Source organism: Carassius auratus, chromosome 44, assembly GCF_003368295.1.
Source record: "Carassius auratus strain Wakin chromosome 44, ASM336829v1, whole genome shotgun sequence".
Lineage (NCBI taxonomy): Eukaryota > Metazoa > Chordata > Actinopteri > Cypriniformes > Cyprinidae > Carassius > Carassius auratus.
Genome location: NC_039286.1, coordinates 7,971,283 through 8,043,371, shown reverse-complemented (window position 1 = coordinate 8,043,371; position 72,089 = coordinate 7,971,283). Strand labels below are relative to the sequence as shown.

Sequence of the window (72,089 nt, the reverse complement as noted above, 5' to 3'; positions counted from 1 at the left end):
TGGGAATATCAAAACATAGGCTGTAAGAAATTCTCTTGACATTTAAAAGAGAGCTTGGAAAGAAAGTTGTTGCCTTTAACCATCAAAACAAAATGACGCACGATTCATAGAGAGTAATGAACAATACAAGCGTTTTGAGCTTTTTATTCCTTCATCATTTAGACAGGACAGTGGAGAAATGAAAGCAGGGCCTTCGCTAGAGGAATGAAAGGTGGTGACGATCATGAGAGTGACCTCAACCGACTTGCCGAGGCCAGCCTAAACCGACGCTCAGGACATTTGACAGGCTACACATCGTCACGAAAGCTTATCGTTTGCACATGTTTTTAAGCCTTGCCCATTTCAACATTCTAAAGAGCTTAAAGCATTCAAACACAAGACACGAAAAACTGAACTGAGTTAGTTGCGCACGAAGACCGTCACGTCTCACGGACAGCAACACCAAACCGAGCTCTCCAGTGCGTGAAAGAATAAATACAAATCGCAGTTTAAACATGCAAACAGAAAAAGATGTGAAAGAGAGACACAGAGAGATGCATCTCAAAGCACTTGAACACCGAATTTGCCTCTTCTTGCTCTTGTACTGCCAAATATCTACAAAATTATGTCAAAATACCCATCTTGGAGAGTAGCCTCAAGGAAAAAAAACAGTTGGTTATGACTCAAGTAAAAATTTAATTTGGAGAAAAAAATTTGATATATATCATCATAATGGATACATTGTCTCTTAAAGTGACCATGCCTAATTTACTAGCTGCTGTATAAAGTTAATCCAAGAAAGACAATCACTCACTGCTCTTGAATTACCTTGTAGTTTTAACAATTTAATCCACAGTCAAACCAAAAATTATTCAGACACCAGATTCTTTTTATTTAATAGCGGGTGCAGGACACTATACTTAATTTATGTAAGTGTTTATAGCAAAATAGAGTAAACTGTGACATATTATACTCTGAATTATAGATCTGAATGTTTGGTTGGTTGTAATTCATTACATACCTTTCTGTCAAGTTAGCTGACATTATCAAGATGAATTTGTTCTGACACAGGTTAACTCTGAGTTTTCTAAACTATAGCAAATTAACTGTGATAATGTGAGAAATGTTGAAGGTGTCTGAAGAAATTTTTGGTTTGACTGTATATTGAATTTTTACAGTGAAGACTATTCAGTGTTATTTTGGAAGTGAAGTGAAAGTCTTGACATTTGCCAAGTATGGTAACCCATACTCAGAATTGGTCCTCTGCACACAGTTCACTTTTAAAGACATCAGATATGTTCAAGAAAAATCCACTGTCCATTTCCACACCTTTGTTGAGCAATGAATTGGGCAGTAATTTGATCTGTCCATTGTTTGGGACTAGACTCTGACGTCAGGGTGCATATAAAGAGAGAAGGTGGAAGAGGGACAAAAGTACACACGAAAAAGTAAATGTATCAGTGAGAGGGAAAATAAGGGAGTATAAAAGACTTTATAAGAATTAGCTGTTTTGTGTGCCTGGAGGAAAAAAAGCACTGGCTGCCTTCGTGGTGACATAAGGTGAATATGGTATCATCAGTAATCTTGTGATGATCTTTTGGAATTTTTAAAGGCTATGACATCTATGTTGGGCAAATGTACACTGAGTCCAACTGCCAAAAGTGAAAATTTAGCAGCCAAAATATCAGCCATAAAACAGTACGTTGCATTATTAAAATGTATGTATTTGTTCCAATGACAAATGTAATTATTTAGTGATTTTGTCCTTGCATATTTGTGACTCAAGTACTTAAGAAAAAAAAAAAGAAAACTTTTAGCATCCTAGATAAACCAGATTTTAAGATTCTTTTATGGTGCTTTTTGTTTCCTTTTTGAAGTTTGGTACATACAGTTCTTTATTCCCATGATTTATTACAACATGAGTTTGAGTAAATGACAGGATGACTTTAAAAATGACTGTATTTAAGCACAAAGATGCATGTTTGATAAGCATTAAATACAGTGCAATGACAGTTTTGTTGCTTTGGCCCCATGATCGCTACAGTCTCAATCTCTACATTCTCTTTTATACAGCAGTCAGTTCACTTTCTCTCATTGTACATGCTTGCACACAAAGGTGTGGAACAGGTGCTTATCTGTGCCTGTTGGCAGACTGTGTCTTTGGACATGTACATTCATAGACAAATTATTTTCAAAGCATTACTCACTTTTAATATTTGCTCCGAACAGGAATACTAGATATAGACAGAAGCCATTTTACTCCACAGGATATGGTTTTATATGTGTGCTTCACAATAGTTAGAATGGGAATTGGGAATAAAGAAAAGGATGGAAGAGGACCCACTCCAAATGATTTCTGAACTGCGGAACTGAACTGAAATGACGGCTGAACTGCGTTTGAGCTCCGTCACTATATTCTTTTCATTGACTATTTTTAACTTAAAAATCTATTTTATACACCATCGTTTCCGTTTATATAACGCGTGAATATATCCTCTATTGTATTCTACAACAAAATCAATTAGAGCGACTCGCTATCACTAGATTTATTTTGATCTCCCAGGTCCGCTATTAGCTTTTAGCCAGTTAGCATCAGCAAGCGTGGTTGCTGCTAACTGAGCTTACATTGCTAATACTCTATTCACACACATTACCACTGCTGTACTCACTGTTACTTGCTTTAATGGCGGATGAATGTCTCCACTCTGTGCAGCTCGAGCTCGAGGCCGTGGGGAAGCAGATTCGCGACCTGGAACGGAGGCAGGCCGAGCTGAGAGAGCGGAGAGCCGCGCTGGAATCATCCCGGGCTGACGCTCACAAGTCCGGGGTAAGTATACAGCGTGCTGTTAACAGTCCCACCACGTCTACTCCGTGTGTTTCTCTGCGCAGGCCCGGTGCACCCAGGACGCGATCTTCCCAGATGTCCTTCACTGCGACGCCGGGACACCACGGACCCTGGGTGCATCCACAGCGGGGGATGCGAGCCGGGTCCCGGGCGACGACATCTCCCCCTCCTGCCTTCGAGATCTCCATCCAGAACCGCTTCGCTCCCCTCCGCGAGACAGGACGCGACGCTGTGATCATCGGAGACTCCATCGTCCGACACGTAAGTGCTACGTTAGCCGAAGGTAAAGTGCACACTCATTGTTTGCCTGGTGCTCGTGTTCTCGATGTTTCTGCGCAGATACCTGCGATCCTGAAGGACGACGAGAGCCCGAGAGCGGTCGTGCTTCACGCCGGGGTTAACGACACCACGCTGCGGCAGACGGAGACGCTGAAGAGGGACTTCAGGAGCCTGATCGAGACGGTTCGCAGCACGACGTCCGCGGCTATGATCGTCGTGTCAGGACCACTGCCCACGTATCGACGAGGACACGAAAGGTTCAGTAGACTTTTTGCTTTAAATGAATGGTTGTTGTCATGGTGTAAAGAACAGAAACTGCTATTTGTTAATAACTGGAATCTTTTCTGGGAGCGTCCTAGACTGTTTCGCGCTGATGGATTACACCCCAGTCGAGTCGGCGCGGAGCTTCTCTCTGACAACATCTCCAGGACACTTCGCTCCATGTGACTAGTAAGTCAATTCTCAAATAACCATTATGATGAGTTTTGTTCCACCCGCTTAAATGATGAAAGTACTTGTGCTGTAAAACCTATTAAGACTGTGTCTGTTCCCAGAATAGTGAGGTCAAAATATAAATATAAATATAATGTAGGATCTAGAAAAAATCTTATCGTAATTAAACCAGAAAAATGTAAAGTAAATGAACAAAAACAATTTTTAAAGTTTGGGCTCATAAATATTAGATCACTCACACCAAAAGCAGTTATTGTAAATGAAATGATCACAGATAATAGTTTTGATTTACTCTGCTTGACTGAAACCTGGCTAAAACCAAATGATTATTTTGGTCTAAATGAGTCTACTCCACCAAACTACTGTTATAAGCATGAGCCCCGTCAGACTGGTCGTGGCGGGGGTGTTGCAACAATATATAGTGATATTCTCAATGTTACCCAGAAAACAGGATACAGGTTTAACTCTTTTGAAATACTAATGCTAAATGTTACTCTGTCAGACATGCAAAAGAAATCTAATGTATCTCTTGCTCTGGCTACTGTGTATAGACCACCAGGGCCGTATACAGAATTCCTAAAAGAATTTGCAGATTTCCTCTCAGACCTTCTAGTTACAGTTGATAAGGCGCTAATCATGGGAGATTTTAATATTCACGTTGATAATACAAATGATACATTAGGACTTGCGTTTACTGACCTAATAAACTCCTTTGGAGTCAAGCAAAATGTCACCGGGCCCACTCATCGTTTTAATCATACACTAGATTTAATTATATCGCATGGCATCGATCTTGCTGCTATAGATATTGTACCTCAAAGTGATGATATTACAGACCATTTCCTCGTATCGTGCATGCTGCGTATAACTGATATTAACTATATGTCGCAGCGATACCGTCTGGGCAGAACTATTGTTCCAGCCACCAAAGACAGATTCGCAAATAACCTGCCTGATCTATCTCAACTGCTATTTGTACCCAAAAATACACATGAATTAGACAAAATTACTGACAACATGGGCACTATTTTCTCTAATACATTAGAAGCTGTTGCCCCAATCAAATTGAAAAAAGTTAGAGAAAAACGTACTGTACCATGGTATAACAGTAATACTCACTCTCTCAAGAAAGTAACTCGTAGTCTTGAACGCAAATGGAGAAAAACTAACTTAGAAGTTTTTAGAATTGCATGGAAAAACAGTATGTCCAGCTATAGACAGGCTCTAAAAACTGCTAGGGCAGAGCATATACACAAACTCATTGAAAATAACCAAAACAATCCAAGGTTTTTATTTAACACAGTGGCTAAGTTAACAAATTACCAGATGCCACCTGATTCAAATATTCCACCAACGTTAAATAGTAATGACTTTATGAATTTCTTCACTGATAAAATAGATAACATTAGAAATACAATAGCGAATGTAGATTCTACAGCATCTAACACTTCAGTTTCATCCATCGCACCCAAACATAAACTGCAGTCCTTTACAACCATAGGACAGGAAGAGCTAAATAAACTTATCACTGTATCTAAACCAACAACATGTTTATTAGATCCTGTACCCACTAAATTACTGAAAGAGCTGTTACCTGTAGCCGAAGAACCGCTTCTCAATATCATTAACTCGTCGTTATCTTTAGGACACGTCCCAAAACCATTCAAGCTGGCGGTTATCAAGCCTCTTATTAAGAAACCAAAACTAGATCCTAGTGTACTGGCAAATTATAGGCCTATTTCAAATCTTCCATTTATGTCTAAAATTTTAGAAAAAGTTGTGTCTGCTCAATTGAGCACCTTCCTGCATAAAAATGATCTGTATGAAGAATTTCAGTCAGGTTTTAGGCCCCACCATAGCACAGAAACTGCACTTGTTAAAATTACAAATGACCTGCTCCTTGCGTCAGACCAAGGCTGCATCTCATTTCTAGTCTTACTTGATCTTAGTGCTGCGTTCGACACCATAGATCATGACATACTCATAGATCGATTACAAAACTATACAGGTATTCAAGGGCAGGCTCTAAGATGGTTTAGATCCTACCTGTCCGATCGCTACCATTTTGTTTACTTAAATGGGGAGTCATCTCATTTATCATCAGTAAAATATGGAGTGCCACAAGGATCCGTCCTAGGTCCCCTTCTATTTTCAATATACATGTTGCCCCTTGGTAATATTATTAGAAAATACGGAATTAGCTTCCACTGTTATGCTGATGATACTCAGCTATATATATCAACGAGACCAGATGAAACTTCCCAATTATCTAAGCTAACAGATTGTGTTAAAAATGTAAAAGATTGGATGACAAAGAATTTTCTCCAATTAAATTCGGATAAGACGGAGATATTAATTATTGGACCAAAAAACACTACACAGAATCTTGTAGATTACAATCTGCAACTAGACGGATGTACTGTAACTTCCTCTACAGTCAGAAATCTGGGTGTTATATTAGACAGCAATTTGTCTTTTGAAAATCATATTTCCAATGTTACAAAAATTGCATTCTTCCATCTTAGAAACATTGCCAAGCTACGAAACATGTTATCTGTTTCTGATGCAGAAAAGCTAGTTCATGCATTCATGACCTCTAGACTGGACTATTGTAATGCACTTCTAGGTGGTTGTCCTGCTTCTTCAATAAACAAGCTACAGGTCGTCCAAAATGCAGCAGCGAGAGTCCTTACGAGGTCAAGAAAATATGATCATATTACCCCAATTTTACAGTCTCTGCACTGGCTACCTATTAAGTTCCGCATCAGTTACAAATTATCATTACTTACCTATAAGGCCCTAAATGGTTTAGCTCCTGCGTACCTAACTAGCCTTCTACCACGTTACAACCCATCACGCACCCTAAGGTCACAAAACGCTGGACTTTTGGTAGTTCCTAGGATAGCAAAGTCCACTAAAGGAGGTAGAGCCTTCTCACATTTGGCTCCCAAACTCTGGAATAGCCTTCCTGATAATGTTCGGGGTTCAGACACACTCTCTTTGTTTAAATCTAGATTAAAAACACATCTCTTTCGCCAAGCATTCGAATAATGTATCTTTTTAATTGTGAGTGTAGTTGCATCTGATCAAAGGTGCATTTTTATTCATTAGCTTGGGTTAAACTAATTTTACTTTGTTGGATCAGCAGCTATGCTAATGATGTCTGTATTTTGTTTCTATGTTTTGCCACGGGATTCACATCCCGTGGTAACTAGGATTTACACAAGCTCCAGTCTGGATCCAGAACACCTGAGAAGAGATGATGCTGACCCTCAGAGGACCTCAGATGATGCTAACCCTGAATGAACAAACAGAACTAACAATTATTCCTAAATGTGTGACTTAATCATATAATAACTTAACTAATAATATTGATAGTTCATCGTCTAGCTGACTACGTCTTGTATTATTATTATTTTTTAGTTTTTCTAAAATCCTGTCAAATGTGCACAAACTACTAGCTACTACTAAATATTGTAGAAACATAATTTTCTGTAAAGTTGCTTTGTAACGATTTGTTTTGTAAAAAGCGCTATACAAATAAACTTGAATTGAATTGAATTTCAAAACCGTGTTATGTAATAAGCGATAACCATCGAGACCGAGGGGAAGAAAGGACGAGGGAGGTAAAACAAGCCATAAACAGACTCTTGGAGTGAAAACATTCACCAAAGCTGTTCCCAGCTCATCACTTATTTTCCAGAAACTCCCTGTAATTGGAACTTAACACTGTCAACAAGGTTGCAACAACTTTTTTATTAAATGTGCTTTTATGACTGAATTAATTCTCTCATATGCTGCACTTTTGAACTGATATCAGATTAAAAAGCTGTTAGAAATACAGGTAAACATCCATGCTAATTAACTGGTTTTTATGAAAGTCAAAAATATTTTATATGACGAATAGCCTCTTACACAAATAAGTGTAATTCTTAACGGTCACATTGGGTAGAATAAACACCTTAAGGTAAGAACGGATTTAAGATTTTAATCTTGCAGATGATAAACCATGCACACCTGATAAAGCTGCATAGAGTTACATTGTAGAAGAGACCTGAGTGATATCTAGAGACTTAAAGGTGGGCTTATTTGAAGTTTTGCTTGAAAGCAGCTACCTGGTATCAACCACGCCTTAGCAACTGGATAACATTGTGGTAAAACATTAAGCAAACCTTAGACACCATATAATGTGCTGGTATTGTAACCATTCATTCCATTGTGCTAGGCTCTACTGCACTAATCACATTCAGTGTGAAAATAGTATCATTTATTTGATTTACCGTATGTATACATCACAGGTGGTATATATAAGGGCTGGGGAAGCTACTGTGAAACTGAAAAGTTATTCATAATTTAAAGTACTCAAGCTGCAGTTTTGAAAATGTTAATTATACTATAAACTACAAACAATTAAAGTAAAACAATAAAGTAATAGTGCAATGTATTTTTAGAAAAAAAAAAAAATAGACTATCCAATGGCATAATCAACCAATTTTTTTTCTCATCTGACGGGATACCACTGGTACTCATGATATATAAAATTGTATAGTATATCCATCTTTATACATGCAGTCTGCTAACATAAAGTGATTAGTAGCAAATATGAGCTGATTGATTGCCAAACAAACTGTCATCGCCCAACTCTAATCTGCTAAAGGTGAGAATAAGGCATGAAGCTATTACAATATACACATTAGCTAATATAAACAATAATTATTTTTATAGCGCTTTGCAAATGTGTATTGTGAAAAGCACTATACAAATTAGCATTTTTTTGACTTGATGGTTTAGTGGTGATTTGGATATGTAATAGGTGTTTTTAATTTATTGAACTGTTTTACCAAAGCACATTCTCTAGTAATGTGATATTTTGATCTGTAGGGGGAGCAGTGAAGCTATTATCTGAGTATGGGCCCTGAGGAGCTGTCTGACCTTACGGACACGGTATGAATTTGTGCGTATGTGTTTCTGTGTGAGGAAAGAACTGTGTATGTTAACATGCCAATAATTGTGTATGTATTGACCTCTTGCACTCTTACAACACAAACCCATTAGTGTTTGTTCCCTCACTCATTACACCCAGATGTCAAGCACTCGTCCTGTATGTTTCTCATTCTCACCTCCTCAATGCTCTCCACCGATCTCCTCTGGTCCTCCGGTCGTGATCTTACGCTCCCCTGCCACTCGTCACCTGACTCAGCTCGACCCCTGGAGGAGGCACAGCTGGGAACCTGGAGCTGTGGCACAGGGATATCTACCCAATGACTCACGCAGGTGAAAAACACATTTACCTCTGTGACACTTTAGCACTCCTGTTTTGTCCAAGTGCGCTCTACCTTAATTAATTTTTTTTTTTTTTTGTATGGAAATTGTGGATAATTTGGCTTTGTCTATACTGACATGCATTATCATGATGGCTAAACATTATAATATAAATTTGTATGTAATTTTTGAGGTATTCAAAATTCAAAATTGTAATTTTATTGCATTTTAATAGTAACTTAATATTAAACTGTACTTTTTTTATTTGTAACTGTTTTCTATTTAAAACTCTTTTTTTAAGTAATAAATTTTTTCCTGTGTTGGCAAAGCTGAATTTTCAGCAGTCATTACTCCAATATTCCATGCCACATGATACTTCAGAAATCATTCCAATATGCTGATTTGTTGCTCAAGTAACATTTCTCATTATTATCGATGTTAAAGGGGGGGTGAAATGCTCGTTTTCACTCAATATCCTGTTAATCTTGAGTACCTATAGAGTAGTACTGCATCCTTCATAACTCCAAAAAGTCTTTAGTTTTATTATATTCATAAGAGAAAGATAGTCTGTACCGATTTTTCCCGGAAAAACACGAGCACCTGGAGGCGTGACGTGTGGGCGGAGCTAAAGAATCACGAGCGCCAGTAGGCTTTTGCGTTGAGATCATGCGGAAGCTGTGACATTACCGTGAAGGAAAACCCATCATCCAAAACAAACCATGGCTTACAGTCAGATTCAGACGTTTATTTATGATCCAGAATCAGATCCAGAGGCTGAAACTGAATGAGAGCAGCAGCAGCAACGACTCGCTCCGAGTGGGGCTCGAACCCGGGTTTCCGGCATGGGAGGGGACGCACTAACAAGGAGGCAGAGATATTTGAAGCAGTTTTACTCACCGCCTGCGGTTCCAACACACGATCGTGACCCTTTTTCGTTGGGATTGCATCATCCTTAAGAAATAAACGATTCGCAAATCCGTCGTTAAACTGGGCCTTGTGAACAAGCATCTTCGAAATGCAGGGAACAAACAAAAACACTTACACAACTCCGTTGATGCTCTGTAAAAATAAACTCCATCCACTGGTCCCTTAATGCTGTTTTTTTTTGGTAATCTGTGCATGGTTGTCTTGCCCCGGAAACCAAAAACACACTTCTTTTGTGACTTTTCGCGACGCTCTCGCTCTGATCAGTGAAATGTCTGTGCTGCTCAGCCTCGCTATACGGGAGCGTGCGCTCTTCCGGCAGACGTGCCTTAGAACCCATATAAGGAAATTCCGGTCCATTTAACGTCACACAGAGCCATACTCAAAAAAAACTTTCCGAAACTTGTGACAAACCAGAAGGAGTATTTTGGGAACAGAAATACTCCTTCAAACGTACAACTTAATTTTTGAAACTTTGTCCATGTTTAGCATGGGAATCCAACTCTTTAACAGTGTAAAAAACTCAGTATGCATGAAATAGCATTTCACCCCCCCTTTAAAAGCAGTTGTGCTGCTTGATATTTTTGTGGAACATGTGATGCATTTTTCTGAATTCTTTAATGAATAGAAAGTTCAAAAGAACAACATTTATTTGAAATACTATTTTTTTGTAAAATTATAAATATTTTACTATTTTCTTAACAGTTTAATGCATCCTTGCTAAGTTAAAGTATTAATTCCTTCAAAAACAAAATCTAAGTGACCCCAAACGTTTAAATTGCACAATACATCCAACTGTTTTTGTCAGCAAACCCACACAACCTAAATTATGTACTTTTACTCACTGAAATGAATGGTTAACCCTGCAGAATATGATTCTTACAACATATTATATATTATATAAGATTATATATTAACCCATTTGTTGAAGTAGTCTTTTGGGATGCACAGACATAAATGACCTATTGGATCAATTTAATTTACAAAAAATGTACACTTTATTTACATGTAGGCTTCCTGGTATTTATTTTTATTCTTATTCCATGTTGTGGCGTATTACTCTTTCGCTCTCTCACACACATTGGTCCATGGCTCTGCTGATATAGGGCAGCTACTGTGTCACTCTGTGGACTATTGTTGTCAGATCACCACCAGCCAGTGCCAATGTACTCAGTGAGGAGACAGAGACGCTCACACGCTTAACTAAGAACACACACACAGACATACATAGGTCTCTCCAGTAAGGATTTAACATCACACTGCAGTGTGGGTCATTTTTCAAGTTTGCGTTAGAGATGCCAACTTAAAATCAGCCAAAGGAAGAGGAAAGTGTAAGCTTGAAGTTTTAAAAAATGTAATGTTATGAATGTGTGTATGTGTGTGTGTTTACATATGTGTTGGTTTGTTAATATTATTGCAGATGTCCTGTGGAACGTATCATTTGTGGTGATTTGTAATGAGAGTCCTCAGACAACAGAACAAAAACAAGCCTGACCTTCAATTACTTTCCTTGTTGTATCATATCATGCAACAACAACATATGTGAATTTAGTGTTCATTCTGTCTCTCTCTTTTTTTTTAGTGTGAGTCTTGAAGATCTGAACCCGGATGAGATGTCCTTAGTACTAAACGGAGCATTGAGGTCAAAAAGAGCTCGTGAAGCCCTCAGGTGTGTCACTCAAGCCTCCCTGACGTCTCTTACTGAGGAGGAAGTTGGAGCCGAGCATCAGGAACATCATCGATCAGCGCTGGAGGTTAGAACACACACACACACAGGGCCTCTGGGAGCTCTATTGCTGTGAACTATATACCTTACAGAAGGTAGCCACCTTCTAAGCCAGCAGGATGGAAGAAAAAATCTAACTACATAAAAAAAAATAGAAAATAGAACCACTCAGCTATGAATTATTGAACAAGGATGCATTAAATTGATGAAAAGTGGCAAAATGTAGAAGTACGTATTATTTCAAATAAATGTTGTTCACGGCCAGAAAACCCCCCACCAAACTAGCTTATTAGAATGATTTCTGAAGGATCATGTGACACTGAAGAAACACAAACCCAAACTTTTGAAGAGTAGTGTACATGAAATATTTTATAGATAAATGCTTTGTAAATGTCTCCCTCAGGAGCAGTCCAATCAGATGCATGGCTGCAGTAGCTCCGCCCCCAGCCTGTGTATGATGCAGCAGATGCCTAAGAGCTCTGCCCCTCGCCCGCGCTCCTACTGCCCTGGTCAGCTGAATGTGTTTCCAGCTCATTCACTAATTCATTTATTTTTGCTATGTGGTTCTTTCCCTCACTTTTATGATTGAGTTTTTAATGTTATCTTTATATTATATCATTTTCCACTCAAAAATGTTGTTAAAAGCATTCAAATATTTAACGTCCACTTAAGTTTTTGACTTCTTTGTGAGATTTCTTCCTTGCTCTGAAACTGAAACTGACATTAAGCACTACGTCATGTACTTGTTTGAATCGAACTTCTATTTCCTCAAATCAATGAGAAAAATTTTCTCGTCTTGTTCGGTGTGATCTAGAGAGTGTTTCGTACCAACAGATTGGAGGTTCATCTCTCAGGTATGTCTCAATCCTCTCTTGTTTTAATTATAAATAGCCTAACGTATTCAATTGTACATATCCATACTTTTAATGCTGTTTCACTTTATTTGATACAGTATAGATAGTGAGTCTGCTGCTCCGGGCTGGGACATAGATAAAGGGCAAATAAAGGCAGAGAGGCTCAAAAACAAAGAGGACGTGTCAGGAAATCGCCTGGAGCGAACTCTGAGCTTCCTGCGTAAGATGACTGCTAACCGAAAGGTAGGGGCCCAGCTTCCTGTCCACTCTTGTGTTTAGTGTGTCTAAAGGCAAACCGACACTGGGGACAAGTGTCATTTCTGGTGAGTTGTTATTTTAATCGGTCATCAGTAGTGAAGTGCTACCAGTTGCATGAGGCATATTGCTCATTTCAGCTAAGGAAGGAGGAGGAAGTGTAGTGAAACTGGACTGTAGTTTCATTCCAGTCCAGCAGAGGGCAGAATGAGACTGTCCTGTGGAACAGACAACTGGATAATTCTGAAAAACCCATGCGTATACCTCCTGTAAAGTTTGTTTTTAGTTCTCAAGCTAATAAAATTAGCTCTGTACTTTCATTAAGCTCCCAGATGAATTTCACAGCTTGGTTTGTCCCCTGAATCAGACTCCAGCTTGTCATGGATCATAGGAACCTATCGATCACTGATTCACTGTTGTTAACTTAGCATTCAGCCCCAAAATGTCTCAGAAAGTGCCACAGAGTCTAGAGGCTTGACCTTTTATCAAAGCCGCAATCATTTATTTGATTAAATTCAAAAAAGTTTCAGCAGCTTCATGCCTTTTTTGTGTTTAAAAGACAGCCTTTCTTCTGTGGAACACAACGATACCTTTGTCTTCCATTGTATGGCCAAAAAAATAGAGACATTTCTCAAAATATCTTCTTTTATGTTCCACGAAAAAAATAAAGTCTTGAGGCCCGCTCACACCAAGAACGATAACTATAAAGATAACTATATTTAGTGTCCACACCAGTGGATGATATCGTCTGTTTATTCTAAATGCACATTCATCTTACTTTTTTAAATTCTCAAGCTAGTTATGGCAGAACTGATTCTGATTGGCTGTTTTTATCGTTCATCAGCTGGAAACAATAATTCTGAAAGTGATTCCAACTACATTGTCTCTCTGTGCCTTTAAAGGGGGGTGAAATGCTATTTCATGCATACTGAGTTTTTTACACTGTTAAAGAGTTGGATTCCCATGCTAAACATGGACAAAGTTACAAAAATTAAGTTGTACGATTGTACGTTTTACGTTCCAAAAATACCTCTTCCGGTTTGTCACAAGTTTCGGAAAGTTTTTTTCGAGTATGGCTCTGTGTGACGTTAGATGGAGCTTATATGGGTCCTAAGGCACGTCTGCCGGAAGAGCGCGCGCTCCCGTATAGCAGAGACAAGACATTCACTGATCAGAGCAGAAACATTTACTGATCAGAGCGAGAGACCGAATTGTCACAAAAGAAGTGTGTTTTTGGTTGCCAGGGCAAGACAACCCTGCACAGATTACCAAAAAAAAAACAGCATTAAGGGACCAGTGGATGGAGTTTATTTTTACAGAGCATCAACGGAGTTGTGCAAGTGTTTGTGTTTGTTCCTTGCATTTCGAAGATGCTTGTTTTACAAACAAGGCCCAGTTTGATGCCGGATTTGCGTATCGTTTATTTCTTAAGGATAATGCAGTCCCAACGAAAAAGGGTCACGATCGTGTGTTGGATCCGCATGCGGTGAGTAAAACTGCTTCAAATATCTCTGTGTTGTGAACTTAGCTATCGGCGCGTAAGCACATCAAGTAAACAACATGCGATGTTGTCACCAAACTGCACTTTCCACATGTACAGCTTAAAAAAAAAAAAAAAAAAAAAGACGGCATAAAGCGGAACTTAGTCATTTTCCAAAACCGCTAAGCAAATATATACAGTTTCAGTACATACCACATAGAGATGTCCTGCTGTAGTCGTTGCTGATGCTGCTCTTGTTAAATTTCAGCCTCTGGATCTGATTCTGGATCATAAATAAACGCTGAATCTGACTGTTAGCCATGGTTTGTTTTGGATGTTTTTTTTCCTCACGGTAATGTCACAGCTTCCAAATGCTCTCAACGCAAAAGCTTACTCGCGCTCGTGATTCTTTAGCTCCGCCCACACGTCACGCCTCCAGGCGCTTGTGTTTTTTCGGGAAAAATCGGTACAGACTATCTTTCTCTTATAAATATAATAAAACTAAAGACTTTTTGGAGTTATGAAGGATGCAGTACTACTCTATAGGTACTCAAGATTAACAGGATATTGAGTGAAAACGAGCATTTCACCCCCCCTTTATCATTATAGCTGAGGTGTGGACTCTGCCGCAGAAAGCAGCTCTGAAGAGTGCCTCCTCTATAGAGTGGTAACCCACAGCAACGCTCCCTCTCTCTTTCTCTTTGATTCTCTCTCTTTCTGTCCATCTATTTTAGTGTAGAGTCATGGCCACAGCTAACACCCACTATCATTGTAACCACCAGCTTCACTGTAATGCCAACACAACACATAAATGAGCTCTGTTTCTTAGATCATTTAATCTACAGCTATGTAAAATCAAAAAGGAACCTGTTTGCTCTTAGATCAGGAGACTTGGTGATCTCAGCTATGTTTTGTTTGATGATCAACTTAGATGTTTAGTCTTACATGCTTCTCTTAAAATCAATTTCTTGAATTATATTGAAATCCATAAAATGGATGCTATAATTTGATTTCAAAGAAATTTGATCATATTGAAATTTCTGACTTTTCATTGAAGACTTTAGTGTCGTTTGAGCACAATTTGATACCTTGAACTTTTACTCAGGACCAAAAGCCGATAAGCATAGCAGAAGACAAGTTTTCAGTTTGTTCTCCATTTAAATCTAATTCTGGAAGCATAAAATAATAATAATAATAATAATAATAATAGTATTATGTTCTATTGAATAAACAGATTAACCCTAATATTTGTCTTGCATAAAAAAAAATAGCTTCTGATATTTCTGAGCCTATATTATTATTATTATTATTATTAATAATAATTTATTTGTTTGTTTATTTATTTTTATGTATTAACCTATTGTATTTTTTTTCAAAAAACATTGAAAATAATTATGAAAAGGCAAAAACTGCAAGGGTTAGAGGTAATTAAAAAAATGTTAAAAGGAAAAAAGGAGAATATCAAAGGGAAGAATTTAAGAGGAATTTATTTCTTTATATTTTTCAACATTTAAAGTCTTTGTTAAAGTCATTTAAAAAATAGCTACATTTAATTTTTGTTTTTCAAATACTTTGAAGGTAAATATGAAAAAGCAAAAAAAAAAAACATCAAAATTTAGAGATAATTTAAAAAGGTGAAAAGAGGAAGATGAAAAGTGATATAATTTTTTTTAAGTGAAAATGGATTAGATTATTTACTTGCTTACTTAGATACTTATTTTCTGAGGTCAACTGAACGATGAATAATTAGATCTGCAGTCAGTGTACTTGTTGAACCTTTACTGATTATGAAGTGGCATCTCGCTTATTAGCATTTGTTAGCATAGCTTGCAGCAGACCGCTTCAGTAACATCAGCATTATCCGAGTACAGAGGCAGCTCTCCAGTACTCACTGAAGACAGAGTATACATCATTATTGATTCGGTCAGGAGTGCTGCAGAGGCCGAAATCTGACTGCTAATAAACAACATAGCTGGTCCCATGCCACAGATTTGTTATTACCAACACAAGGAAGAAAGCTTGTGTGCATGAAATTAAAAAAATCGTGAGTAAGCGGGAGAGGGTGAACAAGTGTTGAAAGACTTGTGTGGAAATCCGCCCACAGTGCATCTGTCCTTCCTCAGAGACAGTGAGCGAAAGAGTGCACAAGAGAGAAAGACAGAGAGAGAGAATGATGCATCATAATTTAAAGTTCAAGAGCTGGTGGATTTCACAGAACGGACGTCATATACTAATTTTCTACCAGAATAGGGATGGAGCTGTGTGGAGGGATGGCTTTTTGAGAGCGAACAGTGATGCAACAGATTATTTTACCACGTCCACATACAGACATAGCGCAACAAGGATTTACTATTTATTTTGAGAATTTGTTTTAACTCACATAAAGTAATTTAATCAAACCTCTTAATACCAACACAAGCTGACTTTGGTGTAACAGTCTGAATTTTTTTTATGTATAACAAATCAAATTCATAGTAGGCTATTCAATTACAAGCAATTTAAACATAAGTATTTTTTATATTACAGATATAGTTTTAAGTTTATTCATATATATGTATAATTTTGTCATTTTTATAGCAATATGAATTTTAAATAAAATACATTTATAAATATTTTTATAATATAGGATGTGATTTAAATAAATTGTCACACACACACACACACACACACATATATAATGTATGTGTACCAATATGTGTGCATGTTTTTGTGACATCAGGCCACAACTCTGTATATTGACATGGGTATGACACAGGTATTACAAGGAGAGGGTGAATAATGAGGACATAACCCATGTACACATTTTGCAAAATGCTTATGAACCATACAGAATGAGTTTTTTTGAGAAAGTAAAAATGCACAAAGTTTCCTGTGAGGGTTAGGGTTAGGTGTAAGGTTGGCGTAGGCCCATAGAATATACAGTTTGTACAGTATTAAAACCATTACGCCTATGGGATGTCCCCACTTTTTACAAAAACAAACGTGTGTGTGTGTATATGCTTTTCCCCCACTGAGCTTTTAATTTTATTCTTCAACTCTCAATCTGGTCGTCTAACTCTTTATCTGTTCCACAACCAGATTATGTCATCTGAGCTACAGTCAGTATTGTTTTATGAATCCAAAATGACTAGATGGGACAGTACATCTGTTGAAAGATTTGACCTGCTTTAATCTTTCTTTAATCTGCTGAGAGATTTGACTACCTTTAAACCATGCAACAGGAAAAAGCATTCAGTCTTTTGCATGCTTCTATGAATGTGCCCGTACTGTATAAAAACCCCAAACTTTACCACCCACTGTAAACTTTCCAGGATCCCCTCATAACCCAGCCAAGGTCTAAGTGCACTGTTGGCATGGCGACAGATGTGGCCAAATCGGGAAAATAATCTCCCCTCCTCTCCCTTCGGCTCTTTTCCCAAAAGAAAATGTCCACCATTTTTTGCCTTTCCCGGTACACAGAGGTAATCTGCAGAGGTGTGTTCAGACCCACTCCAATACTGCAGCATTTAGAAACATTAGATGCGTACCTACTGATCTAAGATGACGTTATTTGTCATAACTAAATGTCTTTATTATAAAATGTTGATTTGCATAATAAATGAATTATCCATTGTTTCATTTTCATTTAAGGTAGTTTGATTTCACTCAAGGGTGCTTTTTTCTTGTTCATGCAGACCACAGTCTTTCCGATCATTAGTCTTAGTTCCTTTTAGGGCGTACAGCCCTCTCTGAGAAATGCTGAATGTGTTGGCGTTAAAGTTGGTGCTAAATACGTCATTGTTTCTTTGAAGGTGTTCAGCACTGGGTTTGAGAGTCGACACTGCTGTTGTTGCTCTAAAACCATCATTACATCATGACAAATGATGGCATCTGAATAATGTATTTAAACCACATAGATGTTTTTCATCATATAAAAATGTTACATGCCCAATAATAATATGCAGAATATATATATATATACTACTATTGCAACTCTCACAGAAACTTATCATGGTAATTCTATATTTAGAAGTGTATATTATTTTTTTATGTATTATTATTATTATTATTTTACACATCATAGCTGATAAATATTATAAGGTTTATTAAAATGTAAACGATTTATACATATGTAGTGATATAATTATGTCAGTTTAAAAATTTTATTTAACATTACATTGCATGTTGTCAAGGTGGTTTACTATTTAATGTCTTTTTCTGGCTAAATATAAAACAATAAAGAAAAGACGTTTACTTCTTGATTTAAAAATATTTACAATATGGCATCAGTTATTCATAAAGTTAAGAGGACAAAATAGCACTCGTTTTAATGGAACCATATACAATTAATATATAGCCGACTGTTATCTAAGCGGTTTGGGATACAGTCATCTTGCGCTTCCTGAGAGAGAGAGAGAGAGAGAGAGAGAGAGAGAGAGAGATTATTTCCCTCAAAGTTACCGCACTGTGCTGTTCTGTGAATGTCTCCTGCCTTTTAAAAACGCTGCTATTAGACATACGCGCTGCCAAAGAGGAACTTTTATCTTAATTATTGGGATATACGTATGGTTTTGCCGTGAGAGGATTCGTTTTTCGTTGTACTAAAGACGACTAGAATATCGCAATGTCTCGAGTCGCGGATTTGTCGAAACTTCGCCAGGAAAGAATAAGAGAGATCAATCAGCGGGTAAGTGCTACCACGCGACCTCGAGTATTCGTGTTTTAACTAGAATTAAAACTATTTGGACGTTCTGTTTGAAATATCCACTTTAATATTGTTTAATATTGGGTTGTCACGCTTATATAGATTATAATATTGTCAATAAAAATATTTGGTTTTGAAAAGTATGTTGTCAGTTTTCTGAAGTGGTAACACTGCTTCAGAAAAGCACTGAATGTGTTTTGTGACTAAAATTACATCTGCTATTAACCTATTGGTTGTATAAACGTAGGTAATATGATGTCATCTTTGGTATGATGGAAAGGCAGCACAGAAACTGCTTCTGTATAAGCATGTGAACTCGTCTACACAGGAACAGTTGCTGAAATAGATGTCATTGAATAAATACGTTTTAATATGACTTTTATAGAAATTCGAATATAAAGATATCATGACAACAAAGTTTAAAGGGTTAGTTCACCCAAATAGCAAAATTATGTCATTAATAACTTACCCTCATGTTGTTCCAAACCCGTAAGACCCTTTATCTTAAGAACACAGTTTAACATATTTTAGATTTAGTCCGAGAGCTCTCAGTCCCTCCATTGAAGCTGTGTGTACGGTATACTGTCTATGTCCAGAAAGGTAAGAAAAACATCATCAAAGTAGTCCATGTGACATCAGAGGGTCAGTTAGAATTTTTGGAAGCATCGTAAATACATTTTGGTCCAAAAATAGCAAAAGCTACAATACTTTATTCAGCATTGTTTTCTCATCCGGGTCTGTTGTGAGAGAGAGTTCAAAACAAAGCAGTTTGTCATATCCGGTTCGAGAACGAGTCATTCGATGTAATCGGATCTTTTTGAACCAGTTCACCAAATCGAACTGAATCATTTTAAACAGTTCATGTCTCCAATATGCATTAATCCACAAATGACTTAAGCTGTTAACTGTTTTAATGCGGCTGACACTCCCTCTGAGTTCAAACAAACCAATATCTCGGAGAAATTCATTTACTCAAACAATACACTGACTGAACTGCTGTGAAGAGAGAACTGAAGATGAACACAGAGCCGAGCCAGATAATGAACAAAAGAATGACTCGTTCTCGAGTCAAGAACCGTTTCTGTCAGACGTGTCCGATTCGAGAACCGAGGAGCTGATGATATCTCTGCATGTGTGATTCAGCGTGAAGCAGACCAACACACAGAGTGCCTGAACTGAACTGATTCTTTTGGTGATTGATTCTGAACTGATTCTGTGCTAATGTTATGAGCGCAGGTAAACCGAAGGCTTGAATCAAGGGCAATCATCGGCAATGACACCATTACGTTGAGTGCAAAAGAGCTGGTGAGCCGTTTTCTTCAACCGGTTTATTCAGTTCGATTTGGTGAACTGGTTCAAAAAGATCCGATTACATCGAATGATTTGTTTGCGAACCGGATATCACAAACTGCTTTGTTTTGAACTCTCTCTCACAACAGACCCGGAAGAGAAGACAATGCAGAATAAAGTCATAGTTTTTGCTATTTTTGGACCAAAATGTATTTTCTATGCTTCAAAAATTGTAACTGACTCTCTGATGTCACATCAACTACGTTGATGATGTTTTTCTTACCTTTCTGGACATGGACCGTATACTGCTCACACAGCTTCAATGGAGGGACTGAGAGCTCTCGGACTAAATCTAAAATATCTTAAACTTTGTTCTGAAGATAAACAGAGGTCTTACGGGTTTGGAACAGCATGAGGGTAAGTTATTAATGAAATCATTTTTCTATTTGGGTGAACTAACCCTTTAAGCCTGCTTAGATGCTGCATTTGCACAGAAGCAAAGCAGCATCAGATCCAGTTCTGATAGTAGAAGTTGAGATGGGTTAGAACTGCAGACTTTATTACAGCTTTTATATAGCATTTATGTGCTTTTGGCACTGAATGTGCACCTTTTTTGTCCAATTATTAGCGTCAGTATGAGTTTGAGTTGTGTGGGTGTTACTGAGTGGGAATGTTGAACAACAAAATGTGTGTGTGTGTGTGTGCATAGAAAAAGATTCAAGAGCAAGAGAGCCAAAAGAGAGGTTGCCATAGAAATAGCGCTCAGTTAAAGCATCAATTCCAGGTTTAGGTCCGAAGGCAAGATTTTTTTAACAGTGAGATGTGTTTTTGCTCACACATACACGCACACCATCTCACCACATCTTCTTCTAAGTGGTGATGTCAAAGGTCAAACTGATGTCAACATCAGTCTGGGCATTTTAAATTTAACCAGCGGTGGCCAAGCCCTGGTTTGCTTTTATTTACCCTGTCCTGCAGAGATAAACCAATGTAATTTGCCAATCTTTGTCAAATTTTACATTACCAAGCACTCTCTGGTGTTATTTGCAAAATCCAACAGCAACCAGAGAGCGGAGACGCATGTTGTCACACTATGTGGGGTAAGTTGTCACAGGGAACCTGCAATTAAACAGCCTTACAGGTTTGTGTCTCTCTGTAATTGAACCAAACTTTAGAGTTGATATACACTCTCTGTGACAACTAGCCCCAGTCTCTCGAGTAGTTATGTCGACATTGGCTTTTGAAAGAATGACTGCTGTATTGTAATTTGCTTTTGTGTGAGAGTGTTTGCGAAGAATGTCAATGTCAACTAATCAGTCCTGCTTCCCCATAGAGCAGCTTATCCAGGCCATCGGCCCACAGCAGGCTGTACTAAATCTGGAGCTGGGACTATTCAAACTAGACCACTGACATTAAATCCTGCCAATCTCAGCCCATTTCCTTGACGGCAGATGACACCAAAATTTTGACAGGCTCGCTGAACCCAGACAACAATATGCTGAGGGCACATGGTCCTCAAGCTTTTGTAGAGAAAGTTTGATTCAGTGTAAGCTTTGTGAACTACGACAACAGAGGTTTTTTTTTTTGTTTTGCATGCTCAAATAAATTAAATTAGCCTGACATTATTTTTATAAACGCAGAAAAGTAAACTGTTCCTATTTTGTGCCTCTGTGGTTTGTTATATACAGTCAAACTCAAGTTTAGTTACAAAAAAGTGTCACTTTATCTACACAGACCACATTGTTTGTTCTCCGATTTAGCATGAACTATTGCGACTTCCCAAATCTGCATGATGATCGCACACACACATACTGTACCAAACAATTCAGAAACATCCTGGAAGGTCTGGGTTTGAACAAACTAGGTCAATTTAGATTTAGTAATTAGATTGCAATATCCTGCAGGTTGTAGTCTGCTACAGATGAACACACTAACCGGTTTTTAATATATTTTCTGTTGCTTACTTCCAACACATGTTTGTGTTCCTGTGGCAACCTTTACTCATGCCTCGTGCAGTTTAGAAAGAGGAAGTGCTCTCTCATTACTTCCTCCTTTACATGTCAAAAGCGGGGCCAATTTTCAGAATAGGTGATCCCAAAACAGGGTCTGGTGCCCGCAGAAATTTAAAAATATGAGACATCTTATCTTAAAAATTCAGTTAACATTTCAAAGTCATGTTTGGGATTGTTTGTCTAGACATTTAACCTTCTCTGTCCTTCATTTTAACACATTAACTCATTGTAAAACATACATAAAAGAGGAAGATGGTCAGCTTGGGCTGAGTAGAGTAGTTCTTTAATAGAACTGACTAGAATATTAACCAACACAAGCTGCTGGTCAATTCTTTTATGATTGAGAACAATGCAGAGGTACACAGCTCAGAACTTTTGATGGGTTAAACTGGGTTTACAGAGTTGCACTGTTAATTGAGCAAAATGGATACCTGGACTTATTCAGTTTAGCTAATTTAAAGCTGGAGTGTGTTTGTGTTGAGCTGTAAAAGCCATAATTACTCTGGAGAGACTGGAAAATTATTTCATGACAACGCAGATTGGCTGAGCAAATATCCCGTTAGCATATGAGCTGCGACGTCAAAGGCAGCAGACAGGAACATATATGTGTGGAATATTTCATTATATTATAGAGGATGATTTGCTAGTGGCCACTCAAAATGTAAAACAGCTCGGATGGTTTGCTCAAAAAAGCCCTTCTACACTGTACCAGTGAGAAAAGATGGCAGGGTTCAAGCTAAAACTGAAATTATTCAAAATAATATTCGTTATTTGAAATAAAGCTGATATAAAATATAAATATTAGAAACACTGAAATGGAAATAAAAAGGATGCTTTTGTAGCTGAAAAATAAGTTTACACTGAAATAAGCTGTACTAACATTACTGAAACTAAAATGAAAATAAAAGCTAAATCTAAATATTTGTTAAAAACTGATATTAGAAAGCTACATAAAATTACTGAAACTTAATCTAACTCATAATACTAATAAATACCTGTCTCCATTAATTGCAAATGCACATCAATTGGTTTTTTTATCAGACTGTCCACAAAGACCCTCACAGGTTGAAAGAGAGGACAAATGCAGAAAAAAATAGAAACAAACTTATCAAACCAGGCATGTACACAACAAAGACACACAAATAGATGACGTTAGTCATAGAAATGAGAGCCATTGTTTGCATGAACTACATGAGTGACTTTTTAAAGTGGCTGATAGGGTTCATTTGTCTTTCCTTGAAAGGCTGATAAGCTAAGATTAGCGTTTCCAAATAAAACAGTTCACGAGCATGAATGTGAGATATGTTTCATGATTAAATCTTTTACCAATGTATAAAACCTTCTAGACATTCAATATGGCCATTGTTGGAAGTATGTGCTCCTCCACAACGGTGTTGCCTGTACCAGTTCGGCAGATGAATGGTTTACACAAAAGAAACTGAGATGCAATAGTGTCATTATTGTCTGTTTGTGTGAGTGTCGATTGTACTTTGACCAGCTCAAAGTTAATTAGTTTTTTCATATAATGATACTAGGCTAATTTTACTCTGGTGAAGATGATTTATATGTATACATATATAAAGATGCCATGCGTGATTTATTAATTTTCAGAGTTTTTGTGTTTTGATTAGAATAAAGAGAAGGAGCGCATGAGGGATCGGGAGATAGAAGCCAGGGAGCGCGAGGCACGCTACAGTAATGGCCACCTCTTCAACTCTCTCACCGTTTCTGGAACCACGCTCTGCTCGGCCTGCAACAAGAGCATCACTGCTAAGGAGGCTCTCAGTTGCCCTAGTGAGTCACACACACACACACACACAAACACACACACATACACAGTACATCACACTCAAAACTAGGGGTGTGCGGTATCACAATTTTTAATCTTGGACAAAAGGTCTCTACGATCTGCTTTTGAAGAAATATCGTAGTATCGTGCTACAGCGCACATCCTATCAGCTACAGTCCTGGCACCTCCGTCTCAATATATACATTACTATACATGAGACATACATTCACATCAAATGTTAACTCAGCGGTAGAGTTAAACTCACGGGACACTGCACTTATTCGCAATTACAAAATAACATCATTTGCATGTGCTTTAAAAAGGCTTGACGGTTAAGCATTTAATTTGTGTGCTTTTTCTGAGCGTGCACACATGCAACACACACACACTACACGCCTGTCAAGCAGCGCCTGATTACTGGACTAAGTTATCTTTCGCATCTGATTGCGATAATACTGCCAAACACACACAAGGTTTACATATAAAAACAGTTGGTTATGTCTAAAGAGAAAGTAAACAGAAAAATGGCTGTCTGTATGTGTGCAGCTCTTAAAGCGACGCTACACTAATAGTACTAAACATGCTGCCACTTTTCATTAAAGAGATAGTTGACCAAAAATGTTTTATTCTGTCATTATTTACTCACTCTCATATTGTCGAAACCTGTATTCATTTCTTTCTTATTGGAGCTGAACACAAAAGAAGATATTTTGAAGAATATGGATAACCAAACAGTTCCTGGTCCCCATTGACTTAATAGTAGAGGGTGGAAATACTATGGAAGTCACTGGGGAACAGCTATTGTTTGGTTTCCCATATTCTCCAAAATAACTTTTATGTTCAACAGAAGAAAGAAACTCATTTAGGTTTAAAACAACTTGAGTGAGTAAATAATGACAGAATTGTCCTTTTTGTGTGAACTTTCCCTTTAATGTTAATAAAACAAAAATGCTCTTGACTGAAGAACTTTAATACAGTTTCTTTAATAAGAATCAATGTATAATTTATACAGTGAAGTGTATATATGGTGTTTTATTTTCATATTTGTTCATTCAATTTCAATTTTCTCTGCTGCTAAATAGTCAAGTCAGTATAGATTGTAACAAAGCAACTGAACAGCATTAAATACTTGCTTAATAATAAAAGCAACATGACAAACAATTGTGATAAAATTGTGAATTGCGTTTTTCCTGAAAATAATTGTGATATAATATTTTACCCATATTGCCCACCCCTAGTAAACCCATTTTTGCATGGTCTAGCATAAGTCTAGAGAGCATTTACATGACCCCATTTTAGCAATTTTTTACACATTTTGGCAGTCTGTTTACACTGGAATTGCGTTTTGGGGTTCTGAAAACACAAATTTCGAAAACTGCACAAAATTTTTAAAGTTATGCTATTATCATCTCCGCATAAACTACAAAAAAACATGAATTCTTTTTAATTGGTGATGCGTAGTATAATGTGTATGTGCGCATGCATGTAGTGTTTTTTTACAAAGTGACATCGCCAACTACTGGCCTGGCATGCATTATACAGCATTTTTAGTTGCTTTTTGTGGATTTGTGTAATCAGGGATCCTTTTTGACAATGATGTCATCTGTATGTGAAACGTTGCAAAAGCAAAAATGTAAAAGTACAATTGTTGTTGGGTAAACATACCCATTAGCAGTCAGTCCTCAGGTCTTTATGATATTATGGTTTTTGTTACCCCTTTTTATCACTGAAACTCTACAGAAGTAATAGCATACCCCTACCAAACAAGATGATGTTTGTTCATCATTCATGATAGGATGTTGTGGATGTTTGTTGCCATGCGTTTGCTAAGGTGTTCTGGGTAGTTTTAGCATGGTGCGATGTACTTGGGTGTTCTGAATAGCTTTTGTATTTTACTATGTGGTTGCTAGGATGTTGATATAAGTCTACAACCTTGGCCTGGTACAAGTCTAAAAAGCTGATTCCCAAGACTATAGGAAATTCTAGTTTCTTTCCCCCATCTGATTTTCTTCACTATTTTCATAGTATGCCTGATAAATGCTTTGAAAGATGACAGCATATCTCTCCTAAATAAGCCAACTGATTGGATGTATCATTTATGTAGAACTCATGAATAAATATTTAACTTTGTGCTGATGTTTAATACTTATGGTTGAGGATCTGAACACAAGCTTAATGATAAGTGTGAGCAGTAGTAATTGTGATTAGACACTGATTATATGTAAAGTATAATAGCATTACCGTTCTTGATTAATGCTTGCTTACATCCTCTGTTGATGACATGCTCCTGAAGAAACCCTAAGAGGAGCTTGTTTGCGATCCTGCCGATCACATCGCAAAGGCTATGAAAACAGCCACTTACCCCACTCCTTTCAATGATTATTTCCGGCTTTCTTCCCCCATTCCAACTCCCTTGCTTTCTTTCCATGATTTTCTCCAGGACTATGAGCTTGAGACGAACATAAGCCTCTTTATTACTTAGAAGCAACACCTGTCTAACCATTTTCTCTTTTTTACATTGCATGCATATGTTGCAGCCCTGAACTGCTTTCTTGTGTCTTATAATGTGGTGAATGGAGAGTATGTGGAGTACTTTTAGTGGCTGGTCTACCGCAGCATGCCAAAATAACACACACACACACACACACATCTTGAAGTTAGATTTCTCGATAGTTTCTTTAAGCAGGCCCAGCCCTGCAATGGCAAGCATTTTCACACGCGCACACACACACACACACACACACACACACACACACACACACACACACACACACACACACATATATATATATATATATATATATATATATATATATATATATATATATGTATATATATATATATATATATATATATATATATATATATATATATGTATGTATAAATGATAAAATGCATAAAAACTTTCATTCTCAAAGGATGCTTTGTGGCGTAATGTCGATTACCACAGAAGATAATATTCAGTTTTTAACAAAATCGTGGAAGGCATTTACAATATGAGTAAACAGGGTGACGCTCTGGAAGAGTTTAAAAGCGTTCAAAGGTTATTTTAGCTGTATTTTAGCTTCTTGACTTTTTGTTGTCATGGTAGTATTGAAATTAACTTTTGCACAGACAGGGTTAGTAGTGTTTTATCATTTGAGTCTCATGTTAATATGTATAATGATATATATGTATGATGTGAAACAAGTTAAAATGATTACGCTTCAAACTTAACTTGCATTAAACCTGAACAGCTGGTGCACTCTCACACCCTTTCCTGTTTCACTGTGCTCATCTCTCATTTCTTGTTCTCTGTTTGACTATTGCTTTTAGCTTCTTCCTTATTTTGTCATCGAGATCAGACAGTACGAGCCACTCACTGATGAGCTGCTCTATGCTCGGCTGCTCTGGTCTGGGTATTGATTGCACTGAGAGCCTGTGTGGGTGTTGGACCTTGTAGTTTGTTCCTCTGTACACAGCAAGAGAGAGAGCAAAGGCCATTTGAACCAACACCTTTGAGTGGGATCAGATCTTAAAGAGAATTAGATAAATGTAGCTTATATGCATAAAGCTTATATGCATAAATGCTGTTTTATTTCATTTTTCGTAAAAGGAAAAGGAATAAGGATGTGAAAAAACTACTTATTTTTAGAAATGAACCTAGTGGGTTGTCTGAATGACTTGCTAATTGGTTTTAAGGAAGCGCTGGATAAAGGGCTGGTTTCATCGATGGTTATTGCGATCAAAAACAACTGGACAAAACACAATGGAATGGACCAGAACACAGACACTGTGTGTTTTAAAATATTTTTAGCTTGATACGCCTTTTAAAAGCAAAACACTGCTAAAATGAGTCACAGTGCAACTGCAAAAGACATCTGTTTGCATGTATAAGGTTGTAGCGGTGGAGCTTGAAAGGGCATGTATTTCATTTTATGAAGAGTCTGTCAGCTATATACATACGCTACCATTTAAAGGTTTTCGGGTCAATACAATTTTTATTGATACATTCGATTGAGAAAAAAAGTGACAGACTTTTAGAATATGACACATATTTTCAACTTCAAATAAATACTGTTCTTTATATTCAAAATTATATTGAAATTATATACATTGAAACAAATGTATCTCGGTTTTCACAGAAATATTAAGCAGCACACATGTTTTCAGAATTGATGATAATAATAGGAAATGTTACTTAAGCACCGCTTCATTTTTGACATGCTCTGCTGCTCTTTGGGTGATTATTTGGAGTCGTGAAGGTGTATGTTGTGGGATATTTAGGCCAGGGAAACTCCGGCAGAGCCCCTGTCCCTCTTCCTTCCCAGCAATACTCAAAACAGGAAGCAAAGCCGTTCTGAAACAATATTAGTTCAGAGACAAAAGCAATACGGCATAACCAGAGAAAATGTTCAGTGACTAGTAGCATGCCAGTAAGAAGATCTAGAACAAGCATTTTAACGCAGACATAGACAGAGGTCAAGAGGGAGAGAAAGAGAGGCAAAAAATGAATATGGTACATCTGAGAATCATTTAATTATGTGATGTAATGCTGGAGAGGACAGAAAGTTAGAGTACAGGTTAGAGAGAATTTTAGGTATTTCCTTACTGGAAAATCCATTGTAAGCCACTAGCCCTTTTTAAAAACCCAGTGGTTGGTTTCTCACTGGTTTAAGCTCATAGATAATCGTAGATCAACAATAAACCAGTAACTTATCAGTCTAACATAGTCAAGATTGTTTTTGGCACACAGTGGTAATTCAGCCAGCTAATGACTAACTTAGACCAAGCAGAAATCAAATTAAGAGTTACGTGGCCATGAGAACATCAAAGTCATCATCAATCACATTTCCGAATACATGAAGAGAGTGTGAGTGTGTGGTTTTGCTGAAGAAAAGTGTGTGAAGATTATACCGTCCGATGATGAAGTAAAATAACAGTGGTTTTGCTGTCTGCTCTTTTTTTTCCCAGCCTGTAATGTCACCATCCACAACCGCTGCCGGGACACACTACCAAACTGTGTCAAAATGAAACAAAAGGTGGGATATTAGTGCACGCACTTCTCAAATGGGTTACTTGGAGCACAGACTTGCAGACACTGGCTTTGATTCATGGTATGATGTCGAAGAAATGCATCTTAATTGGGTCCGTTTCCATGAAATGTTTTATTAAAAAGATTTAGTCTAAATATGTCATAAATTTGATCTGTCTCTATGTGTCACAATAGCAACAGAAACTAGCGCTGATGAGGAACAATTCAACCTATCAGAATGTGACGCTGAGGAATAAAGGTGAGGATGTGATGGAAAGAAGTACGCTGTTTACATCTGATAGTTATATCTGATATTAACATGTTAATAAGTGGCATGTGATTAGATATCAGTGAGACGTTCATTTGAATATGAGTCAAATTGAGTAAAAGCAGGTCTTAACGTGACAATACTCTCTTTTTTTGTGCCTCCCTGAAGCCCATTTAAAGGAACGGCCGAGCTCTGCCATCTACCCATCAGACAGTCTTCGCCAGTCACTTCTCGGGTCCCGTCGCGGACGGTCTTCCCTCTTACTTTCAAAGAGCGTCTCCACCAATAACATTGCAGGGTTAGTGCCAGAAATGACAGCCAGATGCATAAAATGGGCACTTGTCTGGAAAATGTACCAACAATGAACAAGCTAAAAATGCTGTTTAAATCACATTTTTTGTTGTTGTTGCGAAATATCTACAGTATATATAGAGAGACCGTTCTAATCACTGTCATTTTTATCTTTTTGTGATTTTGTGTGTGTTTGTGGCTATTGTAGTTTAATGTAAGCATTTTTGTTTGAATTTTATACTTCAGTCATTATTCTTTCAATCTTTTAAATATTTTATTTTTATTATGATGCCTGCCTCTCATTTCATCATATTTCGTTTTGTTTACTTTTTTTCTGTGTCTTTTGCATGGGATTGCACGCATACCCGTACATCTGTTTGTATGCATGCACATGGTGTGTGTGTGTGTGTGTGGATGTAGGACTCTGAATGATGACTCTCTGGGGCTGCGCAGGATCTTGTCTCAATCCTCAGACTCACTCAACTTCAGGAGCAGAACCATGTCCATGGAGTCTCTCAATGATGAGGGTGAGACACACACCACACGACGACACACGACCAGCATTCAACCCAGTAGATATAAAGTAAAATATACATAAAAGGTTTAAATAAGTATGATTTTATTAAATAAATTAATACTTAACCAGCATTAAAGCATTTTTAGCATATCCATCATTGTATTACAATAAAGACTCTTCTAACGTCCATAACTGTTTTCAACATTGATAATAATTAGAAATGTTATTAGACTTATTAGAATGATTTCTGGAGGATCATGTGACACTGAAAACTGGAATAATGGCTGCTGAAAATTCAGGATTAAATAACATTTTAAAATATATTACAACAGAAAACTGTTATATTTAAATGGCTATAATATTTTGTAATATTCACAATTTTTACTGTGTTTTTGATTCAAATAAATGCAGCCTTTTACTGATAATGTATGTTATAAAGAATTTAATCATTATGAAGAAAATATTTTTTTTTAGAGATTTAGAGCTGCATTTTTGATTGGTGTGATTGGCTGTCGACCAATTTCAAAATTCCATGACCTGACCTGTTAGCCTTAAAGCTGAAGTTATAATACAGAAATGGTTATAGTTATCCTTCCTTTTGCTTCTAGGAGAGGGCTACTTCACCTCTCTGCTGGAAGATCTGGAGGTTGAAAGCCAGGAGTTTGAAGCGGATTCCTGGAGCATGGCAGTAGATTCCACATACTTACAGACCCACCGGAAAGATGTTATCAAGAGACAGGACGTCATCTATGGTTAGGAAACAGTGCAGATATAAGTCTAAAATCTAAATATGTTCATGACTGTAAATGGACCGTTGACTCGATAAAAATGCTATTAATAGTTCCACATAAACAGCAATGCATTTCCAGATTCTGTTTTTACTTTTCTGAGAATGAAAATTAGCACTTTTAATGTCTTCTATTAAATATATATATATAAATCTACAGTATCTACCCTTTTTATAAAGACATTCGTTTGGGTTACATGTTCAACAAAGGCCCATTAACCTTAACAACCTCTCGGATATCATTTCAGAGCTGATCCAGACGGAGCTCCATCACGTCCGGACCCTGCGGATCATGGATGGGGTGCTCAGGCGGGGTATGCTGGAGGAGGTGCAGCTGGAGCCGGGGGTCGTGCATGCGCTGTTCCCCTGCCTGGAGCGCCTGCTGACAATTCACATGCACTTCCTCACACAGCTCCTCACCCGGCGCACTCAAAGCCTGCAACCTGACAGCACAAACAACTTCACCATCAATCAGATCAGCGATCTGCTAAAACAACAGGTAGGAGGGCAATTGTTAGTTTACGTGGGCGGAACGAGGTAAAAATGCATTTGGTTACATTTGACCTGCCTTATGGGATTTTGGATGAATGTGTCATTTTTAATTGCCGGTTAAAAGTGTGACATATACATGAGAGCTTTCAATTTAATGCATTAATTTAAAATAAAAATAAACAGTTATTTATGCAACAGTGCAACAAGTCGGTCTGGGAATGTGTTTTAAAAGGTTTGCAAAACTACACAGCATCTTAAAAGATATCATGCATTCGTTGCATTGTTGCAAATGGATGATATTGTATGAAAAAAACCTTTTGTAGAGGGAGTCGAAAAGTCAAAAATAAAGAAAGAAGAAAAAAGTGACAAATGGAAATTGCAATTGAAACTTCATTCTCTCTAAATGTATGAGAGTGGGAGGCTGGAAGCTTTCAGGTTTCAAGGAGCAAAATGTTCATAGTGCAGTGTCTTTGTGTGTACGTCAGTTCTCAGGTCAGTGCGGGGACGAGATGCTGAAGGCGTATTCTGAGTTCTGCAGTCGACATATGAAGGCTGTCAAACTCTACAAAGAGCTGCTGGCCAGAGACAAGAGACTGCAGCTCTTTATACGGGTAAGAACAAGAGTGCCGGACGAGGGTGTTTACTGTCAGGTGTTGAATAACCGGGTCAGGTGTTGTCTGTGTGTTGCTAGTGGGAGGACAGAGTGGTACTGAGTGATGAATGCATTAATGGATTAAATGCCTGCAAACTCTCATAGGTGTGTGAATCATCAGACATGTTCAGCTCTTATGTTTGTAATAGCTCAGTGTGGGGCTGTCACGATAAAAACTGGTGACATGTCACAATCATTGATGCCACAGCAGTAACTTCTATGCTAATGAAAGCAGTCCTTTTATTTGAAAAGTTTAATATTGTCAGGAGAGTGTTGTGGAAAGTGTTGGGCCCATGGTGAGACCCATGTTTGTCTTTCAACTTTCTTGTCAAATCTCTGCTTCCCTATTTTAATAAAGACTCAAAACCAACAAAAGTTTTAAATATTAATATAAATATTAATATTAAACCTAACTTAATATTAAATATTAAGTTAGGGATGTGCCAGCAGTAAACTTCAGGTAAATCTCTCTGGTCAATTTCTTATATTGTTAATAAATTATATGAATAGTTAATAAAAACAACAACAATAATATTTATTTGTTTGTTTGCTTATTGTTTGTTTGTTTGTATCAGCATCAAAAGTCTTTTTTGTGGCAAAATCTAAGTATTTTAAAGAAGATTGGAAAATGTACTTTTATATATTTTTTATATATTTACTATATTATATATTTTTAAAAAAGTTTTAAAATGTTTTCTGATACTATTAAGTGGGTGATATAAATTAATAAATACATGTATTTTGATTATAATGGTAACTAATTTTATTAGTAGTAGAAGTGTAACATTTCCTCTATTCCCATGTCAGGATCAAAAGCTATTTTCATTGCAAAATTGAAAGTATTTTAAAACAAAAAATACTGGCCAAAATGAAAATGTATACTATATTATATAGTTGTTATAGTTATTACTAAATATAAAATAAACACAAATAAATGTACGTTTGTTTTAAATGCTACGAGTGTATTTGGGCATCAGAACATTAGAATGCACCGTATGAGGGAAAGTTTTCAAGGACTTTTATTACAGTCAGACTTCTGTTTATAAATGAGTGTTTTAGTCATTAAATATTTGTTTGGCGAGTCCTAGCTTATTAGACATGATGTTATGATGCCTGTCTAAAACCAGTGTTCTTTAAGTGCCTTCATACACAAATCTGGCTGACCTTAAAACCTTAAAGTGTGTTTAGTTACCAGTCCAATCATCCTTGTCTTTGTCTCTCTCAGAGAGTGAGTCGGCATCCTCTCCTGCGTCGTCACGGGTTCCAGGAGTGCATCCTGTTGGTCACTCAGCGCATCACTAAATACCCTGTTCTGCTGCAGCGCATCTATGACAACACCAAAGGTAAGACACAGGCGTATAAATGTTGCCAGTCTCAATATTACCTGTATGGGTTAGGACTTTTTAGACTGACTTTTGTGTGTAACAATGCAGACAATCCAGAGGAAGCTGCAGGTCTGTCTCAGTCACTGTCTTGTATACGAGAGCTGCTCTGTTCGGTGGACCAGCAGGTGTTGGAGCTTGAAAGGACACAGCGGCTGCAGGAGATCCGGGCCAGGGTCGACCCGCGGGCTGAGGCCAAACTTCGCTCCGGAGCCCTGTTCAGACCAGCCGAACTGCTCCGCAGGCAGCTGATACACGAAGGCACGCTGCTCTGGAAAACGCCCAGCTCTCGCCTCAAAGGTAGCGGAGCCCGTGGCTGTTTATGAGGAAGTGTTCTGTGATATGTGTCTGTGTGAGAGGAAAAGAGACACATATGTTATTGTAATAGTGGACATGATTTAATCTACAGAATGTCCCGTTTTCTTTGTGTTCTAGATGTACAGGTTCTGTTGATGACTGATATTCTAGTATTCTTGCAAGATAAAGATCAACGGTACATCTTTGCCAGTTTGGTAAGTTACTTTGCAATAAAGTGGTAAACTTTTGCATGTAAGATGCTGTGATACCTCGAATTGTGAGGTTTTATGAAGAGGATTTTTTCTTCTCATACTCTCTGTAGGATAAGTCTGCCGTGGTCTCACTGCAGAGTCTCTTGGTCCGAGATATAGCCAATCAGGAGCGAGGCTTGTTCCTGATCAGCAGTGAGTCCAGCCCACCTGAGATGTACGAGCTTTACGCTGCGTCTAAAGATGACAGAAAGACCTGGATACGGCTCTTACAGCAAACAATCAGCAGGTAAATGCATGCAAAAACACGCTCTTAACACTCCACAGCTGCCATTTGACTTCTTCGAACATCTCTCTTCGCAATTGAATGGAAAATCCCATGAAAGCACTTTTCTGTATTGTTCCTTTGTGTTTTCTTTAGAATCGGGACGTTGGGGTGGGACATTTCAAAGGGATATGTCAGTTCTGTGGGAAGCCTGACTTGCCAATAGCCTTTGTTTATGTTACAGCTCAGCAAAATCAAACCTGACAGCTTGCAAGGGACACCTTTCCAAAAATATAAAGACATCTAAGAAAAGATATCATTTATACTATGCAGAAAAAAATTGTATGAGTGACATTACAGAAGGAATAATGCCAAATATGGTAAATATTTATTTAGTAGTTAGTTAGTTAGCAGTGCTAGTTTTAATATTATTAATATTTATAATTATAATTAATAATTTAATATTAGTAATTGTTATTCATAATAATAATAAGAATTATAATTAATTGCTATTCAATTATTTATATAATTATTAACCAAATATAATAATATTTGTTATATTAATCTTTTTAATTATTCAGTTTTTACTCTGTTTTTTTTTTTTTTCATGTTAATACCCTCTTGCTGCCCCCCTGGGATTCCCCGGACTGCAGATTTAAAACCCCCTCTATACACTTGACACTTTCAAAATGAAGACGTTCTTACCACTTCCTTTTTATGTGCACTTTTTGTTACATAAGACATAATCATAGTCTCATTGATCACTAGGAGAAGATCCTCGGCCCATGTTGAATTGGTTTGCATTGGTTTATTGAAATAATTGTTTTAATACATTTTAAAATATAATTTATTCATGTGAAGACAATGCTACATTTTCAACAGCCATTACTCCAGGCGTTTCTCCAAATAATCATTCTGATGCTGCGCAAGAAACATTTCTTATTATCCAGCAAAGAAAGGACAAGCATAAGTACATTTTCAGTTTCATTCAAGAACTATATAAAGTGACTAATACTTTTGGTCCATTTTCCCATGAGAGAAAGACTGTCCATTTTAAATTTGTATACTTGTTAAACGCAGGGACACTAGTGTATATGACTGCAGTGCTAATGGACATCCACTAAAAGGCACTAAACTACCATTTCTAAGGGTCATTCTCATTTACCTTCGTGGTTTTGTCACACAGCTGTCCATCAAGAGAAGAATTCCCTCTCATAGAAACAGAGGACAAGGCTCTTCTGCGGAGACTCAGAGGTTGGCTTCAATCACTAACGCACACACATTCGCACACATTATTATTTTTTTTTTCAAAAGATGAATCACTACAGTGGGTTAAGGACTGAAAGAAGCATAAAGTTGTTCTGAAAAGCTCAAAAGAGCTCTCACCCATCTGTCAGATCGGTTGGTTACCGATCTCAAGGCATTTTCTCAAAACAAACAAGCTAGCTACAACAACAAAAAAAAACTTGTCTCGACATATACCGATTTCTATGCGTCTTGACATCTGTACACTGCATTTGAAGGCACAACAAAGCCACTATCGTGAGTGTAAAGAAGCTGACGTTTATTTTTTTATTCAAACAGCACTTTGTTCCTCATGCTCTCTGTTTCAGCTGATATCCAGCAGAAGGACAGGGAGGTGTTAGAGCTCCTTCAGGAGCGGGTCACCCTGTTCTCTGACTTGGCAGAGGTCATGGGAGGTTATGAGGTCATGCTACCGTCCTGTTCCAGAAACCTGTTCAGAGCCGAGTCTCCTCAGGCACCTCGCGGGGAACAGCTGCTCACACAGGCCATAACTGAGGGTAAGACAGACAGGATGAAGCAGGGCCTTCCACCTGTATGAGGCTTGTTTCACCCTCAAGTGTATATTTATTTCACCACCCATGTTAATAGATTACAGTATTCACACCATGAGAGTATGTTTTGCCATTTTAGGTGTTTTTGCAATAAGTAAATCCTTCAATTCTGATTTTATGTAAATGTAAGAATGTACAGATATTTAAATAAAAGCTTTGAAGTTTCAACATCTGAGCAATTGAGAAATTGTCATTAATATGAAAAATTATATTATGGAAAGTTCACAGACCATTTAAGCTAAATCTTCTAAACATATGCTCATGTTCAGATCTTCAATAATATGTTGTAAAATGTCATGATGTATCGTTCTCTTGCTCTCTGCAGTGGACAGATTGACAGAGCTGTTATTAGGATCCAGTGTTGAGGTTCCTCTGCCCTGCAGTTCCAACGGCCTTCACAATCACACTGGAGCGCTAGTAATCAGTACGTGTCAAATACACAACACACAACATGTAAAAGAGTCTGCTTTTAGTGTGTCTGATTGGCTAAATACACCTCTTTATCTGACCATTGTGCTTCTTCCATTCTTCTAGATGGAGAAGAGGTATTAGTCAATGGCTCTCAGGAGAACCAAGCTACTCAGGTACACAAAACTAACAGCTTTGTCAGAAAATAAGCGTATTATTTTGATCTATGTTGAGTTGTTCATTATCACACTTCTCTGGCATCCACATTCGCCTGCGTCAAATATGCTTCAGAAAATGCAATAATTATGCACATAGAGGGTCCGATGGTATTGCTGAGTTTTTATGTAATCCTGAAAAAATAAAAAATTAGTCATTTTCCGAGCCCATCGGAAACTCGCGGGTTTCCATAGCAACCTGAATCTACCAAAAACTCTCCATCACGACTCGGCACTGGTGCTTGAAAGCTTCGCTTCATCTCCCTTTTCATCGAATCATAGTGCTGACAAATGAAAGCTTTTTGAATTAATTTGCTGGTTCAGAATTTTGATTGTGTGAATAATGTAAAAACTTCTCTGGTCTCTTCAGGATGGTAATGGGAATCAAATGGAGGACAAGCCACCAAGTGAGGTACTGACATTTTAGGCTTAGTGTGTGCTGATTATAAATATATATAACTGATTGTTTTACTTTTTGCATTAGAATCTTTTCAATTGGAATGACTAGAAAATGTATAACAAGAAACACCATAACAGACAAAATAACTGGTGATTAAAAGCTTAGAATCTGAATTTTGAAATACATATAGACAATGTGGAAAACTCCTAACTTCTGCTTTTTAATTCACTGGATATTGGGTTAGTGACTTATTATTATTAAAGTAATGCTTTTATTAACCCTAGAATGCATTAAGTCTATCAAAGTGACAGTAAAGACATTTATAATGTTACAAAAGATTTTGGTTTCAAATAAATGCAGTTTTTTTTTTTTTTTTTACTTTTTGTATTCATCGATGAGTCCTGAATACTTTTAACATTGATAATAAGAAATGTTTATTGCACAGCATTAGAATGATTTTTTGGAGTAAACCCTGGAGTAAAATTTAGCTTTGTCTTCACATGAATAAATTATATTTTAAATTGTATTAAAACAATTATTTCAATAAACCAATGCAAACCAATTCAACATGGGCCGAGGATCTTCTCATAGTGATCAGTGAGATTATGATTATGTCTTATGTAACAAAAAGTGCACATAAAAACAAGCAGATAGTCCATAACACTGAAATAATCAACTGCAACTCCATTATTAGCATAAATTATTTTTTCAATTTTACGAGTTTTATGCAACAAATATCGCCCTCCACAATACTGTGCATCACTAGCCTCCTATAAATATTTCAAAGACTCCCAAATTTCCAGGCTTATTTAGACTAGTGTGTGTTTTATATATTTCTACATTATATTCCTATTGTTTTGTAATGATTTGCACCTGAATGTCTCTTTTGTGTTTCAGGAGGTGTCACAGAGGCTGGTGAATCTCGGTGCTCAGCTACACGCTTTACAGGTATGTGTGCACTGCAAAATACATCTGTCAGATTTTCTTAAAAGCACTGATGTACCATCGGGATCCGAAATGAACTCACCAAAAACTCATCCTCTGCCAGGGTGTGGTGATACGACAGGACTCCATCCTAGAGCTCTGCCTACGAGAGAGCTCGGTCTCCCCGGCCACCGCAAAGGCTCGTACAGTTCGCTCCCTGTCCCGGGATGGTGCAAGTGACTTTGGCTCGCTCGGAGAGCTGGCCCTGCTTCAACGGCAGCACAGTCTGCTGCAGGAGGAGCTCGTACGCCTCAGGGGAGCCGAGGGCAAACTCAGGCACAGCGAGAAAGCCAAAGCCCAGCTGGAGAAACAGCTCAGGGATCTTAAGACTAATAGCGCCACTCTAGGGAATGGAGCTGGAAATACAGGCTCACAGGTGAGTTCATTTAGTACATTTTAGTCTAAAGCAGAATTTAAATTCATTTTTGCACTCAAAGGCAAAGTTTAACAAGAAGGATCAGTGCTCTTGAAGTCAACACCACATGACACATACAAAAGTATGTAAGAGCCACAATGTAGTATCTCCCAAATCTCATTCGCTACTCATTTCCTCTTTTCAAGGCCCCAGCAACTCGCAGAGAGAGCGATACCGACCCTAATACTGACACCCCATTGGCTTGCCAGGAGTTGATGGACCAATCAGACGCCCTGCAGGAAGGCAGTGATGTGGAAGTAGATGTGATATCTGATGATGATGATGATGATGACGAGGTGGATTCGAGGGTGTCTCCCCGTTCTGAAAGTCCCAGAGGTCTGTAGATTGACACAGAACCGATATAAATACATATACACCCATATAAATATGATATAGAAATTAAATGTAAAAAATGTATATATACCATATATATATATATATATATATATATATATATATATATATATATATATATATATAAATATGTAAATAAATTAATCCAATAGTTTTTCAAAAGCAAAAATTATATATATATATATATATATATATATATATATATATATATATATATATATATATATATATATATATATATATATAAATATAATTCTTATTAGCAGTATATAAATACATAGTAAATATTGAAAAAAGAAAAGGCAGAGTGATACAAGAGACTAGCAACTGGTTGCTGGAAGTAGTTTGTTCTTTTGAATATGAAATGATTATATATATTTATCTTTATAGACGGTCTGTATAGATGTTCTTCATTTAGAACACTGTAAACTTTGGCCCTTTGTAACACTAACAGCAGCCTACACACATTATTATGCAACCAATGTGCACAACACACAGACACATTGAATCTATCACAAACTTTCCACACTCACTCACCCCCACACAGACAAGTGAACAAACACACACTAAACTCTGTCAGACAGGAGAACCTTCTTGGACTAAACTGAAATAATGTACATTTATGTGTGTTATAGGAGGATAATGGCAATAAATTGTAGGTCTCAATAAACGCAACCAGAACTTTAGGAGGTCATTCACGTTGAACCTACCTTTTATACGTACACTTACATACACAGAAGGCTTGAATTTTAAAGCCCCTTGAGATTAAATAACTTTAGTATCGAGATGTGTTCGAAATGGCATACTGCTCATGCTGCATGCAGTATAATAATACAGTATAATATAATAACAATAATTTATACTTTTATTCAGCATGGATGCATTAAATTGTTCAAAAGCAACTATTTAAAGACATTTATAATATTACAAAATATTTCAAATAAATGCTGTATTTTATATTTAATATTCATTAAAGAATCCTAAAAAATGTATCACAGTTTCTGAAAAATATCAAGCAGATTATTGATGCTGAAAATTCAGCTTTGCATCACAGGAATAAATTACAGTTTTAAAACATATTTAAATAGAATTGTAAAAAAATAATAATAATAATAACAATATTATTGTTTTTACTGTATTTTTGATCTTACTAACCCTTATCCTTTGAGTGGTAGTAGTTTTAATTTAATTCATTTCTATTTTAATGATCCCCTGTATGTATGAATGATGATGAAAGTGTGTAGGTAAATATTTTGCCAAGCTTACAAAGTGTCGTGTTCAAGCATGTGCACTGGATTACGCTGGGAAAATGTATTGATCATAAATATTTTGCACCAAACCTTTTTATTTTTAAAAGAAAAAAATAAATGAAAATGAATTACCTAGCTGTTTTTCCATGACGTATTTTCACTGAAGATCTGAATTAAATGATTTAAACCGTGTATTATTAAAGTTGCAGTTTGTGAAGTTTAACGGCCAGCGTTCCAGTAAGACTATTTACTTTCCAAAGGCCAAATTGGCTTATCAAGTGTTTATCTTACATTTTCCAGATATAAATTATATTCTCAGAAAGCAGTTCATTTGATCTAGATCATTGGGTAAAATGATTTTACTTAATTTTTTTTTCTTCGTCTTCTACAGATCTGCAGGACATTCCGGAAGAGACTGAATCTGCTACAGACCCCCGGGACCGTGAGGTCTCGCACTGCTAATATTTCTCAACCCTAGACTTGCCTGTCATCCGAAGGAACAGACTATAGACTCCATGAGCAGGTCTTCCTCCGAACAGGGAAGATTCTTACTCAGTTTATGAATATTCATTACATTATATACATACAGTATTGAGTTGCATCCAGTAATTTTGCTTATAGCTTCTGTGTGGCCGTTTATGACATGTTAATATTCCACATGTCTTCTCATTGGAATCCAATCATATGGCTTTTGACATCCACGGACCAATAAGTACAGGCCAAAGCATTGTGATGGAGATGGAGTCATGCAAATAATGGGACTTTGCACTTTATAGCGGCTTGAAATGGGAAACATTCTTTAAGAATCTTGAGATTAACCAAAGTAAACAAACAGAAGTGATCCAGCTCAAGGGTACTGGGATTGATGTACTGTGTGTGTGTGAGAAACTCATCACAGTGCTTTGTACAGATTCTGCACATGCTGGAGCCAAACCAGAACAGAGCTTCTTTTTTAAGTGTTAACTTGTTTTTGTGAGAGGCCATTGTAAAGAAATGTCTCTCTCTTGTGCTTTATTTTGGATTTATTTATTTTTCTTCGTTTTAAATGGAACGTTAAATTGTTTTTTTGAGCATGTTGGAGCAGTTAGAATGAAGCCATAACTTGAAATGTGCCAACATAATAGACTGGGACCAAAACTACTGGCTAAATAACAAAAAAAAAAAAAAAAAAAAAAAAAAATTCTCAGAGACTTGAGAGCTTTTTATGAAGGAGTTATATTGCCGTTTATAGCAATATATAGAAATATATTTACATTTATAGCAAAGAACTTAATAAACCCATGAAGGTCATTATGATTGAGTATTATGATATTATAAATGGGTCCTCAGCCCACAGTGTGTGTTAACGGGGAATACTTTGTAAATAGAAGAAGATTTATTGACTGAAATAAATCCCATCTCCAGAATTTACCAACAACATGTGATGTGTCTTACTACAGTTTTGCTTACGTCTTAATTTTAAGAATTGTTTTTGCAGTCACTTGCCTGTGTGCCAAAATTCGCTTGGCTGAATATTGCTAAGATATATTATGCTTTTATTTGAGTCAGTTCAACATTTCAGGAAGCAATGTCTTAGAGATGATTGTAGGATGATATTCTTCATGTTTTGAAGTAACTATAAGAAACATAGGAATTACTGAAGTCGCATCAAAATGTTAATATGGAACACGACAGGAACATTGTTGAAATGTTCACACGGTGTTTCAGATATATTGAAGTGGATATAGGATACACTTGAAGAATTAAAACTGTTGATATACAACATCACTGGGATTGCTTTGTCTTTCATTTGTGTGTGTGAGTAAATCAATGTGAAATGATCAAATTTGTACTATTAATGGGACAATTGAAAATCATTCACTCAACCTCATGTTGTTCCAAATCAGTATTATTATTTTTTTGTTGTTGTTAAAAATAAAATAAGACATTTTGAAGAATGTGGATACCTAAACAGTTGCTGGTAGCCATTGACCTCCAGAGTATTTTGTCATGCTCTGGAAGTCAATGGGTACCAGTGGCAACTGTTTGGTTGCCAACATTCTTGAAAATATCTTCTTTCACATTCAACAGAAGAAAGAACAATGTACATTTTTAGGTGCACTCACCTCCAACTGATCTCATGAAAAAAACTATTTTATGTTGTAACTGGTGGCGAATTTGTATGTATCTAATGTTTCCATTTGTATAAAAACATAACATTTTCTGAAAAAAATGTGGACCTTAAGATCTACTCCTAAACAGTGACCAACAGTGGAGACTCGCACGCACACACACACACACACACACACAGAGACTTTATATATATACTAACTCATCCGTCACTTCACTTTCCTAAACTAAAGTTTGTGTTGAAAGAATGAGTAAATCTATTAGACTTTAAAAAAGAGTATCCACTGATTGGTCCTGAATTTCAGTGCAACACTTTCCCTGCCTTTACTAGAGGAATGAAGTGATGCATTATTTATCAGAGATTTATTATAAAGCATTGACTTACGCAAACTTTCCTTTTCTGCATAGTACAAAACATAGTTTCTTCCTTTCTGAATACATTATAAAAGTAAATCTGAATACAGCTAACCTATCTGTGTTGTTCATGTTTTGTTGTAACCATACCCTGCCCCCCTGGCTGAAAATAGTCTGCTCACCCGTAACCTGATACCATCATTGTCCTTTTACTTCAGCAAGAGCTTAGTGGAACTTACAGTTAAAGATGCACATGGAATGACTAATCACTATAATAAAACTGTGCTTTAACATACACATATCATTCATCTAAAGGAACGTCTAAAGCTAGTAAAACAATCGATGCTAGAGGAAAAGACCCTTTGTATACTAGTTAAGAATTTAGACCAGACTAAATATATGATTTTGATATTAAGGTTCATTCCTAAATGCAAGCTTATAGTTTACAAATATATGTTTTTCACATAAAAATCAAGATCAATCTTTTTTTTATTATTATTGTTTTATAACTTTATTTGTATCACTAATCATGAGGAACTTCTAAAGTTAAGAATGCAGACGGATGCATGATGTAATATTAAGATTCATTCTTAAATGCAGGTTTAGTAGACATATATACATTTTTTTTAATTCCTAAAACCTAAATTAATTTAATTATTTGTATTGTTTTATTTTTGTTTTATCATGTATTTATTATTTTTACTTTACATAAAAAAATATGAAATCTAAATAAAAAGTGGTTGCTTTGATAAAATATCATTTGTTTAGGATGCTATAAAATAATGCTAAGTTTAAAATGTGTAAAATCATTAAAAAAAAATTATGTACGTGTATAAATTAAAATAAGTTACATTAATTATATTCTACAATATTGGATTTAGAATAGTGGGAAAACTTATAAAAAAAACTTATTAAAAAATATAAAATATAAATAAAACATCAGATCAGAAATTATGAAAATAATAAAATTAAAATGTATTACATTTTACTAATAAACCTTATGCTTACTTGTGGTTACTTATAATAAAAAAAGCCATTTTCTCTATGAATAAATATAGAGAAATATATATTATAAAGATAAGATATCTAGATGGCAGTGTGTTTGGGATTCTTGCATTCCAATGCATTGGTGGCAATCTTACTACATCGAGTGTTGTTCCCCAAAGACTTGTTATTATACATGGTCAGGCAAGTTAATGATAGAACAGTGTCTCACAATAGAAAAAAAGCTGTTACGTGATCATTGTGGCAACTGACGAGCCATAAAGGGAACAGTGCAGCTGAGGATGCAAGCAATGTAACACACACACAAACACACACACCTGTGCCTGTCACAAACACAGTGGCCTTGTCTTATTATAGCCAAACCTCAGCTCTGTCCATTTGCGTCCATTCTTGTCTTTGTCATATCTTCCAGCTCATTCTTACCCAACAGAAGGATCTAGTAGCAGAAGGATGAAAACAACGGATGTATACTGAATTTTAATCATGATAAGGTCCTGAAAATGAACTTTACATCACTACATCATCACTACATCACACCAAACAGGACTTATGACTGTATTAGGTGAGCGATAATGAGTAAGTGGGCGGAGTTTAATAGAAACTGGGCATGGCCTGATGCCCCCAGATATAACTGCCCTCCCACTATCCCTAGCTGAGTTTGGTCTCTCTCCACTTGACTCCCTCTCTCTCTTTCTCTGTCCACGGTCCACGCTTGACCAGCTCCTGTTCCTGAACCGCTAGCTCACCTTCCGCACTGCCTTTCTGTTTCTCGTACCGTGAGCCCTACTCACCGACACCAAGATGGAGGCCGTCAAGAAGAAGATGTTGATGCTCAAGCTGGATAAGGAGAACGCTCTGGATCAGGCAGAACAAGCAGAGACCGACAGGAAAGCAGCAGAGGATAGAAGCAAACAGGTGAGGCGGAGGTCGAAAGGTCAAAGGTTGTGAAAAATAAAACTGATATTGACTTGGGAGTTGGAAAAGCTTTATTTCAGTGCTGTTTAGGAAGAGTTTTTAGTTTGGGGGACCAAATGTTGAATCATTTAAGATGTGGTTTGAATGCTTAAACTTTTTTTAATTGTGGACCAAAGCAGATCTGAATATGAGACAAAGATCTAAGTGATTTTGCAATACATTTATACATTTGTACATTTGTTAAAAGGCACAGTCCACCCAAAAAATTTAATTGCGTCATTATTTTCTCCCCTCTTGTTGTTCTAAACTTTCTTTCAAACAAACAGTTTCAGGTCCAATTGACTTCCATAGTATTTTTGAGATCCAAAACCACAGAAGTGGTTCTTGTTCTTGTTTTCTCTAGCACAAAGTTGTGCATGAGGCGCAGTCAACGATGCTAGAAGTTTCACTTTTGATTGAACTAACCATTTAAGAATATGATGCACCTGGTCAGTGATGACAACTATCCAAAGACCCCTCTTAGAAAAAAGGCACCCACCAGAAAGGCTTGATATCAGAAGACTAGATACTGAACACTAACAGTTGCGAGGATGTGATCTGCCACTGAAAGAATGCAGGGCAGATAAACAGTCTTAGCAAGAGATGGAGAAGGGAGGTACGGATAAGGCTGAGGATGTGTGAAAGTCACCTATAACTGTTTTTTATATTAACACAAGGTATAGCTTTGGTAAGCAGCATATCTTAACTCATCACCAGAAGAAAGTGGGCAAAAAAATCTCTGGAAAGTGTTGCTTTGTGCCAACTTGAGTTAGAAGTGATGGGGGCACGAGGGTATGTGTGAAGATGTATTATAGTGGATGATTTCATTCCGATAATATTTCTCTCCCCCCCTCCCTTTTTATCTCCTCTACTCTCGTATTTCCTTTCTTTCTTTCTCCCAGCACGAGGATGAGCTGATTCAGATGCAGAAGAAACTGAAGGGAACTGAAGATGAGTTGGATAAATACTCAGAGGCCCTGAAGGATGCCCAGGAGAAACTGGAGATAGCTGAGAAGAAAGCTGCAGATGTGAGTGACTGACGATCACAAAGCATCCAAACACACAAACACAAATGCAAATCTTAATACTTAATCCCGGAATTCTTGTTGGTCCCACCCCTCCATTCCTCTCATTCTCTCCATTCACTCCTCCACAGCTGACACTGTCAGCCCCCTTTTTTGACTGTTATGTCAACTAGCCACAAACTTATTTCTACCCTTAAATGTTTCCATCATGTTATCTAAAATGCCTTGTCAAAGTTTTTTTCAACATTTTCACAATCTTTTTAGAGGCAGCATAAATGCAGTGTAATAACTGGCCTAAGTATATGAATAATGTGTATCTTTTGTCATACAGTATGAGCAATCAGGTTTAAGTTTTACAGTTAGGCTTTATGTGTTTGATTCACTAAAAATAATCATCACATTAGAGTCATTCGTTTGAGAATTATAGCATATACAATGGTCGCGCTGCATAATGTTCATACATTCACTACAAAACCGTTTCAGGAGAATCATTCTTACAGAGTCAGACCACACTGGTTGGCCTACATGCTTTCGATTCACTAAAAAGAATCAGCTCGAAAGAGTCATTTGTTTAAGAATCAGACATGCATTGCGGTCTGGAATTAAACCACACCATGCTGGTTACGTCTGGTTTCTCCCAAGGTTTTTTCTCCAGTAATGTCACCGAGGGGGATCAATTGGTTCCTTAACACTGACTCCTTTGGTTTGCTTAGTTGGGGACACAATTTCTGGCAACATTGTTGACTGGACAGACAAAGTTGGAAGAGAACTGAGCTGAGATGGACAATGACATTACTGAATCAACAATCCACCACATGAGGTGATACTGTGCATACTGTATATACTCTTGCCTGCAGGCCTCAGTGAGAAAATCACTACCTTGAGACTGCTGATTTAGCAATAGACCTAGAATAGAGGAACACAATGGAAAAATAAGAAAGAATCTTCCAGGCATGAACAGACTTCAACAGAACAGACTAAAGGTGTAATGCTTTGTGAGTCTTGTGTTTTAATATTCTTCTTGGATAGTTATGTTTGGAGTGTTTTTGAAAAATAATAGCTTTTATCTCTATCATTTTTCAACATGGACTTTAAAATCGAAAATTATTTGCTAATGCTTTCATATACATCTCTTATGCAACTCAAGAACTGATCCATTTGAAATAGGCAAAAGACACTTCATTGTTAATCGCCATTGAAAAAGACTGGACTCTCAACGCTCACACCATGTCTGTCTGTTGCCTGACATCCCTTTGTTCTGGGCTCCAGATATAGCAGGCACACCTGTTGTCATACAGTTCGACATTCAGATGGACTAAATACCATAGGCTTTGAAGTGTGTGTGTGTGTCTGTCTTAAATGAAACTAAATTAGTCTGATGGGATTTTAGGTTTTAGTTTCTAGACCAGCTGAACACCAGCTTAACAGCTGTGAGATCATCTCTGACATTACAGAGATAGGGAGACAGTACTGTAATGTGAGGAGGATTTATTGAATCTGGCAACCCATAATCAGACAAGCAGCATGAGGACAGTAGCTTCAAACAAAGGGTGAGTGTGGGTTGCTCCTTTACAACTGTCATTTCGAAATCTATTTTCATCCGAACCTTGAGTCAAAACTTCACCACCAAGCTATTACTTACCTTGCTACCCCACACAGTTAAAAAGAGTAGGATTTAGAGTACAATTAGTCATCATCCTACAGTGCAAACTTGATAGACAGACCGACCAGACACAGTGATCTGGTTTGAATCCCGGGGGTGGATTCTTTAAATAGAGCTCTGAGCAAGCGGCCTAACAGTGTCAAGAGCAGTCATAGTGAAAATGTGAGAGGTTGAGGATAGATACAACCTTTGCTCATAAATGTATACATACAGTACATCCATAAATGTAAAAATAGCATGAACACTGTCACAGTTCCTTGAGTTTTTCAAATGCTTGATGAAATATGTGTACAGCTGCTGCGGGAGGGTGAGGGGGTCTTACCATATTGATGTAAGTGAGCATGCGTTTATGTGAGAGTGTCTTGAGGTCAGAATGTCAAACCATGAATCTCGTCACCTATGACCTAAAGCATCAACAGGCCATTAGAGACATAAGCTTTAGTTTCTCATCAGCTCAGATCTCTGCTGTCGAAAAGAGTTAAAATGCTCAGTTTAGTCTCTGTTACTTCTTGTCTCTTATCACAGTTAGATTTTATACATACAGTACAGACCAAACAAAAGTCTGGAAACATTACTATTTTTAATTCTGCTCATCAAGCCTGCATTTATTTGATCAAAAATACAGAAAAAAAATAATATTGTGATATATTATTACAATTTAAAATAATTGTTTTTAAATTTATTATACTTTAAATTATCATTTATTTCTGTCATGCAGAGCTGAATTTTTAGGATCATTATCACATGATCCTTTAGAAATCATTCTAATATGATGATTCATTATCAAAGTTGGAAACAGTTCTGCTGCTTAATATTTTTTCAGAGCATGTGATACTTTTTTAGGATACTCTGATGAATAAAAAGTAAAAAAATAAAATAAATATATAAATATTTTGTAATAAAAATATACACTACTGGTCAATAATTTGGGGTCAGTAATTTTTTTCTCTTCCTTTTTTTTTAATAAAATCAATACTTTTATTCAGCAAGGATGTGTTAAATTGATATAAATTTGAAAGAAAATATATTATTAGAATATATATTATTAGATTTTTTTTTAATAAATGCAGTTCTTTTTAACCTTTTATTCATCAAATATATTAGACAGCAAAACTGTTTCCAACACTTATAATAAATCAGAATATTAGAATGATTTCTAACTGATCATGTGATAGACTGGATGTTACATGTGACACTGAAGGCTGGAGTAATGATGCTGAAAATTCAGCTTTGCATCACAGGAAAATTTTTTTTTTTTTTTAAGTATATTCAAATAGAAAACTATTATTTTAAGTTGTAATCATATTTCACAATATTACTGTTTTTTTCTGTATTTTTGATCAAATTAATGCAGGCTTGATGAGCAGAAGAAACTTCTTTCAAAAACATTAAAAATAGTAATGTTTCCAAACTTTTGGTCAGTACTGTACATACATCCATACATATACATAAATATATATATATATATATATATATATATATATATATATATATATATATATATATATATATATATATATATATATATATATATATATATACAGAAAATGAAAAGCAAGCTGAAAAAGTAGAAAATTATTTTATAGGTGGGGCTTTATGTTGTGACAATCTAGATCATCTGGCGCCATCATCTGGTGAGATGGTGGCAACGTATGATGTAAGTCTAAAGTTACAAATGGAGTTTGAAAATTGTTCCACAGCAGTGAAGGGAGGGTGAAACAGGAAATGATGATGCAACATGATTTTGCAGTGCTCGTCTACAACAGAATGATTCAGGATCAGTCAACATTCCTTTACCTTTAACATTGTTCTGAGGCTAAACCGTTAAGATCCGTCAATATTAAAAGTCTTAGTAGAATGAATTACAAAATGAACATATAAAAGCATAGCCTTGGGTTTCCTTTGAACAGTGTTCAGGACATAGTGTACGGATACTAGAAAGATTGCACAGACAGCATTACTATAGTCTTGTTCGGTTTTGCCCAGGCCTGTGAATTCAGCTTGTTTTATGACCTCATGTAATCCTGTGGGTAAATTATATAATAGAATCTCTCAGTAGACTTAAATCCAAATCACAATGTCAGACTACTTCATTTAAAGGAAATATACAATTACACATTGTTTAAATCTCTCAATTTCATAGGTGTTCCTTGAAGGTCATTTAAAAAATGAAATCATTTTAGCTATAACACAACTCAACACAACATAATCTATAGAGAATAACTATGGCAGACTAGAGATCGACAAACATTTTTACTACCAATAGTGATTATTTTTGTATATTTATGTTGTGGCCTTCTTACACCCAAGTTGAAACATGAAAATATATGACTGTGTTTTTGTCATTACTCAGACTGCAATAAGAAACTGAATCAGGGTTTGTTTGTTCAGAAGCACAGGAACTTCCTGTGACACCATCAATGGAATTACACGTAACGACAAGTAAAGGATTTGTGACACTCCTTGTTCTCATTTACAGCCTGAATATGCCAGACTTAATTCAGTGGATGGTGGTTCTGAAGGATTACAAATGACGCATGAGACCAAAACACATCATTTTCATTGTTAAAAAGCATCAAAATGTAATAATGTATAATTTAATAATGATATGCATACCACCTGATTGTGTTGACATTGATTTGCAGTTGTGGCCATTTTGGCTCGCTTAGATTGATTTATGGATATGTAATATTCAGTAATCACAGATTTGATTGTATGGACAACTATACACAGTTATAGAACTGCATCAAGTTGAGTGAATAATGACAATGCCGTTTTAAAAGTGTATATTTATATGTATAAAAAATATATTTTTAAAGAGATTTTAAGCATTGTAATAGAATTTAAATCATGTTAAGTTGTCACCCTAGTGGGCCCGGCCCTCTGTGAATAAGAACAAAACAATCATGGCAAAATTATGGATCGATAAGATTATTTGAAATATATGCTATGAAGAAAAAGATAATTATTCATATATTATGATAAAGTATAGGCTACTTGTACAAAAAAAGAGGAAAGAACAGAGAAAAAAATGTCATGGATCCCATGAACTGAACTCAAAATTCCTAGCATCCTAACGATCACAAAAGCAAAAGTTTCCCACTGATCTAGGAGCACATTCCTGGATTTTAAGGAGTGGCTTGGAATGCCAATGATTTATTTGTTCTACGTCATGTACCTGGACACGTGTAAAACAAGGGTGGCTCTTCCGTAAGAATCAAGCAGGTCATACAAAAAAAAAACCTCTACTGACCGGAGATCAACCGTAAACGCGTTCTGTTGGGACTTGACTCTGCGCTGCCGCTGATCCGGGATCAGTTAACCACATTCTCGCTTCTATAATCGTTGGGGACTGGGTGGGGTATCCGGAAGTGAGCCGAAAAAAGAAAGAGTTTAGGCAACTGAGCAAATTGGGGTTAAAGAAAGCAAGGGGAGGGGAAGAAAGACTTCATGACATTAAAACTCATTCATTAATTCGAATGAGAGACCGAACGCCTGCTCGAACATAAAAACGGTTTGCCACGTCCTTGCTCGCGCTTGATTCAACTTTCAAAACCTCCTGGCCGAGTTTTTCTTTTTACAGACACTATTATTTGTATCTAATAAAATTTAAGGAAGCCTCGGTCCAATCAAAGAGACAGGCGCGTGAAACATCTGATCCTCGCGTTACTTCACTCGCTCTGGGTTTGACTTGTTGGCGGGGCGTTGGTGCCTTGGACTTTTTTTTTTTCCTCTTCTCTCCTTCTGTCCTTCGCGGCTCGGTCCACTACGCTGCTCGAGAGGAATCTGATTTATTCGATCACACTACTCCTAAAACCAACACATTAAAATGGCCGGATCCAACAGCATCGATGCAGTGAAGAGAAAGATCAAAGTTTTACAACAGCAGGCAGATGAGGCAGAAGAAAGAGCCGAGATTTTGCAGAGACAAGTCGAAGAGGAGAAGCGTGCCAGGGAGCAGGTAAGTGTATCAATGTATCCACAGCGATACTTGTATTCACGCAAAACCATCTCATTTCTCGATACAGTCGATAGGTTGTATCATATGCATTTCTGTGGAGGTCGTGTGTTTTTACTGTTAGATGGTTATTGCTTAACCTACAAGCTAATGCGCAAACTGGCTCATCTTCATTTAAGATTTTCATTTGGACCCGCGTGCATAGTTCATAAAAGAAACCCAAGACCCAGAGCGAGATATATTGTTGTATATAGATAAAGAAACCAGTCGATGGCATGTTACTTTTTGTGCTTAGAAGTGCTAACCTCAAGATGGGTTTTAGCTCATCCTTCTAGTCTCACATTGTTTGCTGGATTTTTTTTGCGAGTGAGGCCTAAAGGAAGTAACAAAATAGATTCCGCTGAATAACTCGTGCTTGAATATTTCTTTAGAGAATCTTTCATTTGTGTAATTTTGTGCCCAAATAGGTAGTGCTTTTCGCGTCATTGGTTCGTTATCGTTCGAGCACGATAACATCTGGGTCATCAGGTGCTCATTCGGCACTTTGAGCTGTTCACGCATGTCACTTGGGCTTTTAGCAGCCTATAATAACCTTTGGAAACTTTCGTGAATTTTAACTGAGTTAGACACTCGTCTGGGTGTTTTTTTTTTTTTTTTTTGCTTTAAGTCTTATCACTCAACCATGCCTTCCGTCGTCTCATTGGCATTGCGTGAGATGAACTCACCCCGCAGACTTTAGATTCCTCAGTCCTTATTAGGAGCGAAACTCCAATGTTGGTTAGCGGTGTCGTCACATCCGGAAGCCGTGCACGAGCGCTGTTTCTCAACTGACTGGGCGCGGGCCGCGCGGGTGTTGACCTGTTTTTACGCTTCGTGCCCACCGAGTAAAACTTGTCAGTGGTCTTAGACAGTTGTTTTTACTGTATTACCCACGTAAATCTTCAGTATTGTTAAAAATGTGACTTTTTATTTCAATAAACTTACAGATGTGCCCCTCCTTATTCAGTTGTACTTATGAATGAAAGGCACGATCGCAAAAACTACCTCAGGATTTGTAGCTTCTGACACAAGTTATTTTAGACATTCTGTTAGACTGAAAATTGTGTGATTCCTCTTGAAATAATTTCAGAATCTTGAAAGATTCTGACATCTGTTTGAAAGAGTCTAGGTACATATTAACTAGATAAGGCTAGGGCCCCAAGAGCCCATTCCTATGTTGTTTTTGGTTGTTATATGGTTGCTAGGGTGTAGTATCTGGTTGCTAGGGCGTGGCTAGAAAGTTTTTACGGTGTTGTGAATGACTGCCTGCTATCAGAGTCAAAAAAATCCCACTACTAAGTCTCTACAATATTGTGATCCAGAGATATCAATTTCCTTTATGTCTGAGGGTTTTTTGCCTGTTTTTTTGTCAACTGGGTGAACATCAGAAAGTCACAGCACGCCTTTCTTCAGTAGGCAACATTTGAGGCATAATTAACGTCCATAACTCAAAAAGTGTGACATGATCCATGCTGAAATTTGGTTTTGAACAATGATTTGAATAATCCCTTTCCTTAGTCAGAGCATTATTAATACTAATGCCTTGCTTAAAAAAAAAAACTAGTCACTGAGTACACTCACTTATTAAAAAGTAATTGCCCATTGCAAACATAGTGGTGCCACTCTGCTCAAGCAGAAGTTCCCAAATGATTCCACCACATGAAGTTTTTCCATTGTCTTATTGGTTTCAGTTTCCAGTTTTGACTCCATGTTTGTCGTCTTGGCTTTTCAAAATTATCAGTGTTTTACCAACTTCATGTTCCTTCCTTATCTCATCACTTCATGCTCCCTTGAAATTCAGTGGAATATTGTATCAGCACTAATCTCCTGTTATTTTTTTCATGTTTGCCTTGTAGGCTGAAGCAGAGGTGGCCTCTCTGAACAGGCGTATCCAGCTCGTGGAGGAAGAGTTGGATCGTGCTCAGGAGAGACTGGCCACAGCCCTGCAGAAGCTGGAGGAAGCTGAGAAGGCCGCAGATGAGAGCGAGAGGTTTGTTCGCCTAGTCAGACAGGGATACGTGTTCAGAGAGATGCTCATTCATCCCACCCTAACTTGCCCTACTTCTGTTCAATTCAATCTCTCTGTGGAATAGAGGGATGAAGGTGATTGAGAACAGGGCTCTGAAGGATGAGGAGAAGATGGAGCTCCAGGAGATCCAACTCAAGGAGGCCAAGCACATTGCTGAGGAGGCCGACCGCAAATATGAGGAGGTAATTTAACCAGCGCTATTTCAGTATTATTTATATAGTATTGTAATATTTATCTTTATTTTGAAATAAGCTTGTATTATTGTATTTTTTATTGCTCAAAATCTAATAATTATTTTTGTTTATTTAAGCTTCAAATCAGTTCCAGAATTCTTTTATTTTTGATGGTTGTACCTTTAGTTATCAATAGCAGTGATTTTAACCACACCATTTTGCACAAAGCTTGCTCTCATGTTGTATAAACATGTTTTCTAAGTACAGATCATTTAATAAAATGTAAAATAATGTCTTGACTGGAAAGTATTGATGTGTGTTACAGGTGGCACGTAAGCTGGTGATTGTTGAGGGAGAGTTGGAGCGCACAGAGGAAAGAGCCGAGCTTGCTGAGAGGTTAATTCAAAATATACATACACTTAATCAAACACATTTACTTTGAATACAGACCACGCATTGTCCTCTTGAGCTCATTTTTTTCTTAGCGTGTCCATTTAGTCTTATTAAAACTCAAATTCATTGTTCTCTCTGCGTGAGGAAATGGCTCATTTTGCATGCTCTATCATAACCATAATACTCCTTTGTGTGTGTGTGTGTGAGAGAGAGAGATAGAGAGTGTGTGTGTGTGATTTCATGGCCTTGACTCAATCTTAAATTCATGTGTCCCTTCGCTTCTCATTTGTGTTTGGGCATGTGACCTTTAACCTGACATACCTTCCCCTCCCCACTCAAACTAACAGCAATGCCAAGCGGTTGGAGGAAGAGCTGAGAGGTTTTGACCAGTCACTGAAGAGTCTGCAGGCCTCAGAAGACAAGGTATATATGCTGGTTGCAAAATTCTGTCTATATGTCGGACGTTATGTGTTTGTTGGAGATGTGGGATGTACAGACAAACAATTGGGAGAATGCCGTTTTCTAGCTGGATCTGGATTTTGGTACCTGAGTGAAAGTGAGCAAGTGAATGGGCAAGGAAAAAGAAAAGCGCATAAAACAGGACTCCTCCTTCCAGCACTGGTCGTTTTTAATCTACCTGGTTTATCTTTCCACCCTATCCCTTCATCTTTCCACCTTCCTTCCATTCATCCAACCATCTGCTTCCAGATATCATCCTTTCGTAAACCGCATGAGTCGTGTTTACTTGAAAGTGGCATGATGTGCATGTTTGTGTAACGCATTTTTGTGTCTCGTCTGCTTAAAGCCTAAGCGTTCATGTTCATGTTCCACAACAAGCTGCTTAGGACAGCTCATGAGAGCTTTCAATTTTAAAATCACACTAGTTTTGCTTTCTTGACGCTTAATATCTGCTATGTTGGCATGCGACGACAACATAAATACACTAATTTTATAGTTCTTCCAAAAAATGTCAATTTACTCATGTTGTTCGAAACTCTTATGATTTTATTTCCTCTGAAACTCAATAGATATTTTGCTGATTTTCTTGTTTTATATTACGACATTGAATGCTGACTAGGTCAAAAAATGGGAAAATACCACTAAAGTGTTGAAAACAATGTGCACTTTATTTTGTGTGTGTGTTTTCAGAAGAAAGTGATATTAGTTTTAAATGACATGAGGTCGAGTAAATGTCCGTTTTTATTTTTGAGGGAACTGTCCTTTACAAAACGATCATTCTATTGTTCATGTGTTGAACATCATCTCTATTACTCTGCCACTGCTGCTGGCTTGTCTTCATGTCTTTCCTTTGCCCTGTGCCCCTTTCTTTTCTGCTTCCTCTAAAATCAAAACGGCTGCTCTGTATATAGCAAATGTGCTGAGCTGGAGGAGGAGCTGAAAAATGTCACCAACAATCTTAAGAGTTTGGAGGCCCAGGCTGAGAAGGTAGGGAGTGTGTGTGTGTGTGTGTGTGTGTATGTGTTTCCTTCTGCACGATCTCTGATTGGTTGAAGTGTTCATCCCTTTTTATTAACCCTCAAAGGAACTCTGATTCAATCCCCCACAAATTGCCTTCCAGGCAATCAAATATAGGCTTCCTAATTACCAAACCAGTGATCTAACTGGTCATGTGAGCATAACATGAACACCCTCATTTACATGTGCCCTTTTCCTGGTGTACAACTATATATCATCATCCAAAACAAAAGGCCAAGTATGTCAGCCCAGATTACAGTGGTAGACCATTGCATCAATAAAAAGCTGTAATTGGCCTCAGGGATACAGTGAAGACAAGACCCCCTCTCATTTTCCATGTCCACATCACCATTAGACGAGCTGTTATCCAGCATGCCTGAAGCACTGTTGCGTAATGAAATGAATGAAGTGCCACCATTTTGGTCCCTTACAGAATCAAGCGCAACCGGTCTCGGAAGCCTTTAGACTAATAAAGCAGAAGTGACTCTAATGAATGCAGTGTTGCATGTGACTAGCTTTTGACAGAAACACCCATTCATTTGCATGTGATTCTGTGGCATGCCGTGTGTGTGTGTGTTACAGTACAATAGATTTCTTTTGATGGAATTCTATTATTGGATCTCATTTATTTTCCTAATCAAATCTATTGTTTGTTGCACTTTATGGTTTGCAAAAGTATTGTTTTTGGTTTAACTAGAAATCTACAGAATGTAGAAAGTGTACTACTATCCCCCCAATTCTGTTCCAATAGCAGATTTCAAAGTGGATTTTTAGGCATTTTTATACTCTAGAATATAATTTTGTAAAGCCTGATTCACTTGTAACATACTATTGCCTAAATAATATAGATATAAAATAACAGGCATTTGAGGTATCAGCCATAGCATTAAAATATTACAATAATATTCATTTGCATCAGAATTCTGTCTGTTTTTCCCTTTCTATTTTACCTGGTGTTCTGTTGCTGTTGCGGCTGCATTCCTGCACACATGTCCCGATCTGTTTAAAGTTCTGGCAGCTCGCAGCAGCAATCTTAGCCATCGTGTCACAAGCCTTGCACAACAGCAGCAGGCCAGGACGCAGCCAGCCTGCATAGAAACTGAGAAAAAGAGGTGGAAGACATGCCTCATTATGATGTCAAAAACATAGACAGCTGCGCTACTTTTCACATCAAGAGCTGTTGTAGAAACATGTCAGCATTAAAGTGTCATCGAAGTGAAATCGGTTGTCTGTTTGAAGGGTGTCAAACTCGCAGACGGTGTATGTGTGTGAGTGCTGAGTTGCAAGATTCTCATAAGACCCCACCCCAACTTATTTTCCCTACAGTATTCCCAGAAGGAAGACAAGTATGAGGAAGAGATCAAGATCCTCACTGATAAGCTGAAGGAGGTGAGAAGATTTCACGTTAGGGCTGCTAGTCTTGATGTTAACTTGTGCATTAAATGTATATAGTTTCTTCCATTTGTGCTCATTCTGTTCAGTGACTGGTGAGACTAGCTGAAACCCTTTTATATGCGCCAGCACAGATTTCCACATGCAGTGCGCAGTCTGCACACACAACATAATCATGTATCAATAAAAGGAGAAATCAGTTACTAGGACTTCCTCATGTTTAATCACTTTGATTGAAAACATCCGTTCCATTTACAGTTAGGCAGTTAGCAGATCCAAAGTGAAGAGGAACAAAAGCAAGTCAAGGAGCTAACAATATTTGTAATATACAATACACTTGTTATAAACCTGGAAATGTTATAACCAATTTAGCCACTGTTCTCCATTATGAAATGTAACATTTGAAATTTTTTAGATAAGTTAGTTTAAATATCATTAGGTTTATTTGTGATTTACAAATTGATTTTAATTATTTTTATTAATGTTGAGTAACCTTTTCAGGTTTATTTTAACTTATGCCGAGTTTGATCACATGTCTTCCTCTTCTAGGCTGAGACCCGTGCTGAGTTTGCCGAGAGGTCTGTGGCCAAACTGGAGAAAACCATTGATGATTTGGAAGGTATGATTGTCATTCTCTTTAACACGTTTTCCTTCCATTAGCTTCCATATTCTATTCATAGCATTATTTTCCTGTCCTTTTCCTGTCTGCTTTGACATTTTTATTCTTTATTTGCTGTTTTTCTTCCTTTCTCCTTTTATCTTTCCTTCATACTCTTTCCTTATCTGACTTTTTCCTTCCTCTATGCTTTGTCTTTTTTTCCTTGTGTGTGTGAACAGATGAGCTTTACTCTCAGAAACTCAAGTATAAGGCCATTAGTGAGGAGCTGGATCATGCCCTCAACGACATGACTTCTATGTAAATACAGGCTTGTGCATGTGTGTGAAGCTCTACTTACGGTTTGCTGTTGCTAGGTCCGCTGAGATTTGCCGCTGTGGTGGATTTTGAGTCTCGTGACTGAATTGGTTATCTAACCTTGAGCTTCATAACCTCTGATTGTATACTTTTGCTATACAGTATAAAGCTCAGTCGCAAGGAGTTAATAGTTGACAGGAGCCGTCGTTTCAGTTTTATTTTTATTTTTTAACCGCTTTGCGTCTGTGTGAATAATGTCGTGACTTGGGCAATTACTGTAGTGTGATTCTAACTTATATGCACCTGTCAAGTAACTAATATGCTAACAGCATTAAATGGTTTCTTATTTGCCTACAGATAAAGGGGACATTTTCTACCCTTCATTAACAGGCTGATCTGTTTTTGCAGTGCCTTAAGAGTTTAAGAGAAGCAGTACCAATTCCTTTCTAAATATAGAATAGTGTGGATCTGCAAATGTGGGTGGTCGTATGTTAATTAATTTCTCTAATAGTTCTGACCTCCTAACCATACAGCATTACGAGTGGCCCATTTTATAGCTTGCTTTCTATAAATAGGCGTTTTGGGTTGTGGGAGAATTAAATGAAGAAAGAAACCCTGTTTGTCCTTTTTTAAGGTTCATGTTAATAATAGTAAGGAATTTTAACCTAAAATTGGTGTTTTCAGGGGTTGTTTGTTCTTGCATGCATGTTTAACGCTTGCATGTTCGGTTTGCTCATTCAGAAATGATGACATTTTGTCGGTGTTTACCATTGGTGTCTATTTACAGATAAAGAGTTTCTGGACTGTTCTGCGGCTGACTGTTACTTCAAGAAATCCTTCTTCGTCTTCTCTGACTGTCCATATATGCTGCTTGCTTCTTCTTCGATCCCCTTTTCATGTATTTTTTCTATGTGCTTGTGTCTGTAGTTTCAGTTTCTCCATTTAAGCCCTGTTCTGTTTCTGCTTTCTTTGAATTTCTGTTCTTTTAGATGTTCATTATCTGCCCCAACATCTTCCTCTTATCTGGATCAGAGTGTATTCAGAGACTTGTGTTCTTCGTTTATCCCTTTGTTTTAGTCTCTGTTGTGACCTTGATGTATTTTTCATGCCTTGTGTCCATGTTTATTGAAGGAAAAAAAGCTCTACTCTTTTTGAATGTCTGCTTGTCTCTCTTTATTACAGTGGGCTGGTGTTGGGCAACTAGGAATTTACTAATTTGAGTACACATGAATATCTTGTGGTTGAAAGATAAAAGCTTGGCTAAGTTTTCAATCACTAATTGTAATTAAACGCGAGTTCAAGCTTTGGCTAAGATTATCACTTGTGTATAAGGCTGAAATAAAACAAAAAGGCCTCTAAAAGTTAGGATTTTAATGCTTACCAAAGGGCAAAATATCTTGGCCAACTAGAGGAAGTTTAACAATCTTAAAACAGTTATGCTTTATTTTTAATACATAACACTTTATAATGATGGTTTCCCTTATTTAAGACCTAATAAGGTTTTACACAAAGTAGTGTTAAATACAATCAGTTGTTGAAGTTGTAAAAATCAGAAATTCATGTTCCTTTTGAAAGTCTGCCCCCCTTTTTAAAACTAAAACTAAAGACAGGCTTGGAAAGTAGATATAGGGGTTGTTATAGATTATAGATGGTAGGGGGCAGGCAACTCTTCTTTAGGCTAGAAACATTGATTCTTACTGGCCACTCAAATCTGTTTCGCTTTTCCAAAAAGGAACGTTTCCATTTAGAAATGGAAGCTGGTTGCCAAAATGTGAGAAGTTCATCAGCTGAGCAACTGCAAAGTGATTGTTTTATTGGGGGATGTAATGAATAAACGTTTAAGGAAGATCTTAGCTATTCACTAAAACAGCTGCCTTTTCAAGTCCTTGTCTTTCTAAAGTCTCAACAGATGGCCTGATGCCATAGAACAAAAGTAAAAGTCTGTAGTTCAGCTGCAAGCTCTCTGAAACTTGGTTTATTGTTTAGTTATTTTTACCCCAGTGCTGTGGTTAAAGCAAAGCACTGACATGTCATTGTTGCGTAATTGTAACACTGGGGGATACAAAGCCAACATATTTGAATTGAATGTTATCTGCAGTATCTGTCACCCATACATTTGAGTGGTTTCACGAGTAATATTTATTAAAGCTGAATTGTAATTCAAATATAATGCTGACGCAGAGGATTTGTAGTGGTAGCTTAACATTGTATCAGAATGTATCCATTTGCATTTTAGTCTCCAAAGGATTTTTAAAAAGGAGTTTACAACCTAATATGGTTGCTTTGGAAAACCATCTATACTGGTTCTTCAAGGAACCTAGGAAGTCTTAACTTTAGACCTTGTAGCCAAATCAAAAGTCTATATTATTATAAAAACCACACAAAGTGTTGAATTGCAATATGATCTTGAGGTTTATTTAATTTTTTGCTGTCCTTCTGGGATTTTTTTTTTTCTTCATTGCAGAGAAACTGAGAAGTGCTAAAGAGGAGAACGTCAAGATCCATGCCACTCTGGACCAGACCCTGAGCGAGCTCAATAGTTTCTAAGGAAGACCTGGAGCAGGAAAAAAAACGTCCTCTTCCCTTCCTGACACCCTCATCTCATTTTGGTTTCTTTGTCTCTGCGCACCTGATTCTTCTGTTTTTCTGATCCCTTTTCTTTCTTTATCTGCTGGAGGATGGGCTCACCAAGCCAACCAGTAAAAATGCGGTGCCTCTCGGTGCTTCAAAAGTACTTCAATCTTTCTAGAACATTTAAGCTTCACTGCTCATCTCCTCAGAAAATCCCAAGTGGTTTCAGGAACAATCTACTATGGTATTCCTAAAGTGTCAAATGTTAAATGCTAGCCATATGGTAGCACGTTGGTCTTTGACCATCAGCCAAAACTCTCAATGATTTTTCATTTTACTTAAAGCTGATTTACTTAACATTTTGTATCAGTATCAGCTTGGCTTTAGATTCTTCTTTTTTTTTTCCCTGTTGGTCATGTGACAGGATGTTTTTGCTGGTCTTGTTGATGCCTGATCCACTGCTCCTCTTCACACTCTTCTTCCTGCACAAGTTTCTGCTGCTTGTTTGTCGGTGTCACAGGTTTTGGGACCAAAACCACATCATGTGGTCTGTAACAGTATGCACAACCATGCGAGGAACTTTTTGTTTTTTTATTATTAAAAGCATTTGCTTCCATTTGGAGTTTTTGAGTAATATATGTATTCTTTGATGGGTTTAATCCCCTGCGTTTTAACACACAACTTTACTTTTGCAAACCACTATTTGAAATCCTGCACTGCTATGGGCTTATGGTGGCAGAGGAGCCCAAGTCATGGTTTCTTCAGGTGGCATGCCTTGTTATTTTCAGTTAGTTTTAATTGCTTTAAAGAGCCATATTCTACCCAGGGAAGAAAGGTTGAAGATTATGATATACATTATTATTATTTTTTTTGCGAGTTCAAAGCAGTGGCACTGCCAAATTTGAAAGGTCCAAAAGCCGTGCAGATCTAAATCTGTATTATGAACACAGTAAATGGGAGCGAAATGTAACACTTAATAGTATACAGATTAAAAGGGGTGAACACGTAGTTTTAACTGGAAAAAAGCCCACAATGATGTGTAATCACTTGTTACTGTCTGTTTCTTGTGTAATGATACTTAATTTTTTTTTTTTTTAAATAAAGACCATGATTTTTACTGTCACTGAACCAGTGTTTCTCAGGATCGAAGTCTCTTCTGGTTTTCTTGCACATTCAGATGGTTATTGCCATTTTATAAAAAAATTATCTGTAGTGTGAATACTAGAAACCGAAAAATGCACTTTCCAACGGTCACTGATATTTATTTAGAGACAAAAATACCAGTTTTGAGATGGGCATCAGTACGGTTTGTTCATTGCTGGAAAAAAAAATGTAATGTCACCTTTTAGTTTTAAGTCATGATATACATAAAATGATTTAAATTATTTTAAAATGACATTTTTAGAATCTTGAAATGCTGAGAAACTTTCTGAAGAGGTTCGGATTATTAGATAATTAAGACCCTTCTGTACTTCAGATTCACTCGTTTTAAATAATATTACTCTACTGTTCAAATGTTTGGGTCAAAACTATTAAGCAGCTCAACTAAAATCTGAAGGATCATGTGACACTGAAGACTGGAGTAAAGGCTGCTGAAATTCAGCTTCGCTATCACCGGAATAACATTTTCTAAATATATTACAATAGAATACAGTTATTTTAAATTATTATTTTAAAAAAACTTTTCAAAAAACAGTAAAATATCGAACAGTGTGTACCTACATGTACATTGTGAAACCTGGTGAAAACGCTGTATATTTGAATAGTGTTTTGCATATGTGAATTCACTAGTGCAGTCTAGAAGAGTGGGTCGTTCTCTGATTTCCACAGGCGGGTTTTCCCCCCAAACAGACAGGGAAGTTTATGGTTGGCCTTCATCACTACAGCAACTGTGCAGGAATCTGGTTTTCTAATGGCCTCGCACCAGGGTGGGAAATCGACTGGCTGCTTTCCACTAGATAACAGTAAAGAGCAAAAAGCTTCAACATCAGCTGCATATAAAGTGCTTATAGTCATGTAGTATGTGCCTCTGAAACTCACTGTTCACAGCAGCCCACTCCAAAAGGCTCGAAACACACACACTGGAAACATTCGTCATTTATCCAGGCCTCCCCGATGTCAAATACACGGCCGTTGTGCTCACAGCTGGCTGAGGCAAAACGGTGCTCATTAACACTTTTAGTCACACATCAAGTTTAGCCCAACAAACTATATATTGTATTGTGTAGTCCACTTTACCTTTTGCGTTGAAGTAACATTCTCCACTACTGGAGACTCCATGACAGAGCTGAAGGACGCTAACCACGCATAACACAGCCTGTAAAACCTTCATTTCGTTTGTCTGAATGTCTAGAAATAAAAATAGAGGTCACCTATAGATTTATTCTCAGTTGTTTGAATTATTGGGTTCAGGTGCCGTGAACCACCAGTGATCTTTTTGTGTTTTTAATTGCATCAAAATAATTATAAGCCATTCGATTTCACCTGATGATAGGATATTTACAATTAGGAGTGATTTTATTCAATATTGCATTATTCAGTGTAATGTAGCTTATAGCTGTGTCTTTGGAATACATCACCAATAGATGTTATGGAAGCCAGATATTGTATAAAACATAGCTATTAACTTCTAATTTTAAGTTTATCTTTTATTGTCACTATAAAGTGATTTTCGAGTCTTAAACTTAGATTATGGTATTTTTATTTGTTTTCATGTGATATGTTTCTTGATTATTTTTATTATTATTATTGTAAAGCACTTCCTACTGCACTCCTTGTACACTGTCAGACAAATGTGCAAAAAATGTACCAGTACAACAGCTTGTCTCTGGGGCAGTACCTTCAGAGGGACATCTTTGTACCCTCTTGACCACTAAACGGAGTGTATTAGTACCTTAGAGTAGTAATAAGTATCCTTTAGGTAGTATTATGTACTTTTATGGTGCTATTATGAAACATAAAAAGTGTTCTTTGGGAATTGTGACAAGCTGTTGTGCCCATAGAAGAACATTTTTTTTACACATTTTTTCTGAGAGTGTATTAAAGGTGCTATAGAAATAAAGTTTATTATTAATAATATTGTTTCACATATTATGCTCTTAATAAAATTCTTTTGAAAGTTGGTTATCATTTTAGCGTCACATCGCTAAAGAGATAATATAAAAAGGAAAACAAATCAGTTTCTCACCTTTCAGGGTTCTTCCTTTTTCCCTCGTCTGGTGATCTCTGTCTGGAAATGTGTTCCTGTGTTCTCCCTGATGCTCTGTCATACAGCAGCTTTATATACCTGCATTTCTCTCATCGCATCTTCACCACTCCCCCACTCTGTCATTTATCTTTATCCTCACTCTTTTCTTTCTTTCTGTGCACACAGAATGTTTTACTGCTGATAAGATGAGTGAACCTAAATTGCATAAATTACTAAGTTTTCCATATTATATTATAATTATATTATGTATTTTTACAACCTTAATTGACAAATGAATTGAGTAAATAGCCTTCAAAAACATTGCATATTTGTATTCATGTAATTTTTTTATTCTATTTTATCATATTAAAACTACATTAGCTTCAGAAACACATCTGTACTCTAAAAAAGTCTTGTTACAATACTGCACAAGTTAAATGTATTTTCTTCATTTAGATATGGCTTTTTCAGTGGTTACATAATTGTAACAAAAGTGTCTGCATCTGGTTTATCAGTACCTCGTACATTGCCTTTTCAGAGGTAGAGGTCACAGGTCACATTATCATTTAGATGCTGATGATATTTGACTTGATATGGGAGAGGTCACTCACTGGACAGGGTTGACGTCACTGTCTGAGACTGCATGTGTGTGTCAAACAGCATCTGTACACACGGTATTGTCTGCATGCACACAGATAACATGCTGTTGTGTGTTCCATACACATGCACACACATGCAAACATGCCTGCAGTGTATTTGACGTCATTGATCGCTCTTGCAACCTCTGTGTCTGACTCAATGTATTTCTTTGCCATTCATTGGTGTATATGAAAATCTGTTATATTCTTTGGATGTTTACTGATATATATGGCAGTGAGATGAGGATGAACTTATTAGTTCAGGGGCTTCAGATAACCCGAGTGTAAAGAGATGTTTAGGAAGACAAGATTGTGTGTATTCAATTGTTTTTTATTGTCTGTCTTGTCTCAATCTTTACAGCGCTGCTAATGCAAGCACGCCTGCTTCACAGTATATTGTTGTTCACACACATTCATACTAACCTTTCTTTCTACAAACTCTTTATGCTAATTAGAAGCATAACATATAACAGTTTTAGAAAAGTGTGGAACTTTTGTAACCTTTAATAAAGTACACTACCATTCAAAAGCATTAGCTCAGTAAAATATCTAACATTTTTGAAAGTCTCTTAGACACAAAAAGGCTGCATTTATTTGATAAAAGTAATACAGTATTTTTGTTTATTCCAAACTTTAGAATGCTGTACAAAATATTAATCCTTTCACATCAAACTACACGACAAATTATTTAAAAAATCTGTTCAGAATTTTCGATTGCGTTCTGTTTTACTCAATGCAAGTCTCGTGTAGATTTGAAAACCACATTGTTTTAAGAAGTCAATCCTGTTCTGCTTGGTCTTATATCTCCTGTTCCCTTTTTCCTCCATAAAGAGTTTCAAGTTTGGTTTGTAAACCTCGACAGCTGGCAGCAATGGTAAGTGCCTTTAAAACTGATTTTTAAAAATAAAAACCCCTTTCAGTTTGGTTTCTAAATATGTTTTTTTTTTTTGGTAACACTTTAGAATAAGGTTCCATTCGTTAATGTTAGTTAACTACTTTATTTAACATGAGCTAAGTAAGAACAATCCTTCTACAGCAATTTATTAATCTTAGTTAATGTTAATTACCAACATTTACTAATGCATTATTCATGTTTTTTAACATTAGTTAATGCACTGAATTAGCATGAACTAACAATGAATAACTGTATTTTCATTACTAAATGAAACATTAACATTAACAAAGATTAATAAATACTGTAATAAATGTGTTGTTTATTGTTTGTTCATGTTAATTAATACATTAATGGAACCTTATTCTAAAGTTTTACCTTTTTTCACTAAAATGTTGCATTTGGAAGATTTCTTGCTTTGAGACTAGAAAAACATACTTAAGCGATGCTGGCAAAAAGTCAGCATACATTTCCGAACAAATCAAAATTATTTCTGAATATTCATAACATTTAAACAATATCATTTTTACAGATGTCGGAAGAAAATCAAAGCGAATGGTAATATTTCTCATATTTTAGATACCAGTGAAATCATATTGCTCCTTTTTGATCATGCAGTGTCACAGGACATGCGTTATAATTCATTTAAGTTTAATATATTATATGATGGAGTTGTTTGGAACATTTTGTGAACAGTCTTTTCTGTCCCTGGTTGATTTTCTGCAGCAGTAAAGTGAGAATGGGACATTCACTGAACGAGGCTGAGAAGCACCATGTGACCAGCAGGAGAGAATCAGCTCTGGAGTGTCTTAAAAGACATGAGATCCACTGTAGCCTGGTAAATGTATTCCAGCTGTTCCCAGACTAATTCATTCTGCAGTTTCTAAGCTATTCAAACTCATTTTATTGTTAATAAAAAAGTGATAAATTAGTGTTTTATTTCATCCTGAACCTTTAGATGAACCGGAATGAATTATATAAAACATAATTACATAATGTTGAAACCCTGACAATCAAGTGTGAATATAAAGAGCAGTTCTGTTGATGGGAAATGCCTTTCTTGGAAGGGTTTTGGGCAGGTTATCTTGACAAAGCCAAATTCATTCTTTGATGACTGATCTCCTCACAGAAGAGGGGGCATTTTTAATATAGTCCTAGTGTTTACTCTTTACAGGAAAAGATGCCCAACATCGCGCTGGTGGCTTCAGGAGGAAGTGAAAGAGCGATGGTGGGTTTGCTGGGATCACTGCTTGCACTGTTTCAAGATGATCTGTTGGACTGCGTGCTGTATCTTGCTGGACTCTCTGGATCGACCTGGTAAGTGAACAAACACATGAAATCACGTGCAGCTGAATATAAACACATCCTGAACCTTATTTTCTTCATAAGGTGCATGGTGTCTTTATACAAAGAGCCTGATTGGTCCAGCAAGCTGGAAAAAGTGAAAGAAGACATTAAAAATAAACTTGGTGGAAGAATCCGTTTGAAGGAAAAATTGAAAAAACTCGAAAAATACTACAGAGAAAAAGACAACTTCAGTCTGACAGACTTCTGGGCAGCGCTAGTTATAACCATGATTGTGAAAGAGGTGAGAGCGGTAATCTTGTTTGCATAATTTAAGCACTACGGCATCATTACAAGACACGTCACAAATCAACATTATATATTATACTGTATAAATAATATATAGCTCACTGAAGCTGCATTTATTTGATCAAATATACAATAAAAAAAATGTTGTGGAATATTATTACAATTTCAGATAAATGGTAATTACTTTAATGTAATTCATTCCTGTGATAGCAAAGCTGAATTTTCACTAGACATTGCTCCAGTCTTAGGTGTCACATGATCCTAAATCATACAAATATACTGATTTGCTGCTCAAGAAACATTTCTTGAGTGTGGATTTGTTTCAGGATTTTTGATGAATATAAAGAAGAGCATTTATTAGAAATAAATAGAATTTATTTGGTAACCATGTAAATATATTTTCCGTCACTTTCGATAAATGTAATGTCTCTTTACTGAATGTATATATATCCACACACACACACACACACACACACACTATATGTAAGTATTTGAACTAATTGTTTTTTCTACAGATAGATGAGCAAACTTTCTCTGACCTGAGAAGAAAACAGAGCACAAAAGATCCTTATCCCATCTTCACTGTGATTGATAAGCAGAGCCATAAGGATAAACTAGATGCAGGTAATATCAGTATGTTTGTGTGTTGTATGTGTGTGTATACTGTGCCTGTGACTTACAGAGTTCTGTCATAGATACGTTTGTTGAGATCACGCCACATGAGACTGGCTACTCCATCACCGGGGCCTTTGTAGATACGTCCAGTTTCGGAAGTCAGTTTGACAAAGGGGTTCAAATAAAAGACCAGCCCGAGATGGACATGATGTTCCTACAAGGTGAACTGAAACGATATGTCTTTTACTTCATCTCCTGTTCATCAGACTATTTTGTCGGTTGCTGAATTTTTTTTTTTTTTGCAGGTCTCTGTGGTAGTGGTCTTGCTAGCATTGAGAAAATACTAGAGGAACTGATCAATTTAATCAAAGGTAAGTTTGTTTTTATTATATAATCAGAAATAACGTATGCATATTAAAAACTATAAATTATTCTGTTTTATTTTAATATACTTTAAAGCATAATTTATTGCTGTAATGGCCAAAATATAAAGATACCTGTTCTTTTCAGACTTAATTTTAGGTGAGTTAGACACGATGGGTGACTATGCATCTTCAGGCGTAACACAAACAGACATTGGTTCCCTCAGCGCTCCACATGGGGACGAGGCTGGCCAACTGCTTTTGAATCTTGTGGAAGTGAATCGTCTGGTTTTAAGAGAGGAGGATCCTTCAACCAATATTACAATCTTGAACGACTTACTGAGAGGTATCCATCACATTCCTGATATATTTAAACTAAGCATGAAAAAAGCTAAGCAAAAAACATTAATAATGGGTCTTTTAATTTTCATTAAAAAAAAATAAGGTGATAATTAAAAATAATGTGTGGATTTCATTAAAGAAATTGTAATTCAGTGTTGTATAGAAAATGTTGAGGACTTTTTTACTAATAAAACCAAGAGATGTGTTTTCTTCATTTTTTTAAAGGAGACTTGGTGTTTGAATTGGGGAACTGATTAAACTAAAATAATTAAGGAAAGAAGGCTGCCTATTTATTTTAAGAGGATTAGCTGAATTTTGCATAGTTAGTTCCCAGCATGGCTGGATATGGAGAGTAAACTTAACCTTATTAAATGTTATTTTATGTTTTTGAGTGAAAGGAAGCATCTAGTATTGTTTAATGTTCAGTTATGTTTGACATTTGTAAGAGTTTCTGTTACACTGAAGTTTCATTGCACAGTGAAATTGTTACCATTGTGCAGAAGAGTAGAGCTTATGGTTATGGATACTACTCTTCTAAAGCATAACGCCTTGTTTAATGATAAGTAGCTTTGCTGGTGCTAGTGCAGTACTTTCCAGTATATCTCAAGTATTTTGCTTCTTTTGCTGTTTTGCTGTATACAGTCTTGTAACTGTATAAAATAACAATATACAAGCAGACCTGACTCAAAATCACAGACTTTTGAGAATCAACTTAAAATAAATGAGCACATTTCCCTAATTATATTAAACTCATTGTGTCATAAATTAATTTAGGAGATTTCACATGATTTATTCAGGTAGATTCCATTTTAAAAAATCAAGCCTGAAAAACTACTCAAAAATATTATGTGTAATATTGTTACCTTAATTTTTTTTAAAGTAATTAGCTCATTAAATTTTTTACAGTGTAATAACAGGCTGCTTTAAGATCACACATTTTGTCACCTGAATGAAGACTGCAGGTGATGTGTGCTATTCAGTGCATGATCTAATTATGTTATATGTTTCAGTAAATCTGCCGCAAGATGAACTTGAGAACTTGTTCACCATCTCAAAAGAAATCAACAAGGAGAACGTTAAGGAATACACACTATATATATGTGACCTGCAGACATCCTGGAATCTGACATGTGAGTTTTTCTTTTATGCATAGTCTGGGACTCAAAACCCACTTTACTTGTAATCTATTCTGTCATTTAATTGTACAATTGATATTGTGTTTAGAGGAGTAAGAAAAGCCATCTTAATTAATTATTTTCTTATGCTGATAAGAAGAAAGGGACCCATTATGTTTTGCAATCATTCTCTTAACATAGGCAGTAGGATATGGGAAATCATTGCTAAATGCATTGAGTTAGTAGTTTGCTGGATCTGGGGCACAACATATAATTTTCTGCACAACATGACAGGTGAGTAAAATAATTCTTTAATAAATAAAAACAGTAGATTCTAAATCTAATTCCAAATTTGAGTGCACATTGAGTTTTGTAATACTGGCATCACATTTCTAAATGGCCATAAACTTGCTGTACTAATAGATTTATGGTTTAGAGTGGAAGTTTTATCCCTTATATCGTAACTGAATTAAATGAAAATGAATTTTAAAGCATTTTATCATCATCCCAGCGGCAGAGGTTTCTCCTTCTGTCTGTCGAGATACAACAAGGAAATATGTTGATGCTGGGATTGCCATCAACTCACCTTTTTTACCATTGCTGAGGAGAGAGAGACACATTGACCTCATCGTTTCACTTGATTTCAGTGAAAATGACCCATTTGAGGTGAATTAACAGAGGACTGTTTTTTCTTATTAACCCATTTACTAATAATATTCCTTCCAATAATGCTGTTTAAATTCATAGTCACTAACAGAAACTGCTCAAGCGTGCAAAAGACTACACATTGACTTCCCTGAAGTTCCTCCAATGTCAAAAGAAGAGAAATCTGCTCCAAAGGACTTTTATGTGTTTGAAGGCCACAATGCACCAGCTGTGATTCATATTCCTCTTTTCAATATTGTGAATTGTGATGATAAAGGTAATGTCCAGCTGCTGCTTAATGATTGTTCATTGTTTAATAATAATAATTTCTATATCTAATAATGTTTAAATGAATATACAGTAATACATATCAATAGAATTTTAAAATCATGCCATGCATAAAAGCCAAACACGAAAGCTCACAAATGTTCTAAAATGTCTGTTTTAATAGCTGGAATTAAACGTATGAAGCATAAATATTCGACCTTTCAAGGTCCGTACTCCGGTGAGCTGATCGAGGAACTGCTGGAGAAAGCTGGATTGAACATCAGAAACAACAAAAGGAACCTTCTGACAGAGATTAAGAAAATCATCCAAAGGAAGCAATCACATATTCGCTCCGTTTGTTGATTCTCAGGTGTGGTTTGTCACATCACGATGAAAACGCACTGGCTTTTCTCGTTCTTGTACATTAGATGGCAGCAAATAATAGGTGGTTAGAATGAGAGGTAGAGATGCAAACATCAGCATATAAAACATTTTAAAATATGTAACAATTTATATTTACTTTGGTAGTTGGAATGAATATAGGCCTATTAAGTTAATTTAAGCAAGTTATTAGCCTCTAATATCTCTGAAACCAGTCAGTGGCGGACTTCTTTTATTCAAGTGATGTAAAAGAAAAGAGTCTCTCGAACACCCTTTGGCATGAAACATGATGTTGCAATTTGGCCTCACCCAAAGCACACACACACCGAAAATATTATGTTACCAAGCTGTTACTATTAATTACAGCTTCTCCATGTGTCTCTCAGTTCATCGGCTGCACTTGTGTGAAGCTATCCTAGATTACTGCATCAGAATCAAACTAAAATGAATATTTGCAATATTTTTTTATATTATTTTGGTTCATTTTCCATTATAAATTTGTAATGTCATTTGTAATGTTATACTTTACACAGACAGGGAAAAGGGTTTTGGTTTAGGGAATAAGTAATACCATAGTGCAATAAAGCAATATATTGTGATGTAAAGTATATGACAGTATAAACACTATCATGGCATCCACTCAGCAATGTTTTTTTTAATCTTCAAAATTCCAAATCCCAAAGCAATGATGAAGATGCAAACCTACAAAATGTATATTGATGCAATATCATGTTTAATAAAAATGTAATCAAAATGTATGCATGCTATCATTTTACATCCAATGTTTTTAAGACCCACATTAAAACTGACCGCAAAATAATGTAGTCTTCAGCTTTCTGTGTAGATTCTCTATAGTTTTACCATAGCAGTAAACAATTTATAATACAGGATCGATATGTTTATTTATAAAACCATTCTTAAGGTTACATCATAAGTGTTAGTGTAGAAATGCAGATGGTCCACTTCCTTGTGGGAATGTAGAAATTCACAATTTCAAAAGCTGTGTAATGGTTGCTACCCAGTTACAAATTACACTAATCTGATTAGACTTTTCCTTGAGAAAAGACTTTTTCAATTAGATAATCTGTTTAGTCCTGTTGTAGAATGCTGTCTTGAATTCAGACTGCTGCTTTTCTTTCCGTTATCCTTGTACTACAGTATTAATTTGAGAACAAAGTTCCCTGTAACAAACAAAGAAAATACAGACATTAAATTGAATTCAAACCGTGAGCTCAAGATCAATCAAGATTTATGTTGTCGACAAGTTTTCGTATCATGAATACATTTACATCTAATCAGAAGAAAGACATTCTTTGAAAACTCACTTTATGGTAGGCTCTTTCTTGAGGACTTCTTCCGAGATTTTCAGATAGGCACAGACTGGACTTTGGTCCTTGAGCTTCTGATTCAGGCCATTAATATCTTCATTCCATTTTGTCTTTTTACCTTAAAACATCAAGAGAGAGAACTATAAGCATCTCTTTTCTTCTTCTCGGCCTTTGTTTGCATCCTTTTCATGGGTAGTTTTTTTATAACCTAAAGTATACTAAAGTTTTACATTTACTGATGCTCAAGAAGTCAACATGATAATATCTAACTATCACATAACAGTAGTTGTTTAATTTTTTTTCACACAGTATAAGTGGGTCTCTAAACATGAAGATATTTAGCTGGCTTAATTTTCAGTTAATATAATAATTTGGGGCTTCCTTGCGAAACACAGTTAAATATACCATCAATGTCACTCTTCTCCTTCTCCATGGCTGCGACATCATTATTCAACCCCGTCTATGAAGCACAACACAAAATTAAGAAATTAGAAATTAGAATAGAGCTAAACTGCAGCATTTGTTCCATAAAACACCGCCTCTAGTCTTAGCATGCCGTGTTTCTTTAGAATTAGCCAAAGCAGATACCAAAACAAAACAACCAGATAAATTATTACATATATAAAACTGCTCTTTTCCAATGATTTAATTATTCCCTTTAACCACTGTTTGAAATGGCTGGTAGTGTTGCTGGGTATACAATTGTTGGGCTCCCATCGCTTTGCACAGCCCATGTCAAACAATATGAAAATACTTTAAAACACTACACCATATTGTCATAT

General features: G+C 36.6%; 4 protein-coding genes across 13 annotated transcripts; 3 read left to right on the top strand and 1 right to left on the bottom strand.

The window, feature by feature from the left end:
• The first annotated feature begins 18,469 nt into the window (after window positions 1–18,469).
• Window positions 18,470–41,655, top strand: LOC113062356 (rho guanine nucleotide exchange factor 2-like). 2 transcript variants are annotated; one of them, XM_026232165.1, is made up of 23 exons: window positions 18,470–18,723; window positions 23,675–23,837; window positions 28,786–28,853; window positions 29,042–29,105; window positions 29,283–29,412; window positions 29,614–29,619; window positions 29,826–29,932; window positions 30,531–30,674; window positions 30,958–31,208; window positions 31,687–31,812; window positions 33,079–33,196; window positions 33,287–33,535; window positions 33,671–33,747; window positions 33,855–34,030; window positions 35,193–35,260; window positions 35,620–35,808; window positions 36,188–36,286; window positions 36,397–36,446; window positions 36,856–36,897; window positions 37,783–37,833; window positions 37,934–38,245; window positions 38,431–38,620; window positions 40,280–41,655. In XM_026232165.1, the coding sequence occupies exons 1-23, from the start codon at window positions 18,661–18,663 to the stop codon at window positions 40,348–40,350; spliced, it is 2,814 nt and encodes a 937-aa protein (XP_026087950.1). In that variant the 5' UTR covers window positions 18,470–18,660; the 3' UTR covers window positions 40,351–41,655. The 2 variants fall into 2 exon arrangements, with proteins under 2 accessions (XP_026087950.1, XP_026087951.1); XM_026232166.1 differs by lacking the exon at window positions 29,614–29,619.
• Window positions 41,656–44,000: 2,345 nt separating this feature from the next.
• LOC113062353 (tropomyosin alpha-3 chain-like) lies at window positions 44,001–61,027 on the top strand. Of its 9 annotated transcripts, none has more exons than XM_026232155.1 (10): window positions 44,001–44,271; window positions 45,213–45,338; window positions 52,852–52,985; window positions 53,089–53,206; window positions 53,523–53,593; window positions 54,961–55,036; window positions 56,393–56,455; window positions 57,008–57,077; window positions 57,296–57,374; window positions 58,159–58,531. In XM_026232155.1, the coding sequence occupies exons 1-10, from the start codon at window positions 44,158–44,160 to the stop codon at window positions 58,160–58,162; spliced, it is 855 nt and encodes a 284-aa protein (XP_026087940.1). In that variant the 5' UTR covers window positions 44,001–44,157; the 3' UTR covers window positions 58,163–58,531. The 9 variants fall into 9 exon arrangements, with proteins under 9 accessions (XP_026087940.1, XP_026087941.1, XP_026087942.1 ...); XM_026232156.1 differs by lacking the exon at window positions 54,961–55,036 and adding an exon at window positions 53,938–54,013; XM_026232157.1 differs by lacking the exons at window positions 57,296–57,374; window positions 58,159–58,531 and adding an exon at window positions 59,836–61,027.
• Window positions 60,807–63,499, bottom strand: LOC113062354 (prostate-associated microseminoprotein-like). Its single transcript, XM_026232164.1, has 4 exons — window positions 63,130–63,499; window positions 62,181–62,291; window positions 61,983–62,091; window positions 60,807–61,896 (listed from the first exon to the last, which is right to left on the bottom strand). The coding sequence occupies exons 1-4, from the start codon at window positions 63,209–63,211 to the stop codon at window positions 61,740–61,742; spliced, it is 459 nt and encodes a 152-aa protein (XP_026087949.1). The 5' UTR covers window positions 63,212–63,499; the 3' UTR covers window positions 60,807–61,739.
• A 79-nt stretch (window positions 63,500–63,578) lies between these two features.
• Window positions 63,579–70,548, top strand: pla2g4c (phospholipase A2, group IVC (cytosolic, calcium-independent)). The gene is made up of 14 exons (XM_026232153.1): window positions 63,579–64,641; window positions 65,192–65,217; window positions 65,386–65,497; window positions 65,834–65,976; window positions 66,049–66,247; window positions 66,768–66,876; window positions 66,948–67,088; window positions 67,173–67,238; window positions 67,378–67,575; window positions 68,582–68,701; window positions 68,888–68,980; window positions 69,198–69,352; window positions 69,434–69,608; window positions 69,783–70,548. Exons 1-14 carry the CDS (start codon window positions 64,639–64,641, stop codon window positions 69,959–69,961), a joined length of 1,719 nt encoding a protein of 572 aa, XP_026087938.1. The 5' UTR covers window positions 63,579–64,638; the 3' UTR covers window positions 69,962–70,548.
• Window positions 70,549–72,089: the final 1,541 nt, after the last annotated feature.

Bases quoted from the DNA above. Each gene is read 5' to 3' on its own strand.
- LOC113062356 (XM_026232165.1), top strand. From the start codon at position 18,661: ATGTCTCGAGTCGCGGATTTGTCGAAACTTCGCCAGGAAAGAATAAGA. The intron at 36,287-36,396 runs GTACGTGTCAAA...CCATTCTTCTAG, and splicing joins CACTGGAGCGCTAGTAATCA to ATGGAGAAGAGGTATTAGTC. The intron at 38,246-38,430 runs GTGAGTTCATTT...CCTCTTTTCAAG, and splicing joins CTGGAAATACAGGCTCACAG to GCCCCAGCAACTCGCAGAGA.
- LOC113062353 (XM_026232157.1), top strand. From the start codon at position 44,158: ATGGAGGCCGTCAAGAAGAAGATGTTGATGCTCAAGCTGGATAAGGAG. The intron at 53,207-53,522 runs GTAATTTAACCA...TGTGTGTTACAG, and splicing joins CCGACCGCAAATATGAGGAG to GTGGCACGTAAGCTGGTGAT. The intron at 56,456-57,007 runs GTGAGAAGATTT...TTCCTCTTCTAG, and splicing joins TCACTGATAAGCTGAAGGAG to GCTGAGACCCGTGCTGAGTT.
- LOC113062354 (XM_026232164.1), bottom strand. From the start codon at position 63,211: ATGACAGAGCATCAGGGAGAACACAGGAACACATTTCCAGACAGAGAT. The intron at 62,092-62,180 runs GTAAAGTGGACT...GTTTTGCCTCAG, and splicing joins ATGTTACTTCAACGCAAAAG to CCAGCTGTGAGCACAACGGC. The intron at 61,897-61,982 runs GTGAGTTTCAGA...ACTGTTATCTAG, and splicing joins GGAGTGGGCTGCTGTGAACA to TGGAAAGCAGCCAGTCGATT.
- pla2g4c (XM_026232153.1), top strand. The intron at 66,248-66,767 runs GTGAGAGCGGTA...TTTTTTCTACAG, and splicing joins TAACCATGATTGTGAAAGAG to ATAGATGAGCAAACTTTCTC. The intron at 67,239-67,377 runs GTAAGTTTGTTT...TGTTCTTTTCAG, and splicing joins ACTGATCAATTTAATCAAAG to ACTTAATTTTAGGTGAGTTA.